Source organism: Ursus maritimus, unplaced genomic scaffold (genome assembly GCF_017311325.1).
Source record: "Ursus maritimus isolate PB19 unplaced genomic scaffold, ASM1731132v1 scaffold_34, whole genome shotgun sequence".
NCBI lineage: Eukaryota > Metazoa > Chordata > Mammalia > Carnivora > Ursidae > Ursus > Ursus maritimus.
Window position 1 is genome coordinate 10,520,104 of NW_024426008.1, and position 71,526 is coordinate 10,591,629.

Here is a 71,526-nt window from a genome sequence, read left to right on the forward strand (position 1 = left end):
AGTGTTAAGCTAATGCATAACATTAGTTGAAGTTATACAGCACAACAATTTGATATATATGTATTTGTGAAGTGACCACCACACTAAGTCTAGTTAATACCCATCACCTCGGGGTGCCTGGCTGGCCCAGTCGGAGGAGCTTGCAGCTTTTGATCTTGGGGTCATGAGTTCAAGCCCCACATTGGGTGTAGAGATTGCTTAAATAAATTAATTAGCTTTAAAAAAATCCATCAGCTCACATAGTTGCAATTTTCTTTTCTAGGGATGAGAACTTTTAAGATCTATTCTCTTCGCAAATTTCAGAGAAACAATACAGTGTTAATTACAGTCATCATGCTGTACATTACAGCCCCAGGACTTATTTTATAAGTGGATGTTTTACCTTTTGACTCCCTTCACCCATTTCACCCCCCCGCCCATGACCACCAGTCTGTTCTCTGTATGTAGCAGTTCCACTTTTTGAGATTCTGCACTTAAGAGAAGACATACAGTCTTTTTCTTTCTCTGGCTTATTTCACTTAGCACCCTGCGCTCAAGCTCCAGCCTGGCTTTTTCAGCTGGTATCACAGTCAAACATTTCAGGAGCATGTTCGCATTATTACCAGGCCCTTGTCAGGTGCTGAGAGCTGAACTGTGTCTTCCCAAAATTTATACGAAGCCCTAACCCCCGGTGCCTCAGAATGAAACTGTATTCAGAGATAGGGCCTTTAAGGTGGTAATTAAGTTAAAATTAGGCCATTAGGGTGGGTCCTAATCCAATCTGACTGGTGCCCTTCTAAGAAGAGGAGATCAGGACCCAGAGACACCAGGGAGGCCCACAGAGGAAAGGCCATGTGAGGACATAGGGAGAAGGTGGTTATCTGACAGCCAAGGTAGGAGGCCTGGAAAGATCCTTCTTACAGCCATCAGAAGAAACCAGCCCCACTGCCACCTTCATCTTGGACTTCCAGCCTCCAGAACCGAAAGAAAAGACATGAATTGTTTATACTACCCCAGACTGTGGTGTTTTGTTGTGGTAACCCTAGCAAACAATAGAGTGCCCCAAAAATGAACATGGAAGGAGGCCTGGAACAGCTGGTACATGACAAGCACTGCTCTAAACACATGCACTATGCGGTGGGCACTACCATTCTCATCCCCATTTTACAGATGTGGAAACTGAGGCACAGAGAGGTTCGGTGAATTGCTTGAAGCCATACATCTGGCAGGTGGAAACCCTGGAATCTGAACCCAATTACAAGTCTGGGAGTTCTGTTTTTCCTCAAATTTCTGCCTGTATCCCCCAACTGATCAGCTACAAAACCTTCCAAAAAAACCTAAAAACTTCCAAGACTGGTCTAGGAGAGAGCGTGGATGGCAAATCTGAGGATACTGTGGCCCTCTCTTGAGAGGCAAGGAATTCCCAGTTGGAAAGCTTTGGAGAGACAAGGGAAGTTGGTTCCTCTCAAAGGCCCATGGGATGGAAGGAAGAGGTACGTGGGCCTGGTGAACTGAGGGCCCAGAGGCAGGAAGATTGTTCCCACAATGGCTGTCATCTTGATCGAGAGCCCTGCAAGGGATACAGCCCTGCCAGCAGGTAGCCCTGGGTTCCTCCAGGCACGTTGGCCCTGGCAGGCACCACAGAATGTGGAGTCAGAAATGCTCACTCCCGGGACGCCTGGGTGGCTCAGTCGTTAAGCGTCTGCCTTCGGCTCAGGGCGTGATCCCAGCATTCTGGGATCAAGCCCCACATCAGGCTCCTCCGCTGGAAGCCTGCTTCTTCCTCTCCCACTCCCCCTACTTGTGTTCCCTCTCTCGCTGTCTCTCTCTCTCTGTCAAATGAATAAATAAAAAATCTTAAAAAAAAAAAGAAAAGAAAGAAAAGAAACGCTCACTCCCTCTCCAGCAGCTATTTCTCCAGAACAAGCAGGGAAAAGATGCCAGACTGAGAGTCAGGGAGGATTGCCTTCACCCCCCAGGCCAGAGTTTTTCAACCCTGGCTCTAGTGATGAATGGCTAGATCTTTATTTGTTGGGGGGTGGGGGTGGTGTCATGTACGCCATAGGATGTTTATCAGCACCCCTGGTCCCTACCAACTAGATGCCAGTCGCACACCACCCACTTGTGACAAGGAAAAATGTCTCCAAACATCGCCAAATATCTCCTAGAGGACAAAATCAGCCCCATTGAGAATTTCCTATCCTCGAAGAGAAATAGAAAAGATACTTCCTCAAGACACTTATTTCCATCTGTCAGAGAGCTTTCATAATAATATATGCAACTGTTCTACATGAATGATGTTGTAGAGTGCACAACCTGCCCAAATGCCCATGGCAGTCCTCCTCCTCCTCTCTCCCTCTCAAGTCTCATAGGAGAATGAGGCTAAACTGGCTGCACTCGGTCATTCCCTTCTGCTTCCTATGCTCCTGAGATACTATAAGGAACCCGAGGTCTGAATATACTGTCAAAATTCTATCTTCCTGACCTCAGCTTGGGGTTGGGTTTGGGATTGACCTTTCTCCACCCTGAGGGAAAGATGAAGAAAATAAAACCCATACTAATCCTTCTGGTTTTCTAGTCCAGCCATTAATGTGACAGGCATGAGGTGCTAATAACCCTTTTTCTCCCTCATTGCTGAAGCAATAGATAAAACAATTTTATAGCTGTGTTCCCCTATCCCTAAAGCAGGAAGTATTAATTAGGAAATAAAGCAGTGACAGGGTGTGCGTTAATGGGCTATTAATGCCTGCCGTGGGTGCCCTGCGCGGTCCGGAGCCAAAGGCCAGGCAATTTCCACCGCCCAGTACGCGCACTAATAGCCAATTAAAGTTTGTCCTAAATCAGCTCCTTTCTCTTGGTCAGGAGTTTTTTCAATTTAAAAAGTGGTGAAGTTTCCAAGTAAGCATAGGTTTGTTCTAATGCATGTTCCTCTTCTCTTCTTGCAATAAAAGGTGAATCTACCCACCGGGGATCAGGGGAAGGAAGAACTGGAAGAAAGAACAGGAATAACGGGGGTTGACATTCTGACCCTGAAAGCAATGCTTTGAGCCTGGTGGCTGGAGGCAAGGGGCCCCTCGGTGTGGGCTTGTTTACTCCCCCTACTTCTCTCTCACGTGTCCAAGCTGCAGGGAGGGAAGAAGGTTCACATGGGTAGGAGCTTTTGTTCTAGAGAATCCTTAGTTCTGTTGACACCTCATCTTCTAACAATACTTGTCTCCTGGTAAAAATCAGAGCTGAGGTAACACAGACTCAGGGGTTACTATGTGGCCACGCTATTTATCTCATTCAATCCCCATATGGCCCCTGAGACATTATGATGACGGAGAAACAGACACAGAAGTTTAAATAATTTACCCAAGGGCACACAGCCAGAGGGTAGGAGAGGCAGTTTTTAAACCCAGACCATCTTGCCTCCAATTCCAGGTGTGGGGAACCACACCCATAGCCCACAGGTCACTTCTGCTCCCCTTGACCTGGTGGTACCGTCCCTTGCCTGTGAGGGAGGCAGGTTATAGAATTCCCATTACAGAAGTTTTCTCTTTAGCAGCAGACATCTGGCTCTCCCAGGAGGCAGGGGCAAAGGCAAGAGCTACAGCCTGGCTATTGCTAGTGTGGCCCACGACCACAACCCGGGAGCTTCTTGGAAACAGACCCAGACCCACGGGAGAAGATCAGGTCCCGCATTTTCATAAGGTCTACAGGAGATGCATACACATCTTAAAGTTTGAGAAGCGCCAAACTGGAGTCCAAGTATCCCATCCCCCGGGGCCAAGTTCTTCTCTGCAACTAAACAAAAGGAAGCAAAGATTCATTCCACGCATTCCACGCCTACTCTGCCTCAGTCACCCAGATATCGCACAAGCTCATTGAATCCTCCCCAGGACTGCAAATGATACTGAGGATCAGAGTGGTCCAGCAGCCAACGTTCCACCAAAGAACGTGACCAAGGCACACTGGAGCCCAGGGCCCCCATCAGAAGAGCCCAGTGTCACTGCACAGCAACCCAGCCATGGGTCTAGGAGGACGGTTCACACCACTCCGCCAATGTCCTTGGCAGAGCGCAAAGCGAAGGTGAGAAGTGAATTATTTTTGTGGAGTCTCTGAATTTTGAGATTTAAAGAAGAAAAAGTCTATTTCTGGGCTGGTTAAAATAGTATTACCAGGGAGTAAAGAGAGGGTGTCTCCAGGCCCCTTCTGGACTTAGAATTTAATGCCTATTTATTGAGAACCGCTCGGTGCATTTGCTCAGTACTACATCAAAATGGAGTTGTTCTCTGTGCCCTAAAAGCTTATGATCTAAAAGGGCCACAGAAATGGGGGAGACATAAAAAATGCCAGAACAATACAACAGCCTTAATCAGACCGTCTTTGCTTTTCTTTGCTTATAAGTCACCGGCTTTAAATTTAATATAGTGTCATGTCTTTATTTTTCTTGAAGTTTTCTTAAAAGACCATATAAAGATTTTCTTCCATGGTAAGACTTTTATATTGTATTTTTCTTAAAATGGAGTATAGTACATTTACCCTTCATCAGATGATTGCTTATAACTCACCTTGCTTTATTAAGAACACTGCTAGAGGCTTCTATGCCCCTAGTAATAAAAATGTATTTTCAGGCCCATTCAAACCAATGAAAATCTGAGTTTTCAGAGCACAAGATAATGAAAATTCTCTAGATCGGTGTATTTTACTACTTTTAATCTGTTAACAGACCCTGAGTGTCTCAGATGAAAGGTACTCTAGCGTGAATTGCTATCGTTAATAGCATTCCATACAGGTAAGTCTTGATTATTCCAATTTCTCACAAATTTGGACACGTTTACTACCTCTATAACATCTCTAGGGGGTGGGGAAGAAAAGAGACAGGTACAATTTATTTCTCAAAATATACACAAATATAATTGCACATGCATAGAGGGAACCTTATGAATAATGTATGAGGAGTAATAGAATGTCAATACTAGAACTCCTCATTTGGAATGACAGCACCGGTCCCAAAATGCCTCCTCACCAAAAGTGATTGGGAAGTTTTAGGGACCACCAAACCAGAGATGAAAAATTACAGGAACCTGAGAGGTTTGAAAAATGAAGGTTCCTGACAACTTCTTTGTGGAAGACAACAGTTGTCTTCCAAAATGGCAAAAAAAAGGGTCCAAATAATCTCCTTGTATCCTCACCCTTGGCAAGGTGACTTTCCCAGCTTCTCCCATGGAGAGGTAGACTCAGTTTCCCCACCCTGGAATCCGGGTTCACCATTTTACAGGCCTTGGCCAGTGGAATGGAGCAGCGACGACGGTGTCCCACTTGGGAACTAGGCCTCAAGACGCAGCGTCCCTCCTGGAGCCCTGCCACCACCGTAAGCTCAAGCCCCGGGGGGGGTGCCCGCCCTGGGCTGGCCCCACCATGATAAACTGGGTTTTGAGGGAGAATTAGCAGCATATACGTAGGCTGTCTAAACTGCTCTGCATACATAAGATACTACTTTCCAAAAGCGTTTTTCTGTTGTGAATCCCCGCGCGGACATCTTGAAAACACCACTCCAGTCACTGCCTGTGGAGAGTGAAGAATGCAGACGGAAATAGAGAGGAAACTGTATTAGCACACCCCAACTCACGGGAGCTGTGTGTCAGTTAGTAGACAAGCGTCTGAGGAAAAACAGACTCAGATGGAAAAGACAGTCCAAAGAGCAAGAAGCGTGAGGACACATGTCAGTGTAACACCAGCCTGGCCTCAAGGAGCTAATGGAAAATATACCTTTGGTTCTTTGTATGGTTTTGATCACAGAAGCATTCTTGGATTTGTGTCTCCTTGGAAGAAAACGAAGCATTAGGTTATCTATGGGTGTGCAACCCGGCCCCCACCAGAGGGCCAGAAAGGAGGGAAGATGGAGGCAGGCCACCGCAGATGGCCAGGTGGCAGTTTTAAGAAGCAAGGGGACTTACCCGGCTTGTCTTGGGTGGCCGCGAAGCGAGAGCGTCTCTGCACCCGCCAGAGTCTTCAGAGTTTCTATGGAAGCCTTACCGGGTTTCAGGTGGTCGCAGTGACACACGGCTCTGCCAGGGCTGTGTCCCTAAAAGCAGCTCCCGCTGCTGTGGGAATGGCAGGCAAGAGGGGGTGGGCTGAGGAGCCTCCACTCGCCCAGATCCAGCTTGTGGGTCAACTGGAGGTCGAGACCTCCCGATGACCTCCGCCAACATTATCAGCAAGAACAAGGGAAGATACCAGAAAAGATAGCCCACGGCAGAAACCACTCTCCATGCTATACCAATTGCCAGGGCAACCCCAAGCAGGTAGATAGATACACATGCAAGTCTAATTAGGACTTGGAAGTAGGAAGCATTCGGGGACCAGTCCTAGGCTGGTACCGGCCTCCCTCCCCTGAGGGACAAGGACAGCAGGAAGCTGGGTGGGACCAAAAGAGAAAACAAAGGAAGGCAAGTTTGGGAGTGCCACGATCTGTGGATCCAAGCACACATGTCTCAGAACTGGAGCACAGCAGACCTGCCATCTCGACTGGGCGCCCGCCCCCCAGCCATCGGTGCCCAGACTCAGGGCTGGCTCACTCGCTTGCCTCGTCACCCCTACCCACCAGTGTTGATGACAGTTCCTTCCCACCATGAACCAACCTGGTGGGACCCCACAGCTGCTGGGGACGAATGCAACCACCAGGATGACCAGGAGAGACAGCAGCTGTCAACAGGGATCAGGAGGAAAGGAAGAGGCGCTCCGTAGACTGAACGGTGGATCGATGGTGTGGGGTTTGTTCTGAAGAGCTAAAGATGGCAGGAGTCGAGAAACAAAGGGAAGGGGGATCCTGAGGACACCGTTAATTTACATATTTTCTATAAATTCCATTAAGATTGCTCTGAATGAAAAAGGGGAATACGTGATCATTAAACCACGTCAGTGGTGGTACCTCCCACGGGGCTCGATGAGCTCCCAGCCCGAGTGAGAGGGAAAGGGGGCTGTGAGTCGGCCCGTCCCCTCAGGAAGCCTCAGGGCTCTGAGACTTGTCACTGCAAATTGCCTCTCCTTTTGCATTTTTCTTTTAAATACTTTATTTATTGGTTTGTTTATTTGAGAGGAAGAGAGAGCACAAGCTAGGGGGAGGGGGCAAAGGGAGAGGGAGAAGCAGACTCCCCCTGAGCAGGGAGCCCTCCACGGGGCTCGATCCCATGAGTCTGGGATCAGGACCTGAGCCGAAGGCAGACCAACTGAGCCACACAAGCGCCCCTCTTCTTCTGTGTTTTTCAAGCAAATACCCACCAGAGCTGGTTTCTGCCCCACCACTCTCACGAAAGCCCTCTCCTCGAGGCTCCAGTGATTTCTCTGCTGATGAGTTCAAAGCAGTGCGTCTCAAGCCTCATCTGTGTGACCTCTTCTTATTTATTTATGTATGTACGTGTATATGTATTTATTTATTTATTAGTAGGCTCCATGCCCAGTGTGGAGCCCAACATGGGGCTCGAACTCACAACCCTGAGATCAAGAGTCGCACATTTAACTGGCTGAGCCCCCTCATCTATGTGACCTCTAAGCGAAGTTACCATGTCACACAGGGTCTCTATCGAGACAGTATCTTCTTTCTTGGGTTTCTCTGCTGGCCAACACTGCGGAAGTTGTTCTCTCTCACCCTGGTCTGCCGGTCTCTTTCTGAGACTTTGCCTTTGTCCCCTCTCTGCTCTCCTTCCTCTGTGCTGTCTCTGAGAGGATCTCACCCACTCCCCTGGCTTCAAGTACCACAGAAACCTGTCTCCACCCAACCGCACTCGCTGCGGCTTTCCACCTATGTATGTGACTCCCTGTTGAACACCCCCATTCAGTGTCTCATACAAGCACCTCCAGCTCAACACGTCTGTACTACTCAATGCCCACTCAGAAAAACAGCCCCAAGACGGGCAGTTCAACGCAGCAAATTTCATACAGTGACGGAAATCTAAAACACTGGACGGGATGGTGAGATAGCCCAGAGAGTCACAGCCGCGGAAGCCACAGCCGCCCCACGGCTGGAGGGACGGAGCAGAGGATGGCATTGCCATGGCCAGAGCCAGGCTGCCAGGCATGAGCTGGAAGCACAGGAGAAGGGCTGACTGGTGGGGTGGGGACTCAGAGGACCGGCTGCAGGTGCCTGAAGCAAGAACAGAGAGGGAGGCAGGAGAGACACCTGGCTTCAACCTTCCTCCCGCTCTCCAAACTCCTGCCAATGCTTTGCACCAGCTGACCCTACCTGGAAAAGAGTTGGCGAGGAAATCTGAGAGAGAGAGTGTGCAGGGGTAGCCCCGGGGCTCTGAGCAGACCAATGGAAAGGCAGGGAGCAAACAGGCAAATGACAGCACATTACCCGCTTCTCCATGTCCCTGAGCCCATTGAGTGGAAGCATCTTTCACTCACCACTTACACCACACTCGACCTTTCCCTTCCCCTCACCTCCCACATCTAGTCATTCACCCTACAAGGAGCTCATCCGTCCCTGTCTCCTCCCTGCGGCCACCGCCATCACTCACTGTCTCCCATCTCCAGATTCCCCCCTCCGATTACCCACCACAGCCCTGCCAGGACTTTTCTCAAACGCACAGCTTACAGCCGTCTGAGGCTTCATGTCCTACAATGGCTACTCACTGTGCTTAGGATCAAGTCCAGATTCCAGGGCAGGACTTGGCTGCCTCTCTGTCTTCTCGTTGTGACAAAACTCCTCCACCTACCATGTCCTGAACTTCATGCTCACCCTTGAGTTCCTTGGGACAGCTTGACTCCTGGTCTTCACACGTGCAGAATAGCATGCTCTTCATGGAACACTCCCCTCCCCCCACCCTCCTCCTCCCTCCTTACACCTGTCACATGGGTCTCAATAGCAATTCTCCTAGGAAGGCTTGCCCAGTCCTCCTTGCATGTGTTGCCTTGCACCTGACCCTTCCCCAGGCGGTGGGGTTACCAGATTTAACAAATAAACCACGCAAGTTCAACTGGACATCTTATATTTTACCTGGCAGCCTCACCTGGTTTTGTACTTGTCCCAGAGTATGACAATTGCATGTTCATATTTTCATCTCCCTCCCAGGCTCCAAATCCCTTCAGGATAATGATCTTGCCAACACTCTTCCCCATGTCATTAAATGAACAGGTAAGTGTGAGTGCCTTGGGCAGATGGATAAATAACGTGGGGATGGGAGCTTTACTCAAAATTCTGTAGGATTGGACCTCAGACCTAAACAGGAAAGATGCTTCAGACACTGAAAGGAGATCAAGCTGGAGGGGGTTAGTTCTAGGCCAGGCTTTCAGGCCATGAGAGCAAACTGTAGACCCAAGGGTGACAAGAGGGTACAACCGGAAACAATGATTTAATGCTTTCATCCTGCACAGAGCTAACGGACCAACGTCAACTGGTTGGGGATTGCCCTGCTCTGTTCTCAGAGTCCTTCGCACAGTTATAAGGCTTGTTTGTGCTTCTGCAAAGCTGAAAATGGCAGAAGAGGCCAGAAGGATGGTACCAAGGATGATAAAATACCTTACACTTTTTGCCTTGGGATGGTTTTCTAATAGCTCAAATCTTACTATTTGCAGACTCAGCACCCAAGGGCCAGGTAGGTAAAAAGTATGACCAACAAAGTGGGCAAGGTGGGGGCACCTGGGTGGCTCAGTTGGTGAAGTGTCTGCCTTCAGCTCAGGTCATGATCTCAGGATCCTGGGATCAAGCCCCATGTCCGGCTCCCTGATCAGCAGGGAGTCACTCATCTCTCTGTCCCTCCCTCCACTTGTGCTGTCTCCCTCTCTCATGAATAAAATCTTTTTTTTTTATGAATAAAATCTTAAAAAGAAAAAGTGGGCAAGGTGGAAAGAAGGCAAATTAGAGTCTTTCTCGCCATCTAAAGAGCAGCATCTACTGCTTCCAGACATTTGTCACCACACCGGAATGCAGGCCCAAATGTTCTACCCCTTAAGACAAGAATCAAGATATTAATGCTTCATCTCATGATCTTTTAATGTGGCCCTTAATTTAATAATAAGTAGTAGATGGTTCAACCAAAAGCCACAACTGAATCGATCACTCCATACAGGCTTCCAAAACTGCACGATGGAATCAATGTGTATCGCCAGGCTGAGATGCCCTCACCCCACAAACCTCAGGCAGATGGTGATTCAACTTCCAGAAGCCTCTAGTACAGAATCTAAGACACTCTGCAGAATCTAGGGAAGCATTTGCTAATTTGTTCTGGGTGAAATCTTACCAATATCAATCAGGCATGAACACAGATTATATTCCCATGGCGATCAATATAGCCATCTATATGTTTAGCAAACATTTATTGGAGATCACCTATGGAAGGTTTGGTGGTCCTTAGACCGTGGGAAGAGATGAGAAAAGCAAGATACACTCAGGGCTAAAATCCAGCAGGTACACTCCTCTGCTGCCCTACCAGTTGTTTACCTATTTATCTATGTCCAACCTACTTGGTTAATTGTCACCATCCAAGCTCCAGCCCTGGTGGCCCTCAGATGCCTGCAGGAAAGAGAGTGCCGCAGGCACCACAATGGCCAATGCTGGGTGCTCATCTCACCCCGTGGTTGTGGCCTTTCTCGCAGTCGCCCTCCTGTCGCCACTTGTACAAACCGTGGCATCACACACCAACTCTTACGAGAGCAAATAAAATGATAAATGTCCCCCAAAATGCCCAAATTGCTCTGGTCTCTCCCTAATCTCTTTTCCTGATTAACTCCTGCTCTACCATTCAGATATCAACTCAAACATCACTTCCCACTTTCCAGTCGGACTGCATCCCCCTGACATAGAGTCTCACAGGTCTGTTTCTTTACTTCATATCTTGTATCCAACTATTTGTTTATTGTCTGCCTCCCCTCAGTAGGCTGTGAGCTCAATGAGGATAACAGAAAGCAGAATTTATTTGGTAAACTGTGCAGGCTTCCATGTGGTGTTGGTGGGGTTGCCCCCCGCCCCAGCCCCAAGGATGAGCTCTGATGTATTTACTCTAGCCAGTTAGCATATCCCTTCTTCCAAGCCCTAGTATTTGGTTCAGGAAAGAGAACCTGACTAGGGCAGCCCAAACAGAGCGAGCCTGGACGCACTCACTGAGGAGGCATAAGTACAGACCTATTCTCATCCCCTGGTCAACCTAAGTACTCAGCGCCAGTGTCTGGAACTACCACTGCCTCCATGGTTATTGTGAAGCAAGGCACGAAGGGCAAAAGGTCCTAGAAAGGTGAACACAAAAGCTACAGGTCATGGGCCTCTGGAGCAAACCAGACCTAGGCTGGCCCTGCCTTTGAATTTTTCAGTTCTATCAACCTCTGGATTCCTTCCTCTGCCTTTGCTGTTGTTGTTTACTTTAGTCAGTTTACATCAAGTTTTCTATCTATTGTGACCAGCAAAATCCTAAGTGATATAACGCCTTGATTATTTTGTTTGCCCCTGTATCTACAAGAACCTTGCTCATAGAAGACACTGAATTAAATATCTGCTGAACAGGGGCGCCTGGGTGGCTCAGTCGGTTAAGTCTGTCTTCAGCTCAGGTCATGATCTCAGAGTCCTGGGATCGAGCCCGACATGGGGCTCCCTGCTCAGTGGGGAGTCTGTTCATCCCACTCCCTCTGTCCCTTCCCCTGCATTCAAGCTCTCTTTCTCTGTCTCAAATAAATAAGTAAAATCTTTCTAAAAAAATAAATTAATATCCACTGAACAATGTGCTACTGGGAGACTGGAAATGGCTTAATGGGGGAAATGACTGGGTGATGGCCAGTTGGAGCCTCCATTTGAGCATATTCTTTAGAAATTGTGTAAGATTACCCCAGATTTAAATGCATCAAAAATTCAAAAATATTTCCCCCAGTGTATATTCTACAGCAGAATGGTTGTTACCTGAGGTTATTAAACTGCTCACCTATCATTTCCTAACAACTCCTGAAGATTTCTGCTTCAACCCCTGGACTTTCACCCTAAAGAAAGTATGGTTTTAAAGTGGGGGAAGGGGGGTGCCTGGGTGGCGCAGTCGTTAAGCGTCTGCCTTCGGCTCAGGGCGTGATCCTGGCGTTCTGGGATCAAGCCCCGCATCAGGCTCCTCTGCTGGGAGCCAGCTTCTTCCTCTCCCACTCCCCCTGCTTGTGTTCCCTCTCTCGCTGGCTATCTCTCTCTCCATCAAATAAATAAATAAAATCTTTAAATAAATAAATAAATAAATAAATAAATAAGTGGGGGAAGGGAGCAGGAAGGAATACTGAGCCAGTAGCCACCTTTTACTCTGCAGGATAAGATTATAATCCCCCCCCCCCAGAATGACCTATAACCTCTTACGTTTCTTACATTTCAACTTCAAGTTTTATTTCTCAGGCATTTAAGATACTTTCAGCTTTTTATCTGGCTAGGTGGAAGCCAAGATTTTATTTTCCTCTTGGGGGCTATTCTGCTAGCTCAGAAACATCAGAAGCAACCTTAACTTTAGGTTGTTATATGACATCTTTCAAAGTAGAATCAGGCTGTGTGGTTCACGTTCCAGCTATTAGATGAAGGGTCTGTGTTGCCAAAGGGCTGTTTTTCTAAAAATATTGAGAATTAAACAAACCTGACTGGACAGGGAGGGAAAATTCCACAAGTTGTTTCCAAATCCTGATCAGGAGATTCTTTTCCTTCTTTCCTATTTCACCAAAAAGCACACTTACTCATAGTATTCACGTTCTCAAAGCACATTTGTTACTCTCAGGGCTCCTGGGATCTATAACCCCAACTGTTGGCTTTTGACTTCCCAATGTACTTTTTTTTACACACCTCTGCTTATATTTTAGGGCTTCTTTTCCCTGTGGGAGAGAGAGGAGTAGGTTATAGAGATATTGGTGGAAAATAAGCCATAAATCACTTTACCTTCTCCATCATGAAGAACAGAATAGTGAGAGCTTCGAAATATCTCTCCATAAACTACTTATTAACTACAAAGGGACAGATAGTAGCTTGACAGTGGAGAATCCTCATGGACACATCACTTCTGTGGTAGCCCTACCAAAACAGGAAACAGGATCAACTCAAACCGACTCCATCATTTTACAGTACAAGCAGCCTATGCTCTGCCATGGCCAATAATGTGAAAGACAAAAAGGCGGAAGAAGTGTTTCATATTTAACTTAAGGAGACGTGAGAACTAGGCATGTGGGTGGCTCAGTTGGTTGAGTGTCTGCCTTCAGCCCAGGTCATGATCCCAGAGTCCCAGGATTGAGTCCTGTACTGAGCTCCCTGCTCAGCGGGGAGTCTGCTTCTCCCTCTGACCCTCCCCCTTCTTGTGCTCTCTCTCTCTAATAAATGACTACGATTTAAGAAAAAAAAAAAAAAAGGAGACAAGAGAACTAAGTACCATGCATGCTTGTGGACTGGTTCTCGGACTAAAATAACTATGAAGGATGTTACTAGAATAATTGGCAAAATTTGAATACGGGCTGCAGATGAGTCAACAAGTATCAATGTTCCATTTCTGATTTAGATCATCATTGCTGTGCTGACAGAAGAATGTCCTTATTCTCAGGAAATCGTCACTATTTGGAGGTAAAGGAGCACAATGTCTCCAGCTTGTCCTTAAATGGTTCAGGGGAAAAAAGGGTATAGATGGAGAGAGAGTGAATACCAAAGCACATGAAGCTAAATGTTAAAAAGTGGTGAATCTAAGTCAAGGAACTACAAGAGCTCTTTGTACGAATCTTGCAACTTCTCTGTTAAGTCTGAAACCAGATCTACATCTATTCATCAACAACCAGATGGATATGTAAAATAAACCACACAATTCTAAATAAATTCATCATCCAGTGCATCCACCTAAAATCCAGCCTATTCCTCAGGTGTTCTTAGGCAATCTGCACAGAAACAAGGCTAGGATACCAACAGTGACCAGGCCAGCAGATTCGCTAATTACATTTCTACTAACTTATGTTTCATTTGAATAAAACATATCAGACTTCCTTAAACTTAGTGCTGATGACTTACACACTTAAACACTCAAAGTACAAATTCCATATTTTTCCCCCAGGGAGGCCCAAGGTTGTCAATATTCTCACACACTAACAAGTAAGCAAGGCTATTTGCTATAACTTGATTGTAGAACTTCTCTGTCCATAAACTTTTTCTAATGTGCCCAGTTCCCTATTTTCCTAGGAAATCCAATTTACATCTCCAGGATGTCAGATATCACAAATACCATACTCTTGTTTTTGTCACATCAAATGAACCATTTTATTCTTTACGCTTCTTAAAAAGAAATTCAATACACCTTTGCTCACTGCTGGCTTTTCTCTCTTCCCCAGCACCTCCCTCTTTGATCGTTTTCCCATCCACTCTGGAATAATCCAGGGGTAATTAGAACTTCTTACCTTCTTTAGCCCAACAGGAGCCAATTTATCACAAACTGTCATGGATTCCGATTCTAAATTACCAAGAGTCCAATTACCGACAGAGGCAAGGAATCTTCTTTCCAATTAAAGTGATTGATTTCTTCCCAAACCCAGTAGCATTTCACTTTTTAATTATGTTCATTCTGATCAAATGTGAGAAAATTCTTCCTCATTTTATTTTCCTTCCAACGAACACGTTCCAACAAACATTAATCATGAAGTGATACAAGGCCAGACCTGCTAAAGCCTTCGGCAGAAATGAACATCTAATCTATCAGGGGGTCTTGTCCATTTTATGGGTCTTGGTGGTTCCTTCAGCTCCAAAGGGGAGAAAAGGAATAATTATCTGTTACATCACCTAGTTCGCCAAAGGACTTGTCAAACCTTCCAGTATCAGCTAAATTATGATGAAGCAGCACTGGCTATTTAGATAAACATAGACTAGCAGGGGAACAAAGACTTGGGGAGAGAACACAATTCTTGCTTCTTGTGCAAAGAACAGAACCACAGTGTTGGGAGACCAAGGAGTGTGTGGAGGTAAACATAAGGAACATGGAAACAATTTTGTTTTTTCTCACTCAAGCAGCATTAGAATGATTATGTATTGGCAAGAATTTTGAAGGAGAAAAATAAAACCAAATTCAGTTTTCGGAGGGGAGGAGTAGAATTTGGGAGTGTCCGAAGGAACGTGAAGCCGCTGTGCGTTACAGACTCTCCAAGGCCTGTAAGACACTGTTTTTTGTTTTTTGGATTTTTTTTAAGGATTTTATTTATTTATTTGACAGAGAGAGAGAGAACACTAGCAGGGGGAGTGAGAGAGGGAGAAGCAGGCTTCCTGCTGAGCAGAATGCCCGACGTGGGACTCGATCCCACCATCCTGGGATCATGACCTAAGCAGAAGGCAGACGCCTAATGACTGAGCTACCCAGGCATCCCAAAACACTGGTTTTATCTACTTTGCTTTTCATCTTCAAGGGAAGGCTGGCTGGTTCTGGCTCGGGCAGCCTGCTGACCCATGAGCCTGCACCCTTATCTTCCCTCCCACCTCTCTCCACGTGGTCAGCAGGTTGGCATCAGTTCATTCACCTGAGACATACAAAGGCCAAGGTTTTCACTCGATGAGCATCTTCTGGCAATCTGTGTCCCAACAAGTGACTACCCTTTGTACTTGGATGGATGCAGTCGCTGACCATTTCCCAAAAGCTTTCACAGATTCATAAAGATGAGCCCTCCAAGACTTTAAACTTCCCTATTCAACCAGAGTCCTAGCTGACCATTTTAGTGGAAAATGAAATTATATTGTATACTAAGCTTTTAAAAATTAAAAAAAAAATCCATTTATGTTAAGATTGTACATCTGCCTCTATTCCAGGTTCAGTTTGTGAAACTCAGGGAGACCAATACAACCAGCATAAGACTTCTCATTCCTTAAACAGACAGTTCTGCCCGAAGGGCAAGGAAGCCATGTGCTGGAAGTGGAGAAACATGGCTCCTTCTATGATGCTCTAAGGGGGGGAGCAGATACGCAGACACCTCGGTAGGGAATGCAGGTGTGTGATGGGTAAAAGGGTCACCTTTGTAAGAACATTGTTCCGATGGAGGCACAAGTGAGGCAGGAACTCCAGGCCAGGAGTACGTGTCACAGCATGAGCAAAGGCATGTCCCGTTCCAAGAACCAGGAACATAAGAAAGACAAGGCCAGGCCAGATGCTGCAAAGCTGCGAACCCTGGGTTTTTAATGTATCAAGGAGGAGCATGAGGGAGATGTAATAGTCCAACTGGCCATGCAAGGGTAGGGGCTAGGGCAGATGAGGCTGCAGAAATAATCTACCAAGGGTGGACATCAGAGCAGGCCCTGGCGACGGGAATGGACGTAAGTGGAAATTTGAGACTTGGGGTTGGTACAAAGCACAGGGACTTGCAACCATCAGCAAAGGATGAAAAAGGTGAGCACTCTTCCATAAGAACACTGAGGAGGATTCCACGGACCGGCTGGCTTTGCTATATAAACTTTTATTGTAGTTATTATTCATACCCTGTCTTGAGCCTTTGTTTGAAGCTCTTAAACATCTCTGGGACAAACCAGGGAGTTATTTCAATCCTTCTTGTTACAGATGAGAACTAAGATGAGGGAAGCTTAGCCCTGACCAGGGGAACCCAGCTAACCCAATTAATTGATGCTGAGCTGGGATAAGAAATCAGCATTATTACACAATCCAACAAAACACTGAGATAGCTCAGAACAGGCCTATTGGCATGTTTCTGGCCTCTGTGGGACAGAGTTCATAGACCTTTATACCATGAGCTGTATTGTAAAGTGGTTTCTTGATCATGTCCATTCCAAAAGCCAACAGAAAGCCACGACTGTATGCCGAATCATTTTTAAAAAATGGATGCACGAGACTCAACACTTACGCCTTTGGTGGAACTAAATTACCCTTATCAGATGCTACTTTCAGACCCGAGTTTTTCCATCATAAAGTTTTTAACAGAACAATCTGTCTAAAAAGCAGGTAAAGTGGGGGCGCCTGGCTGGCTCAGTCAGCAGAGCCCGTGAGGTTCTAAGTTCAAGCCCCACACTGGGTGTAGAGGTTACTTAACATACACACATACATTACTAAAGAGCAGGTAAAGAAATTTATTGACCCGGGTTTAGATGTTTTAAGACTTTCATGTCTTCCACACCGGCAAGAGAAAATACTGACAATGGATAAACAAGAGGGAAAAGACTCTTCAGTAAAGATCTTCCAGAACTCACAGCATCACTGGTCAAACACTATAAAGAGAACTGTCAAGTGAACCAAGGAGAAGGGAGTTTAACAGAGAATTTTAATTTAACAGCCTAACTGAAAAATAAAGAACAAAGCAACCATCCTACCTTGTCTCCTACCCACTAAAAGGAACGTAAAAGGAAATCGGGGAACTTCTAAATCTTGTGAAGCAGTTTTTTTGGAAAGGCAGGAGGGAGGGGAGGGACAAACCGTTGCAAGCGTTAACGCGTAATACGTTAGGTCAAGGATTCTAACAAATTCTCCGAGTCTCTACAGGCAGCATCAAGAACTGTATTATTAGAAACAGACTGCATAGAGAGAGAAACTATTTGGTATTAAAAACAGACTTTGCTATATGAATATACAGTATGTCGCTTTTATCTCTTTATGAGAATAACAGGATAAAAAAAGATTCCCCAGTTTGCCCTTTAGACTGGAACCCCTAAACACTCACCACGCAGGCAGTGTGGACCTGAATTAACAGATGCAGAACCCAGGAGACCCCACCCTGTCATTTTGTAAAGGATCAAAATTCAGCACCCAGAGGTCCCCACCCAGCCTCCATGCTGTGTTTGTGTGTCTCCAGAAATAAGTAACTTCAATTTGCATAATTAAGTCCACAGGCAAGTTTGAACACTGAGATCTAGCCTAGAAAAAGTAGCAGCAAAGACAAAGCTGGAATCCGCTAGAAAAGCTAAAGGAAGATTTTTTAAAAAAATACTTCCAGTTCAAGTCAGAATTAAGGTGGAGGCCATTAAGTCCCACCAGCTTCGTACAGCTGTGGATGTTTTGCTGTTCTTTGAAAAAAACGAGATCTATAATAAGCACGTTCACTCGAGAAAAATACCGCGTTCGCTAAGTTTCTGTCCTCATTCCCAAGTTACTTTAAATTTTATACACTGTTCAAGGGCAGAGTATACACCGGTTAAGATGTGTTCACAGCTGATGCATTTCCAGAAAGTTCTTCATGAAGGCCGCCAGCTTCTGAACGTCCTCAATGGTGACAGCATTATACAGAGAGGCCCGGATGCCTCCCACAGACCTAGAGCGACCAAAAAGGCAGCCAGTGAGAACAAAAGCATCTAAGTTAGCATCAAGAGGACCCTCTTTCCAGTCACCCACTCCTGACAGAGACACAGCACCTGAGGCCATCATGTCCAACCTGTCGCCTGCAAGGCCCCAGGCAGCCATCAGGTTCAAACGCCTCATCATTAGGAAATTCTCCCTACTGTAGTGGTGGACCACTGCGCTCACACATAAGCCGGATTAACTCAGTGTGGTACCCATGGGAAGCAGGGAGCAGGCAACCCCTGCAGGGCAGGTGTCTCCCCTCCCCTGCAGAGAAGACACACACGTTTCACAGACCGTGCAGGATTAACTATCTGATGGCAGCCGCAGCGACAGTGATCTGTCCTCTCCAGTCATGGGATGGCAACCTCAGTGCCATAAAAGCCATTTCAGCTATTCTCAAAGGGAATTTTGACAAAAGCCTGTAGAGGTGGCCCCACCATGCCCCCCGGCCAGGCAATTGTGCTAAGGGTTCTGTAAGTCTGGCTCAGTCAGTAGAGCATGCGACTCTTGATCTCGGGGGTTTAAGTTCAAGCTCCATGTTGGGTGTGGAGATTACTTGAAAATAAAATCCAAGGGGTGCCTGGGTGGCTCCATCCAAAGAGCATCGGCTCCAGTTATGATCTCAGGGTCATGAGATCAAGCCCCATGTCGGGCTCTACACCGGGTGTGGAGCCCACTGAAGAGTCTCTCTCTCCCTCTCCCTCTGCCCCTCCCTCCACCCCCACTCTCAAGCTCGCATTCTCTCAAATAAATAAATAAATAATAAAATCGTTTAAAAAAAGGGGGGGTGAAGCATCTGCCTTTGGCTCAGGTCATGATCCTGGAGCCCCAGGATCGAGCCCCACATCTGGCTCCCTGCTCAGCAGGNNNNAAGCCTGTTTTCTCCCTCCCCCTCTGCTTGCCGCTCCCCGTGCTTGTGCTCTTTCGCTCTCTTTCTCTGTCAAATAAATAAATAAATCTTTAAAAAAAAGAAAAAAAGGAGGATTACCCCATGACAACTGGTCTTTCCAACATTACAAGAACCGCTACTCCAAGCTGGGCAGAGTCATAGATGGACAGATAGGTTTCATCCCACATTTGAAAAACTATGGGGCACCTGGGTGGCTCAGTCAGTTAAGCTTCCTACCCTTGACTCTAGCTCAGGTCATGATCTCAGGGTCGTGAGACAGAGCCCCGCCCCTGCTTAAGATTCTCTCTCTCCCTCTACCCACCCTCACTCCTACTTGTGTGGGTGCTCTCTCAAAAAAAAAGAAAGAAAAGAAAAACTAAACCAATTCTCCGATAAGCTTGCGGACTGGATGTATACTCACCTATGCCCTTTCAAGGAGATCATATTGAGTTCAAGAGCTTTATCGAGAAATCTTTTTTCTAAAGCATCGTCTCCTTTGGCATTGCCAATGCGAAATGGAATATTCATCTTGCTTCTATTCTTGGGCTCCACTGGACATCTGAAAAACATATTGATTATTCCAGCTACTTTTCTGAAATGTGCGATAGCCATTAACAAATCAACAGAAAAATTGCTTTAAATATTTTGTCAATACAAATTGAAGATTAAAAAAAAATCTGCCCCAAGACATTGATAATTTTTACTTAAGGTGACCACTCTTGCATATGGAACAGTGACTTAGCATTCCCTTGTATGACTTGTACTTAATTTCCATGAGCCTCAGTTTTCTCACCTGAATAATGGAAATAATACCTTCATTTCAGACTGGCTATGATAGCTCAGTGGCACAACATTTATGAAACTTCCAGTACATGGCAACCACACGGCGATGTGTGTGACCCTTTCTCTACAAGGCTAGAGGGAAAAAAACATGCTGGTCCTAACATTAGCTGAATGAACAGCTTTCAAAGCCCTTGTCACACTGTACTGTCCCAAGCTGTGTGACCTTGAGCAACTGACTAAACCTCTCTGTTGTGTCTCACTTTCCTCATCTACTGAACAGTGGGAAAAGTAATGGAACCTACCTTCTAAGGTTGATGTGACGATTAAGTGAGCCAGTATTTATGAGGGGGGGGGGTCGTGGCTTTTAAATGGGCACAAATTCTCTACAGCCCTCTCAGCATGAAGTGGGGTCTAGTTCTCCATTATTTTTTTTTTTTTTTTTTATTTTAGAGAGAGAGAGAGAGAGAGCATGAGCGGGGCAAGGGGCAAAGGGAGAGGGAGAAGCAGACTCCCTGCTGATCCCAGGACCCTGAGATCATGACCTGAGCCAAATGCAGCTGCTTACTGACTGAGCCACCCCAAGCGCCCCTCTCCACACCTTTTAAGTCTGGCTGGCCCTGTGACTTGCCTTGACCAAGAGACTGCAGCATCAGGGTTGCTATGCAACTTCCAAGTCCAAGCCTCAAGGCTCAAGGGGAATACAGCCTCTATGCCTGCCCTCCTAAAACATGGTTGCCATGTAGGCCACCTGAGCTAGCCTGCTGGAGACAGGAGGCCTGGCAACACCAGCAACAACTCCCAGACACGTGAGTGAGGTCACTGTGGGCCGCTGGCTGCTGCTGAATTACCACTGACTCTGACTGAATAAGCATCCCAGGTGAGAGGAGCCGAAGAACCACCCAGCTAAACCCAGCCCAGCCTGCTGACCCAAAGTCATGAGCAAAAAAAATGGTTATTGCTTTAACAACTGTCTTGTGTGTTCTGTGATGCAAAAACAGGTAACTGATACAGTTTAAAACAGTGTCTGAGGGGACCGACACAGTCGGTTTAGCATCTGCCTTCGGCTCAGGTCATGATCTCAGGTTCCCTAGGATCAAGTCCCTCGTCAGGCTCCCTGCTCAGCAGGGAGCCTGCTTCTCCCTCTCCCTCTGCTGCTTGCCCTGCTTGTGCTCTCTCTCTCTTTCTGTCAAATGAATAAACAAAATCTTTTAAAAAATTGTTTTTAATACAAAATAAAAATAAAACAGTGTCTGGAACACATTAAAACAACCTAAGTATCAGTTAAATTCAAGAAATTCATCTTTTTGGTCCCAGCATTTTGCACAAGGCTTATACAAACTCTCAAAAACGAATGATGTGTGAGTTTTTATCTGGGAAAGGTGAGTATTTTGACTTCTGTTTCCGATTTGAAAGATAAGCAGCCAAAATTATGTTCCATAGACTATCAAAGGAGAGAAATGGAAGAGAGGACATCTACTCAGGAATAAAAGAAGAGTAGAATATGTAATACCCCCTTCTCCATTTTCAAGCTCACCTTGTTTTATTCTTACCCTTTTACAGGCTGTGATTCATTAAAATTAAACAGCAAATAAAAGCAGTGTGAGGAAGCCCCCATGAGAAGTTATGCTCTCCCGTAAGGCACATACATAATTCCGGCTAAAGTTAATAAAGAGTCAAGTGCACACCTACGGGCAGAAGAAATGCACGCAGGGAAACCAAATATCTGGTAATGGGCTTTGAGCCTGAATTCCGCGCACCCTCCCCCTTTCACGAGATGGTAGGTTTCATGGCTGACATTTAAATTAAAAATTCATCGGCTACCCTTCTGCTGCCTCGGACTCCCCACAGGAGGGTTCAGTTATAGAGGTGGCATGGCGAAGAGCACGTCTAATTGAAGGGAAAAAAATAATTAAAAGGAGGAAGAATCAAACAACTTATTTACAGTTCAGCCCTGCCCCAAATGGACCCATCCTATCATGAAAGCAAATGGTATCATGGGAGCCAAGAGTCGGCACACAGCAAGTATTTACAAAGCACCCAAGAAGGTCTCTGGGAGAAGGCTCAGGGAGGGCAACAAAGATTCGAGGGGATTAAATGTTCCCAATCTAGTGAGCTGCTGTGTAGGGAATTAACATGCCATGTGAGAGGTCTGTAACAGCAAGCAGCACAGAGCCGAGACAGGAATTCCGCCCAAGAGGAAGCTGACACGTTTCAGAGGGATATGGCAAGGTTAGGACGAGTTCTGGCAAAATTGCATCGACAAAAGCATGGGAGACCCCCAGTAAGAACTGCGGGAACTGGAGTGTTGGGCTTCCTGGCCAGGGGTAGGGCCCGGATGGTGCGGGGCCCTGCAGATACACCGATGGGAACTCGACTGCGTCCTTGAGCAACGAGGAGTAATCAGGTGTCCACAGTATGAAATGTGAATTTTAGAAAAAAAACAACAGCACACAGAGGAGAGAATGGAGTGTGGGAACACCAGAAGGTGGAGAGACCTGCTAGAAAGCTCTTATAAAGTAGTTTCCTGGGATGCCTGGGTGGCTCAGTTCATTAAGCATCTGCCTTCGGCTGAGGTCATGGTCCCAGGGTCCTGGGATCAGGCCCCGCATCAGGCTCCCTGCTCAGCAGGCCTGCTTCTTCCTCTCCCTCTGCCTGCTGCTCCCCCTGCTGTACTCTCTCTCTCTGTGTCAAATAGGTAAATAAAATCTTTAAAAAAATTTTTTTAATTTAAAAAATTAAAAAGGACCCTAGAAACAGCCCCCCATAATGCTCCTCATGTGCACAGCCTGGCTCGTTCCCATTTCCCAGCTGCCACCTTAACCTGTCTGTGCCTCTGGAAAACAGGCTTTAATATCTGCTTCACAGGGCTGTGCTGACAATAAAGTGTTAGTATCTCTAAGCCGCTAGGGCTTTTCCTGCTTTCCTTTGTGTTAGCGTTATTGTTAGACCCATCACATGCTCCCCTCTCTCCTAGGGTCTGGTCCCCACAGGAAGGTAGCAGGAAAAGTGACCTCAGGTCTGGATATGGATGCTATCACTTGGACATCTTTAGAATATCAAACTTCAGCATTCTGAGTGCTTTCCAGAGTAACCCAAAGTAGTACCAGTAACTAACTCTTAAGGAATGCTCCCTAGATGCCAAGTACAGCTTCTAGTGCTTTATGCAAACGAACCCATGCTGGAGCCCGTGTTCTTAACCACTGTTCCATATTCTGTATTCACATGGATTTTCACTTTGTCCTCAAGACAGTCGTAACAAGTATGTGCCATCACTATGCCCATTGTACAGATGAGGATATGGAAGTCTGGAGCAGTTAGGTCATTGGCCCAAAGTCACGTTCTAATAAATGGCAAAGAGGGGGTTCTCTGCCCAGAATGCTACACTGTCCACGTGGGCTCAAGTCAGGGTCAACCAGTGCCAAGTGGGTGGTTAGGCCATGGGATGAACACAGGGACTTCGACAGCTGTCTCATCTAGTCTCGGTGTCCCTGCCAGGCTCACTGGCGGAGTCGGTGCAGCCCCCAGGAACCTTCCAGAACTGTGTTTAGTATTCTAATTCTAGGTTACTTGGTATTCCTCTGTAAAATTGTTCACCTCCCGGAGTACTTGGGTGGCTCAGTCGGTGAAGTGTCTGCCTTCAGCTCAGGTCAAGATCCCAGGGTCCTGGGATCGAGTCCCACATCGGGATCCCTGCTTAGTGGGGAGTCTGCTTCTCTCTCTCCCTGTGCCCCTCCCCCTGCTTGTGCTCTCTCTCTCTCTCTCAAATAAATAAAATCTTTAAAAAAAAAATTGTTCACCTCCATTTTGGTGCCATATTTCTATAGTTTGAAAGAAAAGTGGACAATTTCCTGAAAACACAAGTGACTACAAGAAGAGCTAGTAAGCACCCAACTGTGAATATGGAGGAGGGAGCAAGGGAAGGCCTGCTGACTCCAGTTACAGTGTCCCGCAGGAACGTCAGGCACCGGGGTGACACTTTCTGGGCGGGCAGCCCAGGGAGGGTGGAAATTCCCAGAAAAAGGCTTACTCTGAAGAGGATGAAAATTCTGGGTCAAAGCTGTGCATAAGTAAATGAGAAGTTTTGGGTGGGAAGGTGACCGGATTCCCCAGGAGACAACCTGCCTGCCATGTTGGCTTCAGCAGGCTGCCTTCTGGGAAATGCCACATTGGGTGCTTGGAGTTTAAGAAGCTTGGGGGGAAAGGAATTCCAGGGATTCCCAGGGTTCCTCCTACACTTTGTTTTGTTTCTAATTCCTGGATTTTTCCAGAGGCTTTATCATTCCTTCTGTCCTTCCATTTTGTGCCTACACATCTGAGAAATAAAGGGAGCCAAAGCTAATAGAAAATCTGGAGGGGCGCCTGGGTGGCACAGCAGTTAATCGTCTGCCTTCGGCTCAGGGCGTGATCCCGGCGTTATGGGATCGAGTCCCACATCAGGCTCTTCCGCTATGAGCCTGCTTCTTCCTCTCCCACTCCCCCTGCTGTGTTCCCTCTCTCGCTGGCTGTCTCTCTCTGTCAAATAAATAAATAAAATCTTAAAAAAAAAAAAAATACCTGGTATCCCCTCCACAATAGCCATGTGCTTTTACTCACATTCAGGTTCTGAGCACTCTTTGGGAGTCAGGAAAGATAACCTTGTTCTTCTGGGTAGCCCAGGGCCTAGAACACAGTTAGCCCAGAGTAGGTGTTCAGGAACACTTACTGGATGGCTGGATGATGGCTGGATGGACGGAAGGATGGGTGTGAGAGTGGATGATGGATGGTTGGGTAAGTGCGTGGGTAGATTGGTGGGTGGATGGACGGATGGATGGGTGTGAGTGTGGATGATGGATGGATGAACGGATGGATGGGTGTGAGAGTGGATGATGGATGGATGGGTAAGTGCGTGGGTAGATGGGTGGGTGGATGGACGGATGGATGGGTGTGAGAGTGGATGATGGATGGATGGGTAAGTGCGTGGGTAGATGGGTGGCTGGATGAACGGATGGATGGGTGTGAGAGTGGATGATGGATGGATGGGTAAGTGCGTGGGTAGATGGGTGGGTGGATGGACGGAAGTCTGGGTGTGAGAGTGGACGATGGATGGATGGGTAAGGGCGTGGGGAGATGGGTGGGTGGATGGACGGAAGTCTGGGTGTGAGAGTGGACGATGGATGGATGGGTAAGGGCGTGGGGAGATGGGTGGGTGGATGGACGGAAGTCTGGGTGTGAGAGTGGACGATGGATGGATGGGTAAGGGCGTGGGGAGATGGGTGGGTGGATGGACGGAAGTCTGGGTGTGAGAGTGGACGATGGATGGATGGGTAAGGGCGTGGGGAGATGGGTGGGTGGATGGACGGAAGTCTGGGTGTGAGAGTGGACGATGGATGGATGGGTAAGGGCGTGGGGAGATGGGTGGGTGGATGGACGGAAGTCTGGGTGTGAGAGTGGACGATGGATGGATGGGTAAGGGCGTGGGGAGATGGGTGGGTGGATGGACGGAAGTCTGGGTGTGAGAGTGGACGATGGATGGATGGGTAAGGGCGTGGGGAGATGGGTGGGTGGATGGACGGAAGTCTGGGTGTGAGAGTGGACGATGGATGGATGGGTAAGGGCGTGGGGAGATGGGTGGGTGGATGGACGGAAGTCTGGGTGTGAGAGTGGACGATGGATGGATGGGTAAGGGCGTGGGGAGATGGGTGGGTGGATGGACGGAAGTCTGGGTGTGAGAGTGGACGATGGATGGATGGGTAAGGGCGTGGGGAGATGGGTGGGTGGATGGACGGAAGTCTGGGTGTGAGAGTGGACGATGGATGGATGGGTAAGGGCGTGGGGAGATGGGTGGGTGGATGGACGGAAGTCTGGGTGTGAGAGTGGACGATGGATGGATGGGTAAGGGCGTGGGGAGATGGGTGGGTGGATGGACGGAAGTCTGGGTGTGAGAGTGGACGATGGATGGATGGGTAAGGGCGTGGGGAGATGGGTGGGTGGATGGACGGAAGTCTGGGTGTGAGAGTGGACGATGGATGGATGGGTAAGGGCGTGGGGAGATGGGTGGGTGGATGGACGGAAGTCTGGGTGTGAGAGTGGACGATGGATGGATGGGTAAGGGCGTGGGGAGATGGGTGGGTGGATGGACGGAAGTCTGGGTGTGAGAGTGGACGATGGATGGATGGGTAAGGGCGTGGGGAGATGGGTGGGTGGATGGACGGAAGTCTGGGTGTGAGAGTGGACGATGGATGGATGGGTAAGGGCGTGGGGAGATGGGTGGGTGGATGGACGGAAGTCTGGGTGTGAGAGTGGACGATGGATGGATGGGTAAGGGCGTGGGGAGATGGGTGGGTGGATGGACGGAAGTCTGGGTGTGAGAGTGGACGATGGATGGATGGGTAAGGGCGTGGGGAGATGGGTGGGTGGATGGACGGAAGTCTGGGTGTGAGAGTGGACGATGGATGGATGGGTAAGGGCGTGGGGAGATGGGTGGGTGGATGGACGGAAGTCTGGGTGTGAGAGTGGACGATGGATGGATGGGTAAGGGCGTGGGGAGATGGGTGGGTGGATGGACGGAAGTCTGGGTGTGAGAGTGGACGATGGATGGATGGGTAAGGGCGTGGGGAGATGGGTGGGTGGATGGACGGAAGTCTGGGTGTGAGAGTGGACGATGGATGGATGGGTAAGGGCGTGGGGAGATGGGTGGGTGGATGGACGGAAGTCTGGGTGTGAGAGTGGACGATGGATGGATGGGTAAGGGCGTGGGGAGATGGGTGGGTGGATGGACGGAAGTCTGGGTGTGAGAGTGGACGATGGATGGATGGGTAAGTGCGTGGGTAGATGGGTGGGTGGATGGACGGATGGATGGGTGTGAGAGTGGACGATGGATGGATGGGTAAGTGCGTGGGTAGATGGATGGGTGGATGGACGGATGGATGGGTGTGAGAGTGGACGATGGATGGATGGGTAAGTGCGTGGGTAGATGGGTGGGTGGATGGACGGATGGATGGGTGTGTGGGTGGATGATGGACAGATGCGTGGGAGAATGGGCAGAGGGGCCGACAGGTGAACAGAGGACTGAACAGGTGGACTAAACATGTCTTCAGACCTTTCCAGACCTTCCTTCTAATCCCAGCACAACCATCCCCTCCAGGCAACCCACTCTTTGCTCCCCAAACACAATGCACTTTCTTCCTTCAGTACCCTTGCAGAGGCCATTCCCTGCCTTCCCAAAAATTCCTAAAAGTACTTTTGCTCTCCTCTGACTAACTCTACTCATGCCCGAGCCTCAAGCTCATTTAAAAAAAAACCCTACAGCCTACAGGCAAAGTCATGTCATCTTGCTGCTCCAAGCTTATAACTACTATCTAGCCCTTGGCTGTGAACTCCTTGGATCATCTACCAAGCCCCCAGTCTGCACTTGGCTCCGTCACACAGAACCGGAGCAGACAGAAAGCAGTGTGCACCCCTTCCCCCAGACTGCACGTGGGAGAGAGAGGAGCCTAAAGGCTAAGGCATCCAGCCAAACCCAACTCCCCCAGGGCCTGTGGCTGGAGGGTCACTGCATGCCAAGAACTCAGGGGGACAGGCAACAAGCATTTTAAGGGCAGAGGTAGCAGTAACATGCCGCTTTATCCGATCTGTTCCAAAAGTACCCCCCATCCCCCACCCTTGGGTGGTCATGGGGATGTATTAAAAGTTAGCCTTCAAGCATTGTTTTGTCCATCCCATGTGGCACATGAATTCTCAAAGAGTGTACATTCTCCAGTTACTATCGGTCAGTTGCTATCATTGAACCCGAAAGAGTACTGGTCACCAGGGAGGAAGTCCCAGGCTTGGTAAATGAGTATGTGTTTACGTACATGCATACAAATGTGTACAGACACCAACATCCTCATATGTGTGCACACGCACACAGCATAAAGCCTCATACACCTGTATGCCACCTTGAAGGCAAGGAAACGCAAATGAAAACATCATCTATTAAGCTCCCCGTGTACAAGGTGCTTCACACCTAGCATGCTGGTGAGAGGTCTATGGTAGGGGACTGGACAGTAGCCCCCCAAAAGGTATATTCATGTCCTAACCCCTAGAACTTGTGGATGTGACCTATTTGGAAAAAAGGGTCTTTGCAGATGTCATTAAGTTACAGGTCTCTAGCTGAGATAAATCGTTCTGGATTATCTGGGCAGACCCTAAATCCAATGACCAGAAGTGAAGACACACAACCTAGGTGAGGCCACAGACCAGGGTGACACACCACAGGCCAGAAAATGCCTGGAGCCACCCGAAGCTGGAAGAGACAAGGAATGGATTCCTCCTGAGAGTCTCTGGAGGGAGCAAAGCCTTGCTGACACCTTGCACCTCGCGCCTCCAGGAGTGCGAATAGATCTCTGTTGTTTTAAGCCACCAAGTTACCGCATCTTTGATCCAGCAGTCCTAGGAGACTCACACAAGACCCATACGTTGTCTGTATCCCTCCCAGGCGCTCCCAGTGGTCCACACACATTCATGAATCATTTGGTCACAAAAAAGTTTAACTAGAAGTCTCCTCATACCATGGCCAATTCCATTCACGGAAGACAGGCCTGGGAGGGTAACATCTGTCCTATGACAAGAGAAGCAATGAACTTTCCTAAAAAGGTAAATGACCGAGGGGTGCCTGGGTGGCTCAGTCGGTTGAGCATCCAACTCTTGATTTTGGCTTGGGTCGTGATCTTGGGGTTGTGGGATCGAGCCCCGCGTGGGGCTCTGCGCTCAAAGTGGAGTCTGCTTGAGATTCTCTCTTTCTCTCAAATAAATAAAACTTAGAAAAAAAAAAAAGGTAAGTGACCTGCCTGAGGGGCCCAGGAGTGGGTGTATATACCAAGGGTCTCCGGCTTCTAACAAGTACGCATGTTTTTTCCCAGGAGACGTCCAGAAGAAGCAGACAGTGGGAGAAGGGGTCTGCCCCGGGAGAAACTGAGATTTCCCCGGGAGAGATCTTTGGTGGGAGAGACATCACCACCCCCTGGGAAACAGGTCCCTCGGCCTGGGACTCCCCGTGAGGGGACGCAGAAGGGAAGAGCTCACCTGCCCCGTAATCCCGGGACCCAGGACTACCCAGTTCACCGCACTTCCAACAACTCAAGAAAGGGGAACATGTCCACTTCTCAAAGGCACATGACATAGACACATTTTAAAATTCCCAAGAGGCAAACTGTGAGATAAAAGGCCAGTAACTTACACATAGAATCCTTGAGAATTATCAATAATATCGTAAATCATCTGCGACTTGATGACGCTGAGCTTCTCCATGGCTGCTGCACCGCCGTTGTTCTTAATCCACTCCAGGACCGAGCCCATGACGTAGATGCTGAAATAACGAAGAAAACAGATCCATCCCGTTCAACTTTGCAAGAGTGCGAAGACATTCAGAAAACAGGTTTAATTAGACTCCTCTCTGGAGCTCACACCTGTCCCCACCTGTCCAGCCCCAGCCCTAGTGCAAACCCTCCACAACACCCGGGACACACATGCCTCTCTCCGCTGCAGCAGGCGTCCTCAGGACCCTGGCTCCCCGCCCCCCCCCCAGTTAACCCCTTCACTTCCTACACTCCCAGAGCCCTCTGCCCATCCTTCCCGTTTTTGTACCATTCGCTCCCTTATTTACTATTTCTCTGTGCCCATGACTTGGACTCACTCTATGGTGCTGGAAGACCTGAAGCACAGTGTTCACCTTTTCTACGCCCGAGCCGTCACATGGGGCCCTCTACCTCGCAGGAGGCAGTGTGGCATGGCGCTAGGAGCACGGGCTCTAAGTCAGTCCTGACTCTAGTCTCACTGCCGCCGCTAACTCAAAAGACCACTAAAAAGATCACCTTGGGAATCCAAACCTCGGCTTTCCCACCTGGAAGGAGGGAGGCCTACCACCCTATGGTGGACAACTGGCATTTTAGCTGCCCAACAGGCAGATCCGGCTGGGTCCCTTGTCCCCTGGTCTCACAGCTGGGCCGGGGACCTAAGTGGGCCAATCAGAGCCCTCCCCCGGACTCTCTGACTTGGGAGTGAGGACAAAGAGGCAGACCTGTGTGTTGATGACAGTGTGAGACATGAGTAAGAGCATCTGAGGGAGACTCATCTGAGAAAATGAAGCCAATATTCCAGCAGAAAGAAGCAAGGATCAGAAACAGAGAGCAGATGGGGTGGGATCTGTGTCCCTGCTTCCAGGAGCCACTGTCCCTCGGCCGCTCATGGAGCTTGGGAGGGCTCCTTTCTGAGCCAGAATGTCAGCTCTGCCACCTGCAAGGACTACAGGACAGAGACTAGGAGACAGCTGGGTGAAGTGCTTAGTGAAGGGCCCAGCACGTGGCACATGGGTCACACAAGTGCAGTCAGTGGCACCTTCATTACGAAGTGCTCAAAGCTAGCTTGACACATACAGTGTTGCTGAGCAGCGGATGGTTTCCCAGTGGTCTTCTGAAAGGCCATCTCTTGCAAAGGTGCCAAGGGCTTCGTGTGCACCCCACTGAAAGCTTATGGGGGCAGGAGCACAGGTCTCCAAGGGAAGAGACCCGCTCCACTTGAGCTGGGGATCTGAGGTCAGCTCTCAGCTAAGCACTCTCCAGGGTTGGGACAAAGGTCTCCTATGCGAATCTGTGGAAACTGAGCTCCAGGAGTCAATGCCCAGCGAAGATCCAGGATGGTAACCCCTGGACAAGAGCTACCTTGTTTATTAAATACCTTGGATCTCTTCCCACTGTGACAGGTTGAAGGGGGAGATACTGGATCCGGAAAACCCTCTAATAGCCAGAAGCCGGTGCCAGGGGAAGCCCAAGGCTCTGACTGGCTCATTCACTGTCTCAACCTGGGAGGTAAAGGACCCAGGTGTTTCCACCCCCAAGTTAGCAGAAGTCAATGGGCATGCAAAACCATGTAAAGGGCTTCCCAGAAGCTTCCCCAGCTTGAGGAATGAGAAACAGTAGCTAGTGGGCAGAAAAGGAAGGAAGAATAGAGCAGAGAACAGCCCCTGAGTAATTTACAGGCTGGATGAAGACTGAGAAATCAGAGGGACAAAGAGAAGGATGAAAGAGGCAGGAGTATTTCCTAACATCTCTTATGGGGCCAGGCACCCTATTCTGTTCTCCATTTTATTGATCACAATAATCCCACGGTCAGAGTTACCATCAGCCCATTTTACAGATGAGGAAACTGAGCTTTGGGGAGCTTAATTTGGCTAATGTTACCCATTAAGTGGCTAATAGAGCCAAGTTTACAACCCTGGTTGGTCTGACTCCAAAGCCCAAGCTCTTTTCACAGTAACCAAGGCATCTGGTTTAGGAGGGGCTCCAGGACCCTCCACCACTACCTCCCCTGCTCATGGGGTGACCAGGCTGGCACCAAACCTCACAGACACAGCTGCCAAGGGCAGGGCCTGCAGCCAGTTCACAGCACACGCGTGTGGATGTGTGTTCCAGATAGGATGCTGCCCGCCCACCACTCTGTTCAGCGAGATGCTCTGGAATTCCCACCTAACCCCAAAGCATGAACCCGGCCCCACGAGCCAAGCAGAGCCATTGGTGCCCATTCACTGACAGGACTCTTCGGAGGCCACATTCTGCTTCTCCCCATAGCTCTGTGAGCCTGGAGCTCACAGCTGCTTTCTCGCTACTCCAATCCAAGGCTGCAGCAAGGCCCAGGGCGGCTCCTCAATCCCAGCCAGTCCTCAGCACCAACACACTCCCTCTCTGTGGCTGCCACGCTCAGAGATCTTACCGGCATCTGAGCAGGCTCTCAGCAGAGCCAGCACCCAGGGCCTCATCTGTGAAGCCTCAGCAAGAGGCGGATCCCTCGGAAGGAAGCAGGATCTCCCTGTGGCTTCTAATTCACGATTCATTCAGGCTTCTACCCCCACACAATCCAAACTCTTCAAAATACCGGGACCTAGGTGCTTATGCAGCTCTGCAACTCAGCCTCAATTCTCCCCACTAGCCGATGGAACACGCCTGACGTCTGCCTCACATCTACAACGCCACCCGCATCACACACAGCAGCACCTCAAGCCTGCCCATTAATAAGCAACTAAATGAATCCCAGTACATCCGTTCCGCGGAATACCATACAGCGATTCAAAGGGGAAAAAAAGGCAGACGTTTGCGCTGACACGGCATGGTAGAGTGTACGCAGCATACTGCTGGGGAGAAAGGAAATTCACAGAACGGTCTATATGGTGAAGTTCCACTCGCGTAACACATGGCTCCGTATACTTGCATATGCCCAAGACACGCAGCAGTTAACAGCGGTGACCCCAGCAGTTTCTGCTCACTTCAGAAACCTTTGCTAAGAACACATGTTAATTTTTTAAAGCAATACAAAATACTCTGTGTGCGGAGCCTTAGAAAAGCACACCAGAGGGGGGCCTGGGTGGCTCAGCCGGTTAAGTGTCAGACTCTTAGCTTCAGCTCAGGTCATGATCTTGGGGTTGGGAGATCGAGCCCCACATGGGGCTCCACACTCAGAGGGGAGTCTGCTTCCCCTCTGCCCCTCCCCCGCTTACACACTCCCACAAACGCGTGCTCACTCTCTCTCAAATAAATAAATCTTAAAAAGAAAAAAAAAAAAAGAAAGAAAGAAAAGCACACCAGAAAGTCCTTGGAAAAACTCCCCCTGGCTGTTTGTTCTGAAGACTCTAACTGCAGAAGCACATGGGCCCCTGGGGTTCACGGCTGAGTGAGGCTACGGCCCTGGGCAGGCCCCCAGTCCTACTCTCCTGAGAAAGGTGGCCTTGATGGATGGGGTTATTTTGTTTCTTATTAGTTACTTACCTCATACGACAGCAAAAACAACTCATACTCACAAGTTCAGTTAGTTGTAGTAAATACAAACTGTTTTGTGGGGACAGAGGGGAAAGTTAGGCATCTTTTTGCCTGTTCATTCATTGGGTCCAGTGTGAACTACTAAAGGGCGAAAACAGAATGACCACGTGATCCTTTATTCCGCCCCAATTCACCGCTCAGGGCTACGGGCGACTATGTGAAGGCCAGTTACCCAGCCCAGTTCACACAAAACGCCCAGGGCCTGTGGTCATTCAGCTCTGAATTTAAAAGAAAAATAAATAAATAAACAAACAAACAAACAAATAAATAAATAAAGGCCTTTTCTCAAATGTGGGGGCTTTTAAAGGACTTCTGTGTGATACAAAGTTCGGAAGCCTTTTGGGTGCCTTTATCGGCTTACCTTCAAGGACTGGGGAGGGGATTTGGCACAAATCTTCCCAGCCCTAATTTGAAGCTTTATTCTCACTGGGCAAGCTGTAATTTTCTAATCTTGAATGTTTAAGTACCACGAATGAACTCTGAAGTTTTTCAAATCATAGATGTAGGGTAATTGCTCAATTGTACACACTTTTATTTTTCTCTTCTCTCAGGGTAAAAGAAAGCAAAGCAACTTCCAGGGGGTGTCTTGGTCAGAATGCATTTAACCCAGTCTCTTTTATCTGCTACATTTACACCATTCTAGTCAATATTCACAGTCACGTCCTGGGATGGTCTCAGTTTACATTATTCTGATCTGCCGGGGGGGGGGGGGTGTTCCCCTTTTCTGCCCGTTTCTGGCTCAGCACCCCCACAGGCAGGAAAGCTCTGGGGAGGCAGTGTCTGCCCTCCCCCACCCCCCACACCACCCTCCCCCAGGTGACCAGCTGACTTGACTGGTCAAGGCCACGGGCTGATGCCCCCAAGGGGCTGGCAGGGCAGTGCCCCCACATGCGAGTCACTGCAAGGAGCCCTTCCTCTCTGTGTGTCTAGGTCTGATTCTAGACACTGTTATCTCTTATCATTTTGTCATATTTATTAGACAGACTGACCTGCTTTCTAACTGACTTTTCACCGCTGACTTTTCACCCCAAACAGCATTTTAACATATTCATTGCCTTTTCCAGAATTTGCTTCACGGCAACTCTTACTTACCAGAGAAGGTGCCAGAGGAAGTGCCCTCCCCCAGCTCCTCCGGGCGGTTCTCTGATCTAAAGATCTGAACTTAACAGCTTTCAAGCCACATTGCAAGGACAATGTTCTCCCTGCCTCCTCCTGGAGCCCATGGTGGCCTCTGCCTCGCCCTGAAAGACTTAGCTGACTGTGAGCCAGGCCCTGGCCCCAGAGGCGGGACCAACACCTCCTGTCATTGTGCACCCTGGCACCTAGGCCCCTTCCCCAGAGTCCCTGCACCTGTGTCTTCACTGCACACCCAGTACTCTTGTCCAACTTGGCCAGTGATCACTGGTTGTTTCACTGCCTGGAACCCCCAGAGATAGGACAGGTGAGTGAGAAATTCAGTCCCACTGGTCCCACCCTTAACAGGCATTGCAGAAACCCTTTCAACCAGGATGAAACAGAGTGGGCTTTATAGGTGACCAGGAGAGTAAGCATCAGAACACCCCAATCCCTGGGGAAAGCAGGAGACACAAATGAGCTGCTGTGGCCCCCGTCCGCTGTGCAGAAATCCAGCGGAAATTTCTATCGGAATTCTAACTTTGAAAAATAACACCTTTCTTTCCTATAGTGAAGTATGTGGGAGATTTTTCTATAGGCAGCCCCGTGGGGGAGAGCTCTGAGAAAGTCCCAACCCCAAAGGAACCACTGCCTGCCCCAGCCCAAGCCCACCCTTCCACCGGCCACAGAACAATCCATGAATGGAAGAACCAGACTCTCACAGTGATCTATTCTCCTAAGATGGAATCCCTTCAGACACAAATAAATGCACACAGATAACTGCCCTTGTGGTGAGCAGGAAGCTACAGGGTGTATACGCCAGGCTCTGAAGCCAGGCTACCGGGTTCAAATCCCAGCTGTGCCACATCCGAGAAGTATGGCCTCTGCTTCTTCACGTGCAAAATGGAAATTAAGAGTATCTATCCCCTAGCGTGCTTGGGAGGATTAAAAGGGTCCTACGCAGGAAGCATCACCATTCTACACCATACCTGCCCTGAAAGATAAATCCATAAACTCTGTCTCTTCCCTCCCCTGCTAAGGCTCTGGGAACTAACACCAAGCGAAAAAACAATAATAATAATTAATAATAGCAACTACCATTTATAAATCACCAAGTACCAACCACGAAGTGCACTTCATCTGTGTATCACCTCACAGCAACCCAATCGTCAGGATACGTTATTACTCCTGGAGGAACTTGCTGCACAGAGAGGTTAAGTGACTTGCCTGGGGTCACACAGCCAGTAAGCACTACAATCTCCCAGGCAACTGTTAAATCCTAGGTGCCACAAGATTTTCACAAAATATCTGAGGCCAGCTATTAAAAGATCATGGGGGCAGGGACGCCTTGCTCTTCCTCAATGTGCTTCAACACCCTTTTCTGACTTGGCTAATGGGAAGCCAAGCTTACCTGCAGATTGGGTGAAAAACCAGAATGGTGTTTTCTTCCAAGCCAGCATGTTTGCTGCCATGCGGCTAGCTTTGGGCAGGCCCAGCAGGGCAGGAAAAGAAACTTGGGGAGGCCTGGCCTTTCAAAATCCTTTTCCAAAGCTTCACAGGTTGGCTGAGACACAAGCTTGCCACTTCCTTTGCAGAGAGCTTTTGGGTTAATGGTGAACCACGAAGGCTACCGAGATCAAACAAAACCACCCCCCAAAAGAAAGAGCAAGAGAAACGGATCTAACAGTACACAGAAGGTTCAGGCAGAGGCGAGCTGGGGCAGAGAAGCCTGATAGGATGTCTGAGCTAGGAGATCACTAGTTCAGGAAAACAGGCTCTACTTTAAAAAGCTACCATCCTCCACTTTGACGGGAACCGGTGAGACCCCCTCCTGAGTCCCCAAGCCACGCCCCAGAGTTCACCTGAAGCACGGGGGCGTGTTGTACAAGGAGCTGTTTCCAGCCTGCACTTTGTAATCCAGGATGGAGGGGCACTCTCGCAGCGCGAACCCCAGCAGATCGTCGCGGATGATCACTACCGTGACCCCAGCAGAGCCCACGTTCTTCTGCGCACCGGCAAAAATCACACCAAACTGAGAAACAGAAGACACGCTGTAGATACACGTGGTCATTTTTCATACACGTGGTCCGATTTCACCACCTCTTTCCAAAGTACGAGGAGCGGATTCTATTCCAATGCTGCTCGAAGTGCATTCCGTTCCCTGCCGGAACTCCATCTGGGACAGCAAATCAACCCTCCCGAGTTCTGAGACCAGCAGGTTACCTATGTGTCTGGTCCTTCTCACCAGTAAGGGGCTAGCGCAGGCCCATCACCATGAAGATCTTATACATGTCATCTTCGCTCTGTATACCTCCTTTCTACACCCAAACCGGTAATTAAAATGAGCCTGCTGGGGCACCCGGGGTGGGGGGCTCAGTCGGTCAAGCCTCTGCCTTCAGCTCACGTCATGATCCTTGCGTCCTGGGATCGAGTCGCATGGGGCTCCCTGCTCAGTGGGGAGCCTGCTTCTTTCTCCCTCTGCCTCTCCCCTTCCCCCTGCTTGTGCCTGCCGGTGCTCTCTCAAATAAATAAATAAAATCTTAAAAATAAATAAAAATAAAATGAAATGAGGTTGCTAATTGTTCTCGGTACCCAAAAGAAACAATTTTTAATGCATTCGTGTTTGCGCAAAAGGACAGTCAGAAGATGCCGAGAAATAACAGACAAGCTACCTGAGAAGAAATTTTAGCAAACAGGCTTAAAGGAACTTCAGAAAATGTTGTCATGTAAGATGCATAGCCCTCTCCCACCTCCTCCCGTGAAACCTTTCTAAATAGCGAATGGCATCCCAGGTGCGGGGCGGGAAGACAGTCTGGCCTGCTAGGCAGTATTTCACAGCTGGCATTGTTGAGAATTGTCAATGCATGGCAACGGGTAATAAAAAGCAGGCTATAAACAGAATGTGGTAGAACCACACAATGGAATATTATTCAGCCTTAAAAAGAAATGAAATTCAGGGGCGCCTGGGTGGCACAGCGGTTGGGCGTCTGCCTTCGGCTCAGGGCGTGATCCCGGCGTTACGGGATCGAGCCCCACGTCAGGCTCCTCCACTGGGAGCCTGCTTCTTCCTCTCCCACTCCCCCTGCTGTGTTCCCTCTCTCGCTGACTGTCTCTATCTCTGTTAAATAAATAAATAAAATCTTTAAAAAAAAAAAAAAAAAGGAATGAAATTCTGACAATGGATGATCCCCAAGCACATTACTCTAATTGAAATGAACTTGACACAAAAGGACAAAAGTTGCACAAGTCCCCTTACATGAGGTAGCTGAAGTAGTCCCATGCAAAGAATGGAGGCTCCCAGGGCCTGGGGGAGGGCTGAGGACTTACTGTGTCATGGGCGGAGTTCCAGTTTGGGACGATAAAAAGTTCTGGAGACAGATGGTGGTGATGTTTCACAACAGTGTTAATGTACTTTAATGCCCCTGAACTCTACACTCAAAAATGGTTAAAATGCTATGTTTTATATTATATTTATTGTACCCCCATATTTTTTTTAAAAAGGCAGGCTACCATGTAGTGCATTCATTTCTAAAAGCTTTACAGATATCACGCCCCCTCACTGCACGCACCTGAGTGCACTGCTCCCCTGCCCGCCTTGGCGCGCCACCTGGGAAGTCTACGTGTCCTGCTGATGCTCTTGGAGTTGAGGCGGGCTCAAGGTAAGGTGGAGCTCCTTCAGAGAGCCCCCAAGCTTAGACCATCTGATTCCGCCCCGTAAGTCAGCAAGCTACTCCCAGTGTATTGGCCAAAACACTTCCTAAGAGGCACCCTCAAAGGCAGATGAATTCCCCAAGGAGTCCAGTGTGACCCTGTGAGCAATCATTAACACAGGGTGGAACACATCAAGACTTAACGCACTCTGACAACCCACTATAAACAAGCAACTGTCAGCCTAGGCATTGTGAGTTGTCTTGGCTTCTGAGTCTCTGTTGGCCCAACACATTCTGGGCCTTTCCTTGACCTCGTCTATCGTAAAATGCCCTTACGAAATCCAAGACACTGGGCTCCCCCACCAGGCCCTTTCACACTCTACCTTGGAAACCTCCACCGGCTTGGACAGGAAGTTGGAGGACATGTCGCAAACCAGCACTGTTCCCTTGACGTCAGGGATAAAGTCAAACTCCACTCCGTGCACAGTCTCATTGGCGCAGTAATACACATAGGAGGCGTCTGGGCTGAGGTTCCAGGTGCTGGGATCTGGAATTTCTATCACAGAAGAAAAGGTGGAGACACCGCGCTTTCATTCCTCTTTCCTTGTGCAGATGGGAATGACCAGGAATGACAGCCCTCCTCTAGCAGTGAAAGGCTGATTCCAAAGTCCTCCCAAGTGAAACCACCCTCTCCATCATATTACATTATAATCCCCGTCAATGACATAAAAGGATGATCCATCCCATCCTTTTGATGGTTATTGGAGGCAACTAATCTTCAAGAATGGTATGGTGGATATTTGGTATTTTTCCTATTACCCAGTACCCATCCATCCTATGTCCACTGAGTTCCTTCTTGGGGCTCCAGACTCCCCAACTCAGCCCATGTAGTTCCGGTGTAGCCAATTTTACCCACAGCCACATGGCTAAATGGGACACAGGAGATGGGAGGCTGTGATTGGGAATGCTTGAGCAAAGGTGTTGAAACTTGGGAGAATATAAGGTCAGGAGCATCTTCTAAAAGGGAAGGGGCAACTTTCCTGACTGTGGAGCCATCATAGAAGAGATGGGGAGAGACACCAGGACCTGCAGACATTGTTGGGACCCTTGATCAAGCCATACCTAAAGCCAAACCCACCTGTAGGCTTTTCAGCTGAGTAAACCTATGAATATTCTTTCTGCAGCAGCCAGTTAGAAGTCTTAACAAGTAAGACCATCCAATCTAAATGGTATCCAACCAACTACCAACAAGAAGAAGGAATTAAAAACAACAGCAGGTTGCTCTGGGCAGGGGTAGCTGAAGAGAGACCACCCACCCAGCAGGATCTGTCCACACTTCATTGTCATTGTGGAATTCAGATTCCAGCACTTACTCGTGTAACTCCCAAGTTTGGAGTGGACGATATTGACAGTCCCAAACTTCTTGGCTTCTTCTGCGGCCTTGGCGGACCAAGATCCTGTCACCACATAGTCGGCACACCTTCCGGCTTTCAGGCCAATCAAGTTTAAGGGGACAGCACTGAACTGGCCAGACCCACCTCCTTGCACAAAAATCACCTTGTAGTTGTCTGGAACGGCTCTGGGCAGAAGCGTGGGAGACAGTAAATGGAGACACACAGGGTCAAAGACAGAATGAGCGAGGCTCTACCAGCACTTTACCTTGGCTGGATATGCTACAAGTCCCACCCCTGATCTGCCTTCCCCAGCCCTTCCTTGGGCTCTGTGTGGAAGCCTATGGGTACTGTCCGGAGGAAAGCTAGCAATACCCCGCTGTTCCTCTAGGAAATCATCCTGCTTCCACTCTCAGTCTGCAGGTTCAAGGGTGGCCAACCCTGGCTCCAGCAGATGAGCACATGACCCGAGTGGCCAGCGGAGTTTGGTTCTGAGACCTTTGCTCAGACTTCTAGGAAAGAGGAACGGTTTCTATTGAGGGAAAGAATACACCAGCTAATCCCGCAACCACTGGTGGCCATTTGGTGAAGCCAACACATGAAAAGCAAAGCCAGGAGATGGAGGAAAAGACCTTCCTCGACATCACCTGAGCTCCTAAATCACTCCTGCCCTTTACAGTTACACGAGGTAATACATTTCCTCTTCTGCCAAGAGTTGGGCTTCCGTCACTTGCAACCAGAAGTCCTAAAAATAGACATGTGCTGGTCCATGCTCTGAACCAAGTGGACACTAGTAAAGGATCTTAGACAATGTGTTAGGCCTAAGCACGTAATCACATACTGATAGACATGGAGATTAACAGTGAAATTTTTTTGACTCCAGCGTAGAAAACTAAGATGTTTGCTGGAATGGGCTACAGGGAGTAGGAGAAGGCCAGCTCCAGAGGGACTAGGCCATGGAAACTGGACCCCAGCCTTTGAGGAAGCTCAGAGCTCGGGAACAGGTATACAGAGGACAGATGGCTGGGGACAGAGACCCAGCACAGAGGCGTAAAGTACCAAAAGGCAGGGCAACGTGAGAGGGTCCTGGGGAATGGGTAGTACGCAAGTATCTGGTCCTGAACCGTATCTTCCTGCTGTCATGCAAGGCTTGCAGGCAGCTCTCATTAGGAGGCTCTAAACGTGAGGTTCTCTGCTGCTGGGAGGACTGGCAGCCCAAGGCGGGGTCCGTGTGTATGTTATTCAGATGCCAGACAGATAAGAAAGCCAACACGGGGGGCACCTGGGTGACTCAGTCGGCTAAGCGTCTGCCTTCAGTTCGGGTCATGATCCCAGGGTCCTGGGATCGAGTCCCACATTGGGCTCCCTGCTCCGTGGGGAGTCTGCTTCTCCCTCTGCCTGCTGCTCCCCCTGCTTGTGCTCTCTCTCTCTCTGACAAATAAATAAAATCTTTAAAAAAAAGAAATAAGAAAGGAAGCAAGCCAACACCAGGATGGAAGGTCACCAGACAGAGGTCTAGGTCCAGGGGTACAAGGCAGGCGCTTGGTTAGGGAAATAAAGGATAGGCCCAGAAATTGAACTGGGAGTCCAGTCCCAAGAGGCTCACAGCCATGTGGGTCAAATGCCACATGTTCCGGGCAAAGGTTTCAAATACCTGTTCCATGAAGGACGGGACTGTGCTATGAACATGACACGGGACCCACAGGCAGACCCCGGGTAGGAAGCCAAGCTAACGATGACAGGTTCTGGCCACTCACAATGCGATGGTTTCTAGTGCTCCTCACAAAAACAGCACCAGCCTGCACCCCCCAAGCACTTTATCAAGGCAGTTTAAAAGGAAAGTAATGGTACAATTCTTGTTAATGAAATCATGCAGACTCGGACCCTTAAAACATTCACAATAATTACCTCTGATTGATGGGGTTATGGGTAATTCCAGGTTAATTTGTGACATTCAGTTTTTCCTAAACTTTCTACCATAAATCTGCACTAGTTTTAGGAGCAGAAAACGTGGGTGTGTTTTTTTTCAAGATTATCATAGTTGCAATGTTTCTGTGAATATACTTAGATAATATGTAAATCTGTCCTTCAGACAGCAACTATTTACGAGTAAGGCTTCCTCTGGGTAAGGAGAGTAGTGCAGATCACCTAGGAGGGAGCATCTGAGAAGTTCCTGGAGTGAATTACCCAGAGTCTGTTAATGATGAAGTCTCTTTTTTTGTTGTTGTTGTTTTTAAAGATTTTATTTATTTATTTGATAGAGAGAGACAGCCAGCGAGAGAGGGAACACAAGCAGGGGGAGTGGGAGAGGAAGAAGCAGGCTCCCAGCAGAGCAGGGAGCCCGACGAGGGACTTGATCCCAGGACCCTGGGATCATGACCTAAGCCGAAGGCAGACGCTTGACGACTGAGCCACCCCGGCGCCCCAACGATGAAGTTTGTGCAGAGATTCTGAGTTAGCCGGCATGATAGGGCCCTGCACCTGAAGTTTTTAATACCTGCCCCCAGCAAGGTGATTCTGACAGGTAGGAGGCCCATGCTTTAAGAACCAGTGCACTGACCAAGATGACCATTTCTTTGTTATTTAAATCCCTTTTAAGCCTGAAAAATCTTGCCTAGATATGATTTCAAATCTTTGGAAACACCACATAAAATAAAAACACACAGGGGTGCCTGGGTGGCTGAGTCAGTTAAGCATCTGACTTGATTTCCGCTCAGGTCATGACCTCAGGGTTGTGAGATCGAGCCTCATGTGGGGCTCCGGACTGGGCATGGAGCCTGCTTAGGACTTCTCCCTCTCCCTCTCTCTCTCGCTCTAAAAAAATAAATAAATAAAAATAAAAACACAAATGCAGGATGCGAAACAAGTAAAAAGCACCATGTACTACTTTAGTGAATCTGGGAGAAATCTTTAAAAGATTCTTTTTAATTATGAAATATTCTTCACACACAGCAGAGTAAATGCTGTTAACAGACACCCACATATGTGGATTATCAAACAAAAGTAACGACTTTGGTCTTTAAAATTTTAAACTTACAACAATTCCCGCACCAGATTCTCTGTGTTGTTAATAATCTTGGCAAAATCTGACGACCTGTGGCTCATTTCTGTGGCAGGAAAGAGAAACAAAAAGAAAAAGAAGTTCCCGTTTAAAACCAAACGCACAGAAGTAACTTTAGAAGTAGCTACACAATTTGCAAGTAAAATAATAAAGGGAAAACTTGGTTACTTTGCACTGAAATTGTGGGCCAAGGCTCACTTCGTTTAGGGGGAAAAATCCAAACTGATTTTCAAATTGCAAACATTTGAGCCTTACAGCCACAGCGGAATGATTTTTCAAGCGGCTATTCATTGAATGAGCCATTACTAATTCATCCTTCCGTCCCTGTGATTTCTCACATCCTTCTCACAAACACGAATCCGCGTGCAAAGGGTGCCCTGTAGAAACAACGCACAAAATTCCCCACTGCGGCTCTCACGGCGAAGAAACCCCAGTGCAAGTCCCAAACCCACAGGAACAACATTTAATAGCAGTGAGCATACAGTTAACCCTACGATCTCTTCATACTATGCAGCCTTTGGAATCACCAAAAAAAGAAAAAGGAAATGAAATTTTAAAAAGTAAAATTTAAAATTCAAAGGGCCCCTTCCTCATTGACGAAGGAGAAACTTAATGAAATGATTAAGGTGCAGGATCTTGAGCAAAGGCTTATAGACTTGTAAACTTTTACTAAGTTCACTTGTAAGTATAGTAAAAGCTTCCACAGTGAATGGGAGGCAAGCCTGCAGGGGTCTGGAGCCCTGTGGTGCAGATGCTGGGCATCTTCTGTTCTCAGATGCTGGGCATCTTCTGTTCTCAGATGCTGGGAAGAGCAAAACCCAATCGTGAAGTGGTAAACTGACACGCGAGAACCCCTCGCTGATTTCAAAACTGCTTCTAGGGGCGCCTGGGTGGCTCAGTCCGTTGAGCGTCTGCCTTCGGCTCAGGTCGTGATCCTGGGGTCCTGGGATCGAGCCCCACATCAGGCTCCCTGTTCAGCCGATGCCCTGCTTCTCTCTCTCCCTCTGCTGCTGCCCACCCCCCATGCCCTCTCTCTCAAATAAATAAATCTTTAGAAAAAACAACAACAACAACCTGCTTCTATCAAACATGCCACCCGTTACTGTAATGTAAAAATAAATCTACAAAGGCCTAAAGGAAGATGAGGTGAAAAATTTGAGGCTTGATATATTTTCATCAGTTCCCTTTGGAACCTGGATATTCAGAGTCAAAAAGTAAATCTTACCAAGAACACTAATCCCAATGCCTTTGTAGTCTAATAGTTCTTTTTGTATCTCTAGCAATACCTAGAAGAAATAAGAGAAAATAAAATCATTTGAATATTCTGCGCAGAGCCCTCCCCTCCTGACATCAAACCAGCCAGCGGGTCCACCCACACAGTCTCTGAGGTCCGGAAGGTTCTGTACCGCCCTTGGCCAATTCCTTTCCTCCCACTCAGATCATAGAGTCCTCCCTGCTCAGGCAACTTACACGTAAGTTAAGTGTGAAATTATGTAATGCAATTGATGTTAAAATACAGTCCACCCAAAGGCATGAATTTACTTAGATATAAAAATTCACCTGGATTCAAAAAAAAAAAAAAAAAACTGTCAAGGTAAGACCTTTGGGAAAACCAGGTTCCCCAGAAAAGTCCGCTCCACAATTACATTTGTCACTCTCTGAAAGCAAAAGTACAACGAAATGCATAAAATTCTGGGTTCAGGGAACAACAAAAAGAGCAATTAGGCTGAAATTAAACAGGTAACTCAATTTTCCATCTCGCCGGTCTAAGGTGCTCTATTCGGACACGTTGGGTGTGCAGCAATGAGAAAGCTCGGTTGTCAATAGGATCAATCCAGGGGTAATGACATACAGATCCCTCTTGCCAACAGAGCCATGAGGGTGATATTCCCGCCCCCAATTTGCAGATGAGAGACAGAAGCAGAGGCTCTGAAGGGTATGCATCTAGCCAGCCCCTTGAGCCCTCTACTAAGATGACAGCAATCCCTTACCCGCACTCTACCTTACAGGGACACCTGGGCAGGTGGGACCCAGTGTACTGCTAATCCCAAAGAGTCAGGAAACAGGGGAACGGCTCACCACCCCTTACAAAACACAGGTGGCCTTTGAGGAGCCCCATGGCTGTTTTCTTCCCCAAGGGGAGTAGAATGCAAGTAACTACACAATGAAAAAAACCCTCCAATCCTTTATTTATTTATTTATTTATTTATTTATTTATTTATTTATTTATTTTAAGAAGAAAAACAGAAGTCCTATCAGAGATGAATGCTTAAAGTGTTTCTGTGAAATGACATAATATCTGGGATTGGCTTTAAAATAATCCAGGGGCGCCTGGGTGGCTGAGTCGGTGAAGCATCTGCCTTAGGCTCAGGTCAGGATCTCAGGGTCGATCTCCCAGCTCAGCAGGGAGTCTGCTTCTCCCACTCCCTCTGCCCCTCCCACCGCTCCTGCTTGCTCTCTCAAAAAAAAAAAAAAAAAAAAATCCAGGGGCAGGTGGGGAGAAAGAGGGTATCAACGGGGGCTGCAACAAGACTGGCAAAATGTCCACAGAAGTTAAAATCCTCAGAGATGGGTACGTGGATTCCCCTGTTTGCCTTTGTGTCTGTGAGAACTGCCATAACATGAAAAGAGAGGGGGAAAAAAGCTCTGAAAATGTACACAGAACAGGTGAGACAAGCCCTCTGTAGAAGCATCCTGCCATCAGATTTCCTTGAATGACAGAGGCTAAATCGGATGTCATAAAACAATCTAAACCAGATTGCAAGTGGTCTGAAAAACAACATTTTAACAATAAAGAATTAGACAAAGATTTCCCTGGCAAGGGGAGGGGGGGTTTAAGAATTTGTCATTGTTGGGGTGCCTGGATGGCTCAGTCCATGGAGCATGTGACTCTTAATCTTGGGGTAGTGAGTTCAAGTCCCATGTTGGGTGTAAAGATTACATTAAAAAAAATAATAATAAAAGTTAGCATTTAAAAATGAAGTACTTGTCACTGGTTTTGCAAACTAGGGGATGATTATTAGCACTGGCTGATTAAACACACTTAACGAATCCTTTCTTTAGTGAACACAAACATAATAAAATCATCTTTGAACTCCCATTTAAGATGGGATTTCTCTTGGGGTGCCTGGGTGGCTCAGTCGTTAAGCGTCTGCCTTCGGCTCAGGGTGTGATCCCGGCGTTCCAGGATCGAGTCCCACATCAGGCTCCTCCGCTGGGAGCCTGCTTCTTCCTCTCCCACTCCCCCTGCTGTGTTCCCTCTCTCGCTGGCTGTCTCTCTGTCACATTAATAAATAAAACCTTTAAAAAAAAAAAAGATGGGATTTCTCTTAACAGACAGTATCCCCTGAAATGAGTTTATGATCCAAACCATTACAAAGCGTTCTAAAGCCTTCTACCCAAAAAGCACACCCCTCTACTCCAGTGGAGTTTTTTTCAATCACTCTTGTGGGTCACAACACATTTTTTTTTAAATGAAATGGAACAGACTAGCTTGGAACAGAGTACGAAAGTATGTATGTCATAGTTATTTAAGGCTAAATATTTCATAAGGCTTTAATTATAATTATATGCATACGCTTTGTCATTTTGTAAAATATATTTTTCATTGTGGTCACAGTCAAAAATAAAGTCTAAAAAGCTTCTCTAATCCTGACAATCAAATCAAATCAAACCTCATAAAAAGCAACATCTGCCACTTCCTCCCACCCCCACCCCCCCTCAGAGAGGGCATCTGAGGACAAAAATCCTCCCAAGAAAATAACAAATAATTGTATTACTAATGACAACTGCCATTAAAACAAATGCATAAGAAATTGGACAGGGAGGGGCACCTGGCTGGCTCAGCTGAGAGTCTTGATCTCAGAGTCCTGAGTTCGAGCCCCACAGGGGAGAGAGTACTTTAAAAAAAAAAGAAGAAATTGCACAGGGAACAAATACCCAGAGGACTCCAAACCACGGAGACAGGACAAAGGTGAGGAGGGTACAAGAAACGTTTGCACAGCTCTAAGCAGGGAAGGAATCTCGCCTAAAACAGACTGCAATAAGTGGGAAAAACCAAGCCTTGTTCTTCCAGCTACTATGAGCCCTGCCCCTAGGAAAGCACGAAGTCCTTTCCGTTCTAAAATTGTAAGATACTCTGTTCTTACAACACAGAGGAGGCTCTATCCCAGGGAGATTTCTACCCTGTTCAACAATAGATAATTGTAAAGCACTTGGCGAGGCCCCATGTTGCTACCACATAGTATCAGAGTCACCGTGGTTAGAAAAATAAAAGTATAAGAGCAGTGATAGCAGCTTGACAATCAAGGCACATCACGAACTGTCTTCTTCAGTTTGGGGGGGTGGGGTGGAAATGATGTGGGAAGGAGAATGGGCGTTGGGGGGAGGAGCTGAAACCTGGCTTGGGGCCTAGGAAGGCAGGGAGTGAGTTCCACTCGCACTTGAAAAGTCTGGTTGTGGCCCCAGGGAGAATTCAATCAATTTCCTCCAAAACAAAGTGAAGCGAACTGGGCTCACAGCCCATAGCCTACCAGAATTTGAACACTCGAATGCCTTTAGGAGTCAAGCCAGTTAAAATTAAAAAAAAAAAAAAAAATCTANNNNCTACGAGTGAAACCGAGCTGAAAAAAGGAGGGGGGGGGAGATTCTCTTGGGAAACAAGGAAGGAAAGCCAGGACTGAAGGTTTTCAAAGTTACATTTCTGACAAGCAATGTTCCCAAGTGCTGGCTAAACCAAACACTCCTTACGAGGGGTCATGCGCGGGCCTCCAGTTTGCAATCCCCTCCAGTTTAATGCGATCCCCATTCACCATTCATTCAGTGTCCATTCACGAATCCACTCAACACTGCCTCGCTCGCAGCAGTGCCCGGCAAGGCGAACCCAGAGACGAGAGCTTTTTTCTTTCCGCCACGCCGCGAGCCCAGCCCAGAAGGCACAGCCCGGGAGTCTGCAGGTGCGCTGAGCCGGCGAGTCAAGTCGTGCAAGCCGCTCACGGGCACTCGGCGCCAGGGGCAACTGCACAAGCATGTTGCCGAGCTTCCTTCCCCCGAACGCCTTTTTCCAGAAGCCCAGTTGCGAGGGATCCCGAACTGGGCATGCATGTTGGTGTGGCGCGTTCGGAGGGCTCCCGGCAGGGAGAGGGGACCCTAGAGCCCGGCGCAGAGATGCACAGCCACCCGCGCGCGGGCTCCCGCTCGGCCCGTACTCCGGGCGCGCGCTCGTGGGGACTTACCGAGCGCGGCAGCTTGGCAGGCCCGGGCCCGAAGTTGACCACCTGCCTCGGGGCGCTCATGGTACAGCAGCGCAGGCGACGAGGACAACGGAGAGAAGCGTGCACGGCGCGAGTCTGCAGCAGCCACAGACCATCTGCCTTCTTCCAGCGCCCAGCCGGCGCCACCATTGGCCCGCGCTGTCGCAGGCCCTGCGCTAATTGGCTCGCGCTACGGGGCTCGCATCCCCATTGGTCGTGCTCAGCAGCCAAGGCCCAGGAGCAGTTGCTCCTCCTCTCGTTTACTGTTTCAACTCTTTTCTGATCAATGCAAGGCGCGCGGGAGATTGCACCAGCCACCGGGCTCGGCAAAGTGCCCGCCCTAGAATCGTGGGCGGCGGGAAAAGGCTGCCCCTGCCAACGTGAGTTAGTGCTTCTGCACCCTGGATCAGTCCCGTTCCAGTCCTCCAACCCTGACCCCCACCCCTCTCTCTCTTGGTCGCACCGGAAGATGTGAAGCCAGTCGCTCCCCAGTCCAACCACCGCTCTTTCACCAGCCCCTGGTCTGGGTTCTGATGCATATTTCAGAACCAGCAATTATTAATTTACCAAACTACTTTTCACCGAACTTGACTCCGCGGACCCCAGCTACTCCAGTGGAGAGGCAGGGCTCCCTAGAAAGGACCTGCAGGGTGAAGGATGGACCAGGAGTGGGTGGGTGGGAGGTTCTCTGCACGTGCCACAGGGGCCAGGTGTTTCAGCAGGATAAAGGATGGAGGTGGCCAAGGACTCGGGGAGGAGCACTAGCCTGGGAAACCTGGATGCCCCCCCAGGCAAGTCCTTGTAAGTTGCTGATTCTCCATTTACCCCTATGAAAAGAGCAAGCTAGAACCTGGCTTTAGCTCTCAGTTTGCGCCGGCGCTGACAAGCTGTGAGTTTAGAAACGTGAGGAGATATTAAGGGCAATGAGAAATCTCTAGGGAGTCAGCGCAAGCCTGGGGAGAGGCCCTGGGCCAGTCTGCAGCGCAAGCCAAGGGAGAGGCCCAGAGCCAGGCCGGGCGCGAGGCCAGCGTCGCTCAAACTTTTCCACAGACGCATCCTTCTCAAAAGAACCCCTGCGGGGTTCTGAAACAGGGAGGCCCCTTCCCTATATGAAAGACATTTCTCCGCAATCTGGAATTTCATCATTTTTTACACGAGGAAGTTTGCATTCTACTCCATCATTTAACCTAGTTTCTTTGAACATAAAAATATTGTGCCAAATCTTTGAGCAAAATTGATGCTGCAAGAATATAGACAGTGCCTGTCCTGGGACTTTCCTAACACCATCCACACAGTCAGTTACCCTGGTGTGAGAAGATTTGTAAGCTACCAGGGTTTTTGGCTTTTGTTTGGTTTTTTGTGGTATGTGGGCAGGATGAGGCAGGGGCAGAGGTCCTGCTTTGGATTCCTGAGTTGGAGGGCAGAGTTTCTAGAAAAAGCTGATATGAACAAGGTCACTGCTTTCCACAGCACCCTCAGAGAATTTTGCAAAACCAAGCAGATGATATGAATCTCAGTCCCTAAACTAAGATGTGCAAGAATTGTCATGTATTCATTGTTTTATATAATGACCTATCTGTAGACCCCTAACAGCTAGTCCCCTGGGGGCATGGGGGACCTGGCCTTCCTCCTTCCTGGAGTCCCTAGCCACAAGGATTTACATGGTCCTCCGATGTGGGTTGGAGGGGGAAGCACGCGTCTATTTGGTCCTCCATCCCCAGAAAGTGTGGCTGAGTTGTGTCCACTATCCAGGTTTATATGGCTGCTTCAGCCAGTTAGCTCTCTACCACTTCTATGTCCCACAAGGTGACGAAATTTGGAAGTTTTTGGATTCATGACTGAAGGAAGACGTGAGAGAAGAAAGAATTCTTGAAACATTTTTGGTGCAAAAAGGTGATTGCATTATAGCACAGAGACAGGACCCATGGGTAGAAAGAGCTGTACTGGGATTGTGAGGAGATTAGATACTTTTTAATTAGTGGGGTTTAGGGATAGTGTAAGTCTCCAAGGAATTTGGAAACAAGGCTTTCAGGACCTTGAGGGGCTAGCTGCTGCTAGGATAAGGTTACTTTTAGTCTACGATAACACATAAACATTCAGACACTAAGGCAGCCATGAGTTCCTTGAGGAAGGTCAGGCTGTGCACATCTCAGGTATCCATCAGTGGGCCGTCAACTGTAAGGAGATTCAATTTGAGCTACATTTCTCTTGTCTCTGTTTCCCTCATCAAAGGGACACAGGAAATTTGGGTGGGGTGGGGTGGGGGTGGCAATCATCCCATCTGCCAACACCTGCCGCGTATTCAGTCATGCCACCCAGGACCTTACAGTTTCTGAGATGATATTACAGGGACGTGAGGCACACAGACACTCTCCCCAGGGACATTGTCATGAGCAAGCTCCCCGTGAAGGCGCACACACGACTGGTGTCTCCCATAATGTCAGCTTTATTCAATCCTAAAGCAAAGTTAAATCACAATTATAAAGCAGATTCAGGATTCCAAACTCAATGACGACTCACCATGTGATTAAACTTGGCTTCTTCCAGCACACAGAGCAGGGCATAAGGCAAATCACACAACAAGCAAGATAACAGAAATGCTTTCTATGGACCAGTGGGCAAAATTACACAGGGGACTGCACACCGTTTATCTCGACAGCCTAAAAAGATTCTGGTACAGAAAAGGCATTAGGATTTTTTAAACCTGAAAATAGACTTATTTCACTACTTTTTTTTTTTAAAGGAAAAAAGCAAAACTCCTTGGCACCATCTCTCTGGTGTGTGGACATGGTATTCACCACACCCAGCTGGGCTGGCTCTGCTCTCATCCAGGTGAATTTTTGGATCAACACTCTTCACCTGGGCTACCTCATCCTAGGGTTCCACATGGAAGCATGAAAATGGCCTCAGAGCACTTATTTAATCACCTGTGCAGAGTCTCTGTGTGTTGGGGAGCCTGGGTGGCTCAGTTGGTTAAGTGTCTGCCTTCAGCTCAGGTCATTATCTCTGGATCCTGGGATGAGACCTGCATCAGACTCCCTGCTCAGCGGGGAGCCTGCTTCTCCCTCACCCTCTCCCCCTGCTTGTGCTCTCTCTCTCTCTCTCACTCTATCGAATAAACTAAAACCAAACAACAGCAACAACAACAAAAAACAAAGTCTCTGTATGCCTATTACAGAAATCATCGAATCTCTCTTAGAATGACATTTATAGTGTTAGTGATGTGGTGGTGGTTTTTTTCTTCCTTTTATTTCTTTAAAGATTTTATTTTTAAGTAACCTCTACATCCAATGTGGGGCTTGAACTCACAACCCCGAGATCAAGAGTCATGTGCTCTACCCACTGAGCCGACCAGGCACCCCTCCTTTTATTTTCTTTCTGGGGGCCAGAGCACATACTAAGACAAAGGAAGGAGACAGAGCAAAGCCAGGGATAATAAGCCAGGAGAGAGAGCCAGGGCAGGACTTGGAACTATATCCCAACTCCAACACACACTGCTTCAGAAATCGGCAGTCACTGTCATCTAATAGATTGACTAGCCTATGTTTGGTACAGAAATGCAGCGAAGATTAATAAAAAAAAAAATAGCAAGAATTCAGAGCTGCAGGTAAGAGCCGGTTCTCTAATCCTAGAGATGAAATGGAGGAAAGGCAGGGTGGGCAGTGTGGCTGGAGGACAGTGACTGAGAAGCATGGGGAGACCAGCTCAACATATCGTGGTTTATGCATGGGGTGAACAGCTATACCACTATTACACGTGATGCATACGAAGACCCTTATTTTTTTTTAAAGATTTATTTATTAGAGAGAGAAAGAGTGAGAGAACATGAGCAGGAGAGCCAGAGGGCGAGGGAGAGAGAGAATCTCCAGCAGACTCCCCACTGAGCACAGAGACTGACACAGGGCTCCATCCCAGGACCCTGGGATCATGACCTGAGCCAAATCAAGAGTCAGACTCTCAACCGACTAAGCCATCCAGGAGCCCCCTATGAAGACTTTTTAACGGTACAGGAATATGATCAGTATGAAAAAATCAAATGAAGGGGCTCCTGGGTGGCTCAGTAGGTTAAGCGTCCGCCTTTGGCTCAGGTCATGATCCCAGGGTCCTGGGATGGAGCCCCGCATCAGGCTCCTTACTCGGTGGGGAGCCTGCTTCTCCCTCTCCCTCTGCCTGCTGTTCCCCCTGCTTGTGCTCCCCCATCTGTCAAATAAATAAAATATTTTAGAAAATCAAATGAAAACAAAAACCACTTTCCATCACTGCAACCGTTAGCCAGCTCCATTCTGCAAACATAACAATGATTCCCCCACTTAAAAAATAAAAAAGCCCACCTCCTTGGGATCACAATTCCTACTCAAACTTAAACAAGAATTTATAGTCCCAAACCGGAACCTTAACAAATGCATTCAGACTCATTTACTCATTCCACAAATACTGCATTCCTACCACGTCCCTCAAAGAAAGCAGGCATGGCCCCTGCTCTCCCCCAGCTTGGGCAGTTTGATAGGTTTATAGAGAATCTTTTCATATTTTGCAAATGTCATCAGCTCAGTGGGGCCTGCCATGATCACCTTGATAATATCAAAACCTCGCCCTCCACACCTGGGGCTCCTGCTTACTCTTCCTCTGCTGGCATTTCTCTTTTTCCCAAAGCATGAATCACGTCTAACATGCAATAGAATTTGTCCATTTATTATTTATTCATGTGTATGAAGGGAAGGAAAATTCTTTTCTATTCTTCAGGGTCTTCCAGCAGAACTAAGAATTAAAGTGACATGAGACCCATTAACAGGAGGAAAAACCAGAGTTTTATTACATGCTCATGGAGGACCAGTAATGAAACTGAGACCTAAAGAAATGACCAAGGCAGGCAGTTTTTGTACTTCTTAGACAAAGAGACAATAAACCTGCGAGAAATTGACAGGACAAAGAGAAGTTAACTTTGGGAGCTTCACTTAGTAAGGAATTTTCAACCAGGTTTGGGCTGGGGTAGTAAGTTAGTAAAATTAGTAAATTAGTAAAAAGTAACAAGTTGTTTATTCAAGCTTGTCTGCTCTAAATTTCCCATCTCTGGTGAAAAGGATGTGTCTTTACGGTCTGGTAGAGGGAGGGGACCTTTCACAGGGAAGGTTATTTCCTGCTTTCAGGGGGATGGGGGAGGGCCTGAGTGTCCGTCTTGCAAAGAAACTTTCATTTATAATAATCATTATGCCTCAGCATTTGGGGGCAGCCTGCCCTTGACCTCCACACGTATAGCCCGTGTGGTAGAACGCAGTCTGGGATTTGTTGGTACGCCTAGATCAGCGCCTTGTCCAGAGTAAGCTCACAAGGATTTGTTGAGGGAAAGACTGACTTTATAAATACTAGATCTACTATGATAATTTTCCTAAAACAAAGACGTCTGTCCCAAAGTTGAAGTCTCCACCTCTAGAGACAGAAAGCTGCTTGCCTTGGTTTTTTTAAAGATTTATTTATTTATTTGAGAGTGAGAGAGAGTGTGTGTGTGTGTATGTGTGTGTGTGCAGGGGGGGGGGGCAGAGGGAGAGGGAGAATCTCAAGCAGACACTCCCTGAGAGTGGAGCCTGATGAGGGGCTCGATCTCATGACCCTGAGATCATGACCTGAGCTGAAATCAAGAGTCGGACACTCAAATGACAACCACCCAGGGGCTGTTGCTTGCCTTATTAATAAACTATTCCCCACCCCCTTCTGCAAGGTTTCAGAGGAGGGTATACCTTCCCTCATTGTCATAGTCAATCTCTTAGCAAGTCTGTTGAACCTCAAAACTCTTCTCCACCCCATCCACTTCTCTCTATCTCTGCTTGCCTATCCAAGCTCCCATGGTCTCTTTCTTTCCAGACGCCTAGCCCTGGTCTACTTGCATTCACTTTGCCCTCTTAGAATCCATTCTCCAAACACAGCAACAGTCATCCTTGAAAGACACATATGAAGATCTTGTAACTGCCCTGCTTAAAGCCTTTAACAGCTGGCCATTGCCTTTAGAATGACAACCGAACTCCTAACAGACCCACAAGATACTCCCTGGCCTGGGCCTGGCTCCCCTCTTGGCTCAGTGCTTGACTTGCTTCCACCCCCATTACTCCGTCAGTCCTGGGACCCTCTCAAGCTCCTTCCCTCCCTGGCGTCCTCTGGCCTCCCCAAGCCTGGCTCTGCCCATCCCTCAGTCTGCAGTTCACACCACCTCCTCCAGCCCTGCCTGGCCACCTCATCAAAAGTGCCCCCTTCAGTTCCCACTCACCATGTTTCCTAGGTTATTTCTCTCAGAACTTGCCAGTCTCTGAAATACTCATGTACTTAGTCATTGTCCACCCTCTCATAGAACACATGTCCTCCGAGAGCTCAGACTGCACCTGCCCTGTTCACGCTATACCCCCAGCATCAGCACAGTTCGCACTTGGTAGATACTTTTTGAGTGAATGTCCAGGGCAAGAAGAAGGAATTAACAACATTGCTGACCGTCTTTGTTGCTAGGAGAAAGAAATTGTATCTCTTGCCGCTCCAGAATTTTCTATAGTGAATATTAAAGACAATAATCATTTTTTTTAAGTGAGTTATTTTTAGGGACACCTGGGTGGCTCAGTCGGTTAAGCATCTGCCTTTGGCTCAGGTCATGATCTCAGGGTCCTGGGATCGAGCCCCGCATCTGGCTCCCTGCTCAGCAGGGAGTCTGTTTCTCCCTCTGCCCCTCCCCCCACCTGCCATCCCTGCTCCTGTGTGCGCATGTGTGCTCTCTCTCTTTCAAATAAATAAAATCTTAAAAAAAAAAAAAGTCAGCTATTTTTAAAGAGTGGGGTGAGGATAGGCATTCGGCCATGAGAAGCCCTGATGATCCTGGCATACCACTTTGCAACATGGTGACTGCTGAGGCCCGTCCTGCCCAGGGCATGTGCTGAGACTTGAAGGCTTCCTCTCTGCCTCGAGTATGAACATGTCGTTATGCAATGAGAATTCTAGGTAAGTGTTTTCACTGGTAAGTGAGGCTGCAAGTAGATTACCAAATCCCTCACTCCTGTCCAACTGGTGCTGGCTCCGTGTGCACTGCTCAGACTGGGCACAACCACCCAGGGTTCACAGCAGCCCTCAGGGAGTTGCAGGTTGTGGGAGCGATGCATTTTGTGGGGGAAGAAGAGGTGGCTAGAGGAGCAGGGTAACAAGGGTGGAGACAGAGCGCCCACAGAATGGGAAGTAATCTTGGAATGTCATCTCGAATCATCCACCCACACATTGAGCCACCAACCTCTCCCAGCATTGTCCTGGGGCAGCAGGGAGGAAAAGTACATCCCCCTATAAATCCCACAAAGTCAGTCCCAGATGACTGCCCAAGGTTTGGGGTGGAGGCTTGCAGAACTGGAGCATGGGATGAAAGATTGAAGGTTTTTTAATTAATAATCATCTTTCTATTGAGGATGTCTGTCCTAGCATCCCTGTAACTTATATCGCCCCAGATCCCCTCAGGTAGCATAGAATGACTTCGTGCCAGGCTGGCCCCAGGAGTCTCAAATCTCTAAGCATGACTGAACTTCCTCAGGTAACTGACCAGGTAGACTGACAACTTGGAACTCAGGAGTCAAAGGAAACTGTCTGCATTCTAACGCTAAGGTTACAGATAGAAGGAGGAGTAAAATGAAAAGCACGCACCCTCTTTCAAACATCATGGGATCATTCTCAGGTATTAAATATGAACTATTTCTGGTGTGTCTTACAACTCTTTGGGGGTGTTTATAGAATTCACATCATAGGGCTCAGGCATTTAGTGCAACTCCCCCAGTTTCTGATGAGGAAAAGGGGCGGTATAGGGCCTGTCCTGTGCTCTGGGGTTCCACAGCTGCTGCCTCCTGCTGATTAGACTAACCTGTGTTCCCATTCGGCAGAAGCAAATTTGAAACCTGGATCAAGGATTTGTCTGGGGTCCCCAAGAATCTGGCCAGTCAAGCCAAGGAGAAGATACCAAACCATCGCGTTTTGAGTCCCGAGAATATAACCCTTTGTCTTATACACACTTCCCTGCTTTTAAAAATGACTTCAAGGGGAGCCTGGGTGGCTCTGTTGGGGAAGCATCCGACTTCAGTTCAGATCATGAACTGGGGTCCTGGGATTGACCCCCACGTCATCGGCTCCCTGCTCAGTGGGGAGACTGCTTCTCCCTTACCCTCTGCCCCTCCCCCCACACTGGAGCTCTTGCTCTCTCTCTCAAATAAATAAATAAAATCTTTAAAAATACTGGGTGATGGACACTGGGGAGGGCACATATTGTAATGAGCGCTGGGTATTATATAAGACTGATGAATCACAGACCTGTACCCCTGAAACAAATAATACATTACATGTTAATTAATTAAATTTAAATTTAAAAAAGAAATAACAATAAATAAAAATGACTTCGAGACGTCAGCAAGATTATTTACCTTCTCCCAGAACACAGCAAGCTCAGAGAAGCACAAACTGAATCCCAGGCGATCTGAGATCTAGAAAGTGAAGGGCAGGTGCTGGGAAGGCAGTTGTACCAGCCTGAGCTTCGCCCCTCTGCCTCGCCCCCACGCCTCCCCCACCCCCACTCCCTGGGGAAAATGCTGCACTCTCTCCAAACTGCAGGCAAGGGCTTCATACAGTGTTCCTGTGCCTTTTGACACGTATCGCTCCCTTGTTCTGCCAGCCCCGGAATTGATCCAGCCTTGGTTACACTTCTGCGTTTTTCTCTGTAGGTCTGTGGTCCTTTTCCGTCCCAAGCTTATTATCACCTGGCTTCATCCGTTTATCATCAAGTCAGCGGCTGCCATCAGGCTGGTCTTCAATCCTTCTGTAATTGCTGAATAGAGGAGCAGCTTTCTGACTGATTGGTGAGCTAAATTTAGAGACGTTTGCATTAGAAGACCCCGTGGTGGCAGAGTGCTTCTTCTTCCCTACTTTTTGAACTTGGTGCATGTACGCGCACTCTTGGTCCCTGGAGAAATATCTGGTACTTTGCCTTTGTTTTCCTAGATCTCCTTACCTAGGAAAAATGTTAACAGCATGTCCTGTTTTCATAACAATTTTCTCCCTTTTGAAGTTTTCCTGAGGCAGATATAACACATGATTGCTTTTAAAATGTTCCATCATGGGCGCCTGGGTGGCTCAGTCGGGTTCAGTGTCTGCCTTCAGCTCAGGTCATGCTCCTGGGGTCCTCGGATCCAGTCCCGAGATGGCTCCCTGCTCAGTGGGGAGTCTGCTTCTCCCTCTGCCCTTCCCCTTGCTCATGCATTCTCTTTCTCTCTCAAATAAATAAATAAAATCTTTAAAAAAAAATAAAATGTTCAAACATTATAGAAACTCAGAGCATAGACAGAGAATGTCCAACCTTCGAGACAATTTTAGTTTAGGTACTGAGTTTATTTTTTGAATTGGTAATATATTCCCATGGTTCAAAAATCAAACATATAAAAGATGTACAGTGAAAATTTCCTAACCCTCCACCCAGCTAGCTCCCATCTCACCTCCACTAGTAGACACTTTTGTCAATTCCTTTCATATCTGTGCAAGTTTCTTTAACAAATACAGGCAAATATAAATATGTAATTATTCCCTCTCCCCCTTTTATACACAAGGTAACATAATACAGGCACTGCTTTGCATCTTGCTTTTTTATTCTATGTAATAGATATTAAGCAAATTTTGATTCGGAATGTAAAAAAAACAGAAATAAAGGCCATATGCATATGTGCACGTGCACATACGTGGGTCTGTGTGTGTGACATGCGCACACATACACACCTTTCGTTCTCCCTTTCTTTCTTTCTTTTTTTTTTGTATAACTAAGCAAGATAAATTAATTGAGCCAATGATTGTTCAACCTACTCCTCTCCATGGGCCTGAGGAAGAAATAAACCAGGGATAAGATCTGACGAGAAGATTCTGTTTGATGGGTAGGAGCAGAAGGTGGGGGTGGGTCAGCCCACGGAGGAGCTAGATCTGCTCAGGGTCCTGTCTTGCTTGTCCAGAAGATACTGTGAGATCCAGCTACTTTAGGGACAACCAAAACTGGGGATGTCTCTCCGCTTGGAGCATTCCACCCTTTGACTCTTTTGATCCCCAGGAAACAAAAATTAGAGCATACCAAGGGAAAGAAACTAGAGAACGGGCTTCATCTTCTTTATTCTCTATTAAATACAATCTCTATATAAATACAAAACTCCCCTATGTGTCTGAGAATAAGACTTCCCAACAGTCCAGATGGCCCCAGGGTCCAGAACTGGTAAAGTTCCCTCCTCAGCAGGCAGCCAACCAAGGATTTTTTGCTGTGAAGATCAGCCAATTCTCTGAAAGCAGAATTATTGTAAGGAATCCTCTGACCCATTTTTAAATTTCTCCCAACACAAACGCAAACTAAAAGTTCATGGTGTCAACCAATCATAATCTTCTTTAACTTCTTGCACACACACGTACTTCAAAGGAAGAAGCAAGAGTGTTTTTCAGAGGGACTTATCCTATTCAAGAGACAACACACTATTCCCCTCCTCACGACCCAGACAAGATATTTCCTGAAAAGAACAGAGAAAGCCCAATGTATTTTGTTGAAGAACAACAATCCCAGGCTGTCGAGAGGCTCTGATATGATTAGGTTGGGGAAACTCACACCTACACAGGGAGTTTTTCCAAGTCTTCCAAGGTAGCAACCCTACCCACCGCCCAAAGAGCAGATCTCAACTCTGTTCATATCCCCTGCATTTGGGGCCACTTCTGTCCTGATGCAAAACATCAGCCCCATGGCAGCATTCGGCCTCAGGAGCAGAAAATGCCAAGGACAGTTGGTGATTCTTCTTTCTTCTGCCTTCCTTATGCCCTATGCTGCCAATAACATATCCGAGAACTCAACTGGGGAGATACAGGGTACACTATTTTTCCCTGTCTTACTCCTTCTAGCCAACACAGGAAGGACTAACATTTAAACCCTGTTAAAGTGAGCAAGACTCAGGCAAAGAACTAAAGGCAGAGTTGAGGTCAAAACCAAGAGAAGACTAAGGAACATAAATCAAAACGACATTTCAATATTTGAAAGAATATAAGCTGAAATGCCCTTTGGATGGCGTTGTCTAGCCCCCTTGTCACAGAGTTCTAAAAGGGAACTCATCCAAGATGGCGCCGTTAGTGATGCAAACAGAAGGCAGAGTCCAGCGTTCAAGCCTACTTCCTGCTACTCTTTGTCTTCTCAGGAAGGGAAGGCAGTAGTCCAATCCTGCACTAGTTTTTCTTCGAGGGACACCTCCTCATCCTATGAGTGCTGGGTGGCCTGTGCGGATGCCCTGGGCTGCATCCCTGGACGCTTTCCATTGAAAATGATAGAAACTCAATTCTGACCAGCTTAGGCAGAGGGGACATGAATCCATTTGTGGAACCTGGAGGCAAATCTTAAGGCGGCGGACAAGAGTGAGTCTTTGTTTCAGGGACAACCTGGACAAAACCCCCATGTGCTCTAAGCTGTGTATTTGCATACGTCTTTGTCCCCCATCTTTTGCTTTTCTTTTCACTTCATTTCGTTCTCTCAAACTGGCTTTCTCCTCAGGCCTGAAACCATGGCCAGGGACTGTCCCATCTTTGCCATGAGAGAAGAAAAGACTCTCTTCCCTTGTTTCTAGTTCAAAAATCACCTTGAAAGGACTCCAGGGCCTTTGAGTCACACACCTAGTCCTGCACCCAGGGGTGCAGAGAAGTGGGATTGGCCCCAATACTGAAGTGAGGTGGGATTAGTTCAATCCCACAGTGGATTGGTCTTCACAGAGGCAAGGCAGAGGGCTGGGAGGGCAAACAGTATACCTCTCCTCTCCGTCCCCTCCTCTGCACAGCTCAGCCTGATGACCTCATCTCAAATTCTGTCAATAATCAGAATTCTGAGCTGTTTTGCTGATGTACACTACCTCTCAGACATTCCAGTTCATCACCCATGCGGGTAAGACTACTCAGTATGAGGTACTGGCCAGCGGAAAGCCAAGTTTCAACAGAAAATCAATGATTAACATTTTATCCTGAACCAAAGTGCTAGGTGACATTACAAAAAAAAAGACGTTTTTATTTTAAAATCACTAAATCCTTATTGCTGCAAGTTGCCCATGACCTTAAATGCCTGATCTGAGAAGATCATACATCAGTGGGAAACACTGATCATGCAGGAACACTTTAGCCTAGGGCCTCAGCAAAAAAAAATGGCCTGTCTCTCCTGCCCTTCCTGTCCTGGCATCATGTATTGAACTTCTGAGGTTTATTAATTTTATTCTTCCATGCTTGGACAACTCAGAGAGAAGAAGTACTTCACCCCTTCCTTTTACTGGTTAAAAAAGAAATACAGAATTGCTTCTTCTGCAAAAATTCCAATGACTCTTCAGTTCCATTTATGATTTTCTTTGCCACAGATATTTTTCAGCCACAGGATTCCAGAGCTTTCCAACATCTTACTAGTTTCAAATTATCTGAAGGCCAGCAGCAGCAGACACGCAGTGTTCCTGTCTTGGTAGGAGTGGAGACTCAGATGTTCTGATCTGACCCTGCCCATTGGCCACAGTTGATGGCTTCAGGAGTGAGCCCCTGATCCAAGGGGCATTCATCACAAATCTTCCCCAGGATTAAAAAAAATTGTGGTGAGATACAAATAACCCCAAAATCTACCATCTTACTCATTTTTATATGTACAGTTGAGTAGTATTAAGTACATTCACATTGTTGTGCAACCAACCAGCTTGCAAAACTTTAACTCTTTACCCATTAAACAACTTCCCCTCCTCCCGGCCCTGGCTCCTGTCATCCTACTTTCCGTCTCTGTGCATGTGACTACTCTATTGTATGTTGCATTAGAAAAAACCCAGTCTTTACTCCCACAAGACTACTGAGCTCACCACATTTCTGACACCGGAGGTGTGGGCATTTTCCCCCACGAAGCAATTCTGCAACACCAGCTAAGGGTCCTGCAATGTAACTCGCTTCTGACCTTCTCTGCCTCGTGTTAGTGTCAGATCCCACAGGGTAAGGGCTCAGTCCCTCAAGACTGTGCCCCACTTCGATGCCAATAGCAAGGAGTAGGTCCCCAGGTTACCCACATCTTCTGTCTGACTTAGCTACAACCAGAGGTTCCCATGACCTCCTCCCCCTTGGATTCGATTATTTGCTGGAACAGCTCAGAACTCAGGGACACTTATTTATATTTACCAGTTTATTAAAGGATATAATAAAGGATATGGATGAACAACCAGATTTAAAAAGAAATACATAGGGCAAGATCTGGGAGGGTTCCGAGTGAGGAGATTCTGTCCCCTGTGTGGCACGTGCCACCCCCTGGCACATGGATGTGTCCACCGACCTGGAAGCTCTCAGAACCCCATACTACTGAAGTTTTTTTTTGAGGCTTTCTCACGTAGGCAAGGTCAATTATTAACTCCATTTCCAGCCCCTCTCCTCTCTCTAGAGAAGGAGGAGCTGAGCTGAAAACTCCAAGCTTCTAATTATGTCTTGGTCTTTTTGGTGACCAGTGCCCCTCCAGCAGCCATCCAGAAGCCCACCCAGAGTCACCTCATCAGAACAAGAGATGCTCCTATTGCTTTTACCACTTAGGAAATGACAAGGGTTTTAGGGGCCCGGTGGCAGGATTGAGGAGCCTATAACTTGTTTCTTTAAAAATACATTTCAAATTATATATATATATATATATATTAAATATATGTATTTTAGAGACCGATATATCTATTTTCTGTTACCTCACATATGTATATACCACATTCTATTTATCCATTCACCCAACAATGGGTGCTCGGGTTGCTTCCACATTGGGCTACTATGAATAATGCTGCTGTGAACATGGGTGTACGAGTACCTAGTGGAGACCCGGCTTTCAGTTCTTTGGGGTATGGGTTCAGAAGTGGAGTTGCTGGATCATATGGTAGTTCTAGTTTTAATTTTGGGGGCAAGCTCCATACTGTTTTCCGTAGCAGCTGCACCAGTTCTCATTCCCACCAACAACGCAGGAGCCTTCCTCTCTCTCCACATTCTCACCGACACACATCACTTCCTGGGGTCTGTTGGTTTGTGAGAGTAGCCATCCTAACGGGTGTGAGGTGGTTTCGCCAGGATTTCTAACTGGAACTGAGGAAGATGGTCATTCTTGCCTAGGACAGAAGCTGCGGTAGTGGGACTTCACAGTTAATTGTCGTATTTTCTTGACACGTGAAGGAACGCCATCTGTGTTGGTTCTGGGATGCTAGTTAATCCCACTGTTCTTTCCTTCAAAGTTCTGAAGCCAACTGAAACCTATTTACAGAAGCCCAATAGGCTCTAATGGGGAATAAAGTAGCCACTTTTCAAGGTGGACTGCAGGCTGGGAAGGAGAGCCACGTCCAGGCTAGTCTTTCTCTCCTCTTCCCTCGCCAAATGGAGTGGACTTACCAGGCAATGGCAGGCAACGGGGACAGGCAGGATCCTGAAGATAGCCAGAAGGAGGAGGCTGACCCTGTGTAATGAACAACCCTACAGCTGACCTCAACAGCCGGAATAAGCCACTCCTTCATCCTGGGAGAAGGAAGGGGGCCTGACAAGGAGAATGAACGCTGAGTGTCCAAAAGCTCTGAGGAAGCAGACACTCACCTTTATGGACTTCGGCTGACACAAAAGGGAGGGGAAGACGTCTCTCTCCCGATGCCCCCAGTATTTCTAACATCTGGGTTTCTTAACACACGGGGCTCAGCCCTACACGAGGGCAGCCGTTCTTCCTGGGAAAATGCTGGGTGCTCCCCGGCCTCATCATCCCATTGTGAGTCCTCCTGAGGTCAGCCGTGGGACCCCGAAGGCTCTCAAATGAGTCTCAGCGCATTGATTAAATTTCCTCAAGGCTATCCCAATGTTCTAGCCTCAAAATGCACTCCCCAATCTGTTTTCTATCTTAGATTTTCCCAGGTAGGGCATTCAAGAGAGCTCGCTGGAGATTATGCAATGAATTCAAATGAAGGCATAAATCTACTCCAAATAATAAATGCCGGCAATATTAAAATGCCCTGATTTGAACTGTATGAAATGCCTCACATTATTAAATTCTCAGGGAGGAATTAAAGTCTAAAAAAAAATTAATATCCTTTCTCTTGAAGGTTGAGCTCTAAAGAAATTAAAAATCCACAATTATTTCCCGCCCAGTTTCCCTTCAGTTCAGGGTCAGTCAGAGGGGGCTCGTTCAGCGATGGTGGTAGGGTCTGGATCTTTCCACAGCTGCCTTCATTGCCGAACAGTCTCGGCTTCGGGTTCTCCAGGATGGCACTCCCTCGGCCGGTTGTCTGGAGTCCATGGCTTGTGAACTGAAACTCAACTGGGAGAAACCGCTTTTGTGGGGTCAGTCCTGCTGCCAGGGAGCCCTTCCCATGGTGAGCAGAAGTCCAAGGCTGGGGCAGTAGCTCTCCTCAGAAGCAGCTTCTGTTCAAAACCCTTCAAAGGAAACCCACTTTGCAGAAGCATGTCTGTCTGCTTGGAGGTAAGACTGCCCTTATTCTACTAGGCACCTTGCCTCTTCCACATGGGACGTTGGAGCCCCTGAAGAAATGAAGCTGTTTCTCATTTCGCTGAAGTCACCGGGCAGGACGGAAGCAGCAACCTAAGTGTTCCACAGAAAGCCGACCAACGGCCTGCAAGGCCCATTTCTAACCCAAGGCCTGAGGCATTGATTCTCCTTCAAGGGAGAATGGGGGAGATGGAGAAATATGTGGAGAGCCATCTTTTTGTCGTAGAGAAGAGTTATGGGTTTCAAGTTGACCGAACAGAGAGAAATCCTAAATGATTACAGTCTCTCTATAAATTGTGGAACAGAGTTAACTCAGGTTAGTGGAAAGTTCGATCCTCGTCCTGTTTATAAAAAGAAATACTCGAGTGCTTGCTTCGGCGGCACATGTATTAAAATTGGAACAAAGAGGAAGTACTTTAAAGGTATGCCAAAACCATGGACAACTGAGGGTTGTAGGCCTGAAGCTTTATTTTAACCTAAAGGTCTAAAATCTTAACCCCCAGTAAAAGATGCAGGGTAAATCTGCTCCTATCAGTGAAAGAAAACACCAAACTATAGCTTATCAATTGTATTCAACTCTGTTTAGGATGAGTGATTTATTTTTTTTTATTTTTTAAAGTAGGCTTCATGCCCAGCATGGCGCCCAACACGCCATGAACTCATGACCCCGAGATCAAGACCTGAGCCAAAACTAAGAGTCAGACACTTAACCAACTAAGCCAAGTGCCGCTGGAAAAAGTTATGTAATTAAAAAAAAATCCCAATATTTAATTTTTAAAAAATAAGAAATGAATGGAAATCTATATCAAAAATTTTGAGGCATTAGCCAATTTAAACTTATTATTATATAGTTACAAGGTTATTATATTAACTACGCTGGAGAAGAGAGCAACCATAGAAAATAATATAAGCCTAAGCATCCGTAAAGAACAGGAAACCAAGAAAACCATGTTCCATAGCTTCAAATTTGCCCTTCTTGCCACTTGTCCCCAAAACAGCCAGCATTTCACTTGAACCAGGGTACGACTGATATGAAGATAACACCTTTGAGCCCTCATAGGTTTTCAAGTCTTGGAATACAATATCTGGTATACAATAAGGCACTAGAGTATTTCTTTTTTGTTTGTTTGCTTTGGTAAATATTTTATTTATTTATTTGAGAGAGAGAACGTGCACACGTGGGGGAGAAGAGAGAAAATCTCAAGCTGACTCCCCACTGTGCGCAGAGCCCAATGCGGGGCTCGGCCCCGCGACTCTGAGCTCATGACCTGAGCTGAAATCAAGAGTTGGGTGCTTCACCAACAGAGCCACCCAGGTGTCCCCAAGGCGCTAGATTCCTAGGAAAGATTTAGTTTGACTTTGGTGTAAAGAAATTAGAGCTATTTAGTAAATTGATTTTAGGGTTTTTTTTCATTGAAATATTTTTGACATATAACATTTTGTTAGTTTAAGGTGTACAACACATCGATTTGATACATTTGTATGGTTGTCATTGTAGCAGTAATTAGGTACAATCTACCATGTCCCACAATTATCATTTCTTTTTAGTGGTTGGAATAATTAAGATCTAGTCTCTTAGCGAGTTTGATGATTAGAGTACAATATTGTTGTGTATATTTACGACACCGTGCATTACATCTGTAGGACTGACTTAGTATTCGTTGCAAGTCTGGAGCCTTACACTTCTCCCATCTTGTGTTTTCACACCACGGTCAAATTTTATCATTTAAGATAAAATGGCCTGGGATTGTCTCATTTTAAGATTTTGGTAAAGTTTTGTTTTTTGTTTTTCTGGTGCAGAGATAAAAGCCTCCTCCACATGTCAAGGACTTTGAGGACTATCTCTCGGAGACCTTAAATAAACCGAGTCATCCTCGGACACTGGTCACTCGGGAACAAAGTTAATGATTATCTAATCTATAGGAGGTGTCCTTATCTAATTCTACACTGCTTGGTTGTTTTTCTCTTTTTGTTTTTAAATTCACACTGGTTTAGAATGACCAACTGTACTAAGAGGGATTGAGCCCTTTCAACCCTTACAGTAAGAACATTACGTGCCTGAGAGCAACACTGAGTGAGTGCCTTAAATCACAGGACATTTGTCTTTTTTTTTTTTTTAACTCTTTGACCAAATTATATTTTTAGGATTTTGTGTAGATGCACCAGTTTAAAACTCAGGCTTTCAGTGTAACAAAAGGGTTTCTTAAAGGGGAATCTCACGTAAATTACCTACTGAGAGGGAAAGAGCTCAAGAAAGCTGGGCTTTGCAAGTAATGCACAAATGGAGGACTTTGACCCATAGAGGACCGAAGCAAAGGTGGGAAAGCCTCGCATTCCACACCCGCAGCAGTTCCGTCAGGAGTAGACAGATCAAATATCTGAAGCATTCTGCCCCATGTTTTCATACCATAGATCATGACCCAGTAGTGGATTGTGAAACCTACTTACTGGGCTGCAAACGGAATTTTCTTTAAAGGAATGAAACAGAACAGAGCATACTGGAGTGTCACTAGAAGGACAGTAAGAGCTGTTGGGTGAAATTTTCCGTTCAGTACGTGTGCACATAAAGCAGCTGTGGGCCAGGACAATTACCTTTTCCTTTGAATACAATAATTTTTACTGTGGGTTGTGGTTAAAAAAAAAAAAAAGCAGTTTGAATATACTAAGTAGGAAGCCATCTGGGGTACAAAACTCTGAGAGGTTAAATGGTAAAGCTCATTTTCCACATAGATACTAGGACAGGCAGATTTTGAGAAATAAATGGACACAGGGGATGCCTCGGTGGCTCAGTTGGTTAAGCATCTGCCTTCAGCTCAGGTCATGATCCCAGGGTCCTGGGATCGAGTCCCGCATCAGGCTCCCTGCTCAGTGGGGAGTCTGCTTGTCCCGCTCCCTCTGCTTAGCTCATGCTCTCTCTCTCTCTCAGTCTCTCTCTCTCTCAAATAAATAAAATCTTTAAAAAAGAAGAAAAGTAAATGGACACGGGACACACAGGATGACAGATCATATATTTGTATTTTCCAAGTTCTCTGTGATGAAGAGAATTTAGAAAATTACTTGTCAACCATAAAAAGAGGCTTATTAAAAAACAAAATCGGGGGCGCCTGGGTGGCTCAGTCCATTAAGCGTCTGTCTTCGGCTCAGGTCATGATCCCAGGGTCCTGGGATGGAGTCTCGCATCAGGCTTCCTGCTTAGCAGAGAGCCTACTTCTCCCTCTCCCTCTGCCTACTTGTACTCTCTCTGTGTCAAATAAATAAATAAAATCTTCTTTAAAAATTAAAAAAAAAATTAGGGGTGCCTGGGTAACTCAGTTGGTTAAGTGTCTGACTCTTGGTATCAGCTCAGGTCTTGATCTCAGGTCTTGAGTTCAAGTCCTGCACTGGGCTCCATGCTGGGCATGGAGTCTACATTAAAAAAAAAATCAACCTAAAGTAAATGGAGTAAAATAGGAAAAGCCCCCTTTTATCCCTCCTCACAGTCCTACTGATTTCTGCAGAGTCACCGTCAACAGCTTGATGCATATTATTACAGAGCATTTTCTAGGCACACATGGAAACAAATGTACACTGTATATGTGTAAACAGGTTTTTAACCATATAAATGTAAATAGTGTGCAGGACGTATTATGGCAGAACTAGTTTTTCATATCATATGTCTTTTTTATTTTAAGATTTTATTTCTTAACTGATCTGTACACTCAATGTGGGGCTCAAACTTACAACACTGAGATCAAGAGTTGTACGCTCTACCAACTGAGCCAGCCAGGAGCCCCATATCTGTCAATCTTTTTTTTTTTTTCTTTTTTAAAGATTTTGTTTATTTATTTGACAGAGAGAGACACAGCGAGAGAGGGAACACCAGCAGGGGGAGTGAGAGAGGGAGAAGCAGGCTTCCCGCTGAGCAGGGAGCCCGATGCGGGGCTTGATTCCAGCACCCTGGGATCATGACTTGAGCAGACGCTTAACGACTGAGCCACCCAGGCACCCTTATTTTATTTTTTTAAAAAAGATTTTATTTATTTGTCAGAGACAGAGAGCACAAGTAGGGGAAGCAGCAGGCAGAGGGCTCGATAGATTTGACCACATTAAAAAATGTCAAAATTCTGGGGTGCCCGGGCGGTGCAGTGGGTTAGGTGTCCAACTCTTGGTTTCAGCTCAGTCCTGACCTCAATGTCATGAGATCGAGCCCTGCATCAGGCTCCGAGCTCAGGTAGAGTCTACTTCAGATTCTCTCTCGCTGTCTCTCCCACATATGCGTGCTTGCCCGCACACTCTCTCTCTCAAATAAATAAATCTTTAAGGGACACCTCTTGCTCTTTTTCTTTATCATATTTTTCAAAGGTTTGCCTTTTACTGGTTTTTGCTTTAGAAACTTTTAATTTTATTGATCAAAATATTTTTGCTTTCTATTTTATTAGTTTCTGCTTTTAACTTTTTAAATCCCTTGCTTCTTTCAGCTTACCTTTTTTTCTGGTTTCTAAAGTTAAGTTTTATTTCACATATTTTCAGCTTTCTTTTCTTCCTTCCTTCCCTTCCTTTTTTTTTTTTTTTTTTTTTTTTTGAGATTTTACTCCTTAGTAATCTCCACACCCAGTGTGGGGCTCAAACTCACAACTCAGATATCGAGTCACATGTTCCACTGACTGAGCCAGCGAGGTGCACCTATTTTTGGTTTTCTTATTCCTTAAAAATTAGTCAAAACCTATAAATTTTCCTCTAGCATCTTATTTGGCAGACTCTCCTAGGTTTTGAGAAGTAACTTTTATTCATTCTAAATTGTCTGTACTTTGTTTTCATTTCCCCCATCAATGAGTTAATAAAAGGTATAAAAGGTAATTCAAAAACGGCCAAGTGGACGGGCCTTTGTTATTAGTTTTATTCATTTTGCAAAAAAGAACACAATCTGTAGGATCTTTGCATTTTGCAAATTTTTTCCCCTCATATCAGCCATTTTTATTAATGTTCCATAGATCTTCCAAAAGACTATGTACCGTATTCATGGTGGATACGAGATACTTACGAGATAATACCTTCCCTATCTTGGCCTATTGATGGGAGGGGGTGGGAGCTGAGTTTTTTGCTTTAACATTATTATACAGTACAAATGGCTTGGGAAGGGGTGCAGTTCCATGATTTTTGACGTATGTACGGGCTTGTATTACCACCACCGCAATCGTCATCACAATCATAATACAGAAGTTCATCGCCGGAAGATACACCCCTGTACAGCCTCTTCATAATCAAATGCTCCCCCTCCCCAACACCTCTATCACTACGGCTTTGCCTTTTCAAGAATGTCAAACACACAAAATCATAGAGTATACAACCTTTGGGCTTCTTTCCCTTAGCATATGACTTTGAGATTCACCCAAGTTGTTATATATGTAATTCATCCCTTCTTATTTCATGAGTGGACACGCTATCATTTGCTTATTCACTCGCCTGTTGGAAGACATTTCGGTGATTATGAATAGAGCTGCTATAAACATTCATGTACAGGTTTTTATGTGAACACGAGTTTTCATCGATTTAGAGCGAACACCCAGGAGTGACGGCTGGGTCATATGGCATGTTTAATGCTTAGAGGCACTGCCAAACTGTTTTGAGTGGCCACATGATTTTGCATTTCTAGCAGCAATCTATGAGAATTCCCATTGCTCTGCATTCTCACCAGTACTTGTACCATATTTTTTTTATTGTAGCCATTCTAGTAAGTGTGTAGTGGTAGAGCCACTGATTTTGAAGAGAGATGGTTTCTCCATTTTTCCTTCTATTTCTTAAGTTTTCACTCTGTGTATTTTGAAACTGAGTTTTTAGGTTGCAGATATACCTTAAAAAATCTTTCAGCAAGGGGCGCCTGGGTGGCTCAGTTGGTTAAGCATCTGCCTTTGGCCCTGGTCATGGTCCCGGGGTCCTGGGATCAAGCCCTGAGTTGGCCTCCCTGCTCGCTGGGGAGTCCGCTTCTCCCTTTCCCTCTGCCCCTCCTCCCTTCTTGTGCTCTCGTTCTAAGAAATAAATAAATCTTAAAAAAAAAAAAATGTTAAAAAAAATCTTTCGGCAAAACTATACTTATTAGTCAAAAAGAAATGATTTTTCTTTGTCCCCTTTAATGGTTTTCATTTTGGATTCTATTTATTCTATTTAACCAGAAGTTAACAAAGCTGCGTACACTCGTTAGCATCTGCCTGGTGTACCTTTGTTTCTTTACCATCCATGATAGTTTAGATTTGCTTTTCGTAAACAGTGCACAGTTGGGTTTTGTGTTTACTCAAGCCTAAGGAATTTGAGAATTTAACCTACTTCAAGGTGAGAAAAGCACTTGGTCCTTTTTTTTTTTTTTTCCCCTATGTAACTTGTCTCTTTTCTCTTTCCTGACTTTCCTCGGATCTTTAAATTCTTCCCCTCATTCTTGATAGTGCGTAGCTATGGAAGTTGTTAACATGTACGCATGCGCTTCTCTCTCCTCGTCCTGGCACACAGTTAAGTCCGCACTGCACTTTCCCGCTCTGAACTCAGGCATGGCCATGTGACACTCTTTGGCTAATGAAGTGTGAGAAGTGGCATGTGTGCAGAAGCTTTAAGTCCGTGAACATTGCCTCGCTCTTTCTTGGGTATTGCAACCAGCGATATTCTAAATAGTGATGCTTCGTCAGCTGGCTCCCAGGTTGAGGGTGATATGGAGCTCACTTTATTTTCCCATAGGCATTAATATTCATTTAGACTTTTTCTGATTATAGGCATCTCATGATATAAACGGGAATGGCAGGTCCCATGGCATCATCAGTTGCTTTGATTTAAAATCTTATCATAGATTCACTGTTCAGTTTGCTTAGTAATTCTTAGAGAAAATTTTCTTTCGTTTGTTGAATAAGAAGTCTAATACTGAAATCCGTGTTGTCTCATTAATTCCACAAGTATTTGTGTACTTACTATATGCCAATTGCTTACTACTTGTGCAATTACTGTATGTCTGAGTTAGTGGAGGACTTGCCCTTTTCTTTCATAATATTTACCTCTCATCCCTTTGCAGGACATAGGAGGGGGAATCTCTCAAATCTTCCATTTCATGAATTGAAGCTTCAGCTGAACCCATCCTGCGATCTAGCCCATCTTGAGTGTTTTTTCATAATCATATTTTTAATTTCTAGAAACTAAATATTTTTTTCCTAGCATCTTATTCCTTATGGATATAATAACCTTATGACTCTCTGAAGACCTTAATTGTATTAACTTTTTAAATTTCTTCTGTTTCTTCTACTAACTACTTTCTTGTACAGGTTAATTTGTTTTAATTTGGTGTCTCCTTTTATGTTACTGGTTTTCTTCAGATCTGATGATTTTTGCCATATTTATAGATGCGGACCTAAGATTACAGTTTGAAGTGCTTTTCCTCAGCCAAATAATTGTTTCCCTTTCAGTGAACACAGATGCTCATCATGGGCGGCTCTGCTGATTGGAAAGGGAGCGGCTGGCTGGTCACCACAGCCAGCCTGAGTGGGTGGGCAGCTGATCTTCAGTTTCTCCTTGTCATTATAGGATAACACCCTTCTTCTCCATCCCAGTGTGCTCTCTGTCAGAACTCCTACCTCAAAGAGCTGCTTTCTTAGCTTTAGTCTGGTGGCAAACTCCAGAATTAGGTGCTTCAAAGGTGCATGGAATGGCTTAGTTGTTCACTCTCAAATCAACTGATCCTTCAATAATCTGCTTTTTATCTTCTAGGAATTCCACACTGTTCATTTTCTGGTTTTCCAACTCTGTTAATCTATTTTTAATATTTCTCCAGTCATTTCAGTGAGATTCTGGAAGAGTAAAAGAATGTGTTCAGTCATCTCTGTTAAGTGATCAGCTCCAGCACGTAGTTTATACTCAGAATCTTTAAAAAAATTAATTATCGTCGCCTATCTTGCTGATCCTCTGAAAATCTTGAGATTAGGGATTATTCTGTAAATATCCATTTGAAATTAGACTGCTTCCTGGACACAGTACTGGAGTGGAGTAGAAAAGTAATTATTGCAATAGTAATTATGACCGATTGTAACGGTGTGGATTTAAAGCAGGACTACAAACTCTTTGCTACAGTATCACATCTGACACTTTTTAAAACTCAAAAAACTCTTTGCATAGACTGCGCATGCTCCGGTGGGCGCTCGGCAAAGGTGCACAGTAATTTCTCAGTAAAGGTACACGTAACTCCTCTAACCCAGATGAAAATACTGTATTTTACGACATTGCTTCAGGTGTAGTATTGGAAGCTTAACATCAAACTTCTAAAATCCTCACATTAAGCGACAAAGTATCCATATTGATTCTTTTATTTTTTAAAAAAATTTATTTATTTGAGAGACAGGAGAGAGAGAGTGCGAGCGTGTGCGTGCCCAGACGTGGGATGGGGGGGCAGAGGGACAAGCAGACTCCCTGCTGAGCAGGGGGCCCGACATGGGGCTCGATCCCAGGACCTTGAGATCATGACCTGAGCTGAGGCAGACACTTAGTGACTGAGCCTCCCAGGCGCCCCGATGATTCTTAATGACATCTTAATGATTTCAAATGATTAAAAAAACCCACATAAACTATGCAACAATTTTAAAACTGTAATTTGTATATAGGTAAGTCTTTAAAAAATCTGTGGTAAAAGAAAACTGAGGTTATCAGTACAAACTCATTTAATTTCTGCCTCTTCCCAACGCTTTCCCCCCAAACTTGCCAGAATTCATCCCACTTGAAGAGTACAAGTCATTCTTACGTATTTCGCAGTATGAACTATATCCCTGTTTTTTCCTTACCATATTTCCGTGTTTCCCCAATTCTCCAGTAACTTATCTCATCATTCTGCACTGCATGCA

At 46.8% G+C, this 71,526-nt stretch overlaps 2 protein-coding genes across 3 annotated transcripts in view; both read right to left on the minus strand.

Annotated features, from left to right (window-relative positions):
- Positions 1 to 16,976: 16,976 nt before the first annotated feature.
- PSAT1 (phosphoserine aminotransferase 1) lies at positions 16,977 to 47,302 on the minus strand. Its single transcript, XM_008690975.2, has 9 exons — positions 47,146 to 47,302; positions 43,137 to 43,197; positions 41,888 to 41,957; positions 38,833 to 39,038; positions 37,843 to 38,015; positions 35,672 to 35,841; positions 29,069 to 29,197; positions 19,511 to 19,648; positions 16,977 to 18,171 (listed from the first exon to the last, which is right to left on the minus strand). Exons 1-9 carry the CDS (start codon positions 47,203 to 47,205, stop codon positions 18,066 to 18,068), a joined length of 1,113 nt encoding a protein of 370 aa, XP_008689197.2. The 5' UTR covers positions 47,206 to 47,302; the 3' UTR covers positions 16,977 to 18,065.
- Positions 47,303 to 68,688: 21,386 nt separating this feature from the next.
- Positions 68,689 to 71,526, minus strand: part of CEP78 (centrosomal protein 78) — a 30,886-nt gene continuing 28,048 nt past the window's right edge. The window contains exon 17 of one of the 2 annotated variants that reach the window (XM_040620225.1): positions 68,689 to 70,482. In XM_040620225.1, the coding sequence (XP_040476159.1) occupies positions 70,472 to 70,482 (11 nt within the window). In that variant the 3' untranslated portion in view covers positions 68,689 to 70,471. Of the gene's footprint in view, positions 70,483 to 71,283 lie in introns of those variants that run through there. The other variant, XM_040620226.1, reaches the window with a different exon arrangement.

What these genes read in the sequence shown, in the direction of transcription:
- PSAT1 (XM_008690975.2), bottom strand. Translation starts at nt 47,205, where the DNA reads ATGAGCGCCCCGAGGCAGGTGGTCAACTTCGGGCCCGGGCCTGCCAAG. An exon ending in AATTCTCAAGGATTCTATGT is followed by an intron (nt 19,649 to 29,068) that starts GTAAGTTACTGG and finishes TATGTTTTTCAG; the next exon opens with ATGTCCAGTGGAGCCCAAGA. An exon ending in ATCTCCTTGAAAGGGCATAG is followed by an intron (nt 18,172 to 19,510) that starts GTGAGTATACAT and finishes TGGTCGCTCTAG; the next exon opens with GTCTGTGGGAGGCATCCGGG.